The sequence below is a fragment of the Sceloporus occidentalis genome, unplaced genomic scaffold, assembly GCF_023333645.1.
Source record: "Sceloporus occidentalis isolate IW3139 unplaced genomic scaffold, rSceOcc1.0.p SCAF_1, whole genome shotgun sequence".
Lineage (NCBI taxonomy): Eukaryota > Metazoa > Chordata > Lepidosauria > Squamata > Phrynosomatidae > Sceloporus > Sceloporus occidentalis.
The window spans coordinates 204234549-204306637 of record NW_028316981.1 but is presented as its reverse complement, the minus strand read 5'-3'; positions in this window follow the sequence as shown (position 1 = coordinate 204306637).

The following is a 72089-nucleotide window of genomic DNA, read 5'->3' as shown; positions in this document are numbered from 1 at the left end:
GATAGGTAATTTGTTCTCACCTGGCAGGGATGGGTGCTGTAATGCCTCACCCGGGAGAAATGGCTGGGTGCTTCTGGAAGGAGTACTCTCTTCATCAGTCCATGGGCTTCCATAAGGATGCCCTTGTGGTCCCTCAGTGGGATGTCTGGAGCATCATTCTGCCTCAGAGAGATGCTCTGAAGGTGCCACAAATCATGAACTTTTTCTGCCTCCATTTTAGACAACCGGAGCCAATGGAGGACTGCGCTGAGGAGGAGGAGTACCGGGATACGATTGGCCCCTTGCCGGTAAGGAAAGAATCTGGCTGACCTTCAGAGGGGGTCCTCTTCTTATTTAGTTATTCATTTTTAAAAGATACACACTCACACACGCACACAGTGAGGCCTTCTTATCCGCTGGGGTTTGGTTCCAGCATTCCCCGTGGATAACAAAATCCATGGATGCTCATGTCCCATTCACTGTGATGGCAGAGCAAAATGGTGTCCCTTATATAAAATGGCAAGTCAAGGTTTGCTATTTGGAAGTTGTACTTTTTAGGAATATTTTCAAGCCGTGTATCCTTGTAGAAAAAACCCGTGGATAAGGAGGGGGCACTGTGTGTATTTATACATCTTTTGCCCTTCTGGACCCAAGACCGAGAGTCTCTTGAGAAGGGACCGTGATCTGTGGCCAGGCAGGGAAAGGTCCTGACCTCCTCCTTTTCCAGGACATTTCCACCTCCTGACCAGGAGGAATCCCAAAACGTCTTCCGGTTACGAGCATAACGAAGAGGCCCATTGAGCAGGGTGGCCATGACACCTTCCAGGACACGTCCTTACCTTTCAGACGTGCGGAGACTTAGAAGGTGGCACTTACCTAATTTCCCCCCTCTCTTCCCCCCCCCCCCCCAGAGAAAGAAGTCTCTGACTCCTTTTTGTGAGTGGTTCCGCCATCTGGACTCTACAGTGAGCGAGTTAGTCGTAGACGTTGCGGCCAAGCGTCATTTACAATTCATCCTGGCTCACTATTTAGAGTCACCCAAAAGGTAGGTGGACTGCCTCTTAATCTCCCACGCATCCCTGGGACCCTGGGCCTATATTCCCTCTCTTGGGTTGGAAGTCCAGTAAGGATGCGACTTCCCTCTCCTTCCCTGTTTCTCTTGACAGCAGCTGTGAAAAGCTCCTGCTTCAAGTCCTCAATTCTCTGTCCTGCGACCAGGAGCATGCGCTGCTATTCCTCATGGCTGAGGTGATGGAATCCTCCTGGTTGAGGAAGGTAGGGACATCACCCAGAAGGGGTCTTTCCTGCTGACCCTCACATGGCTGCTCCACGTGGAGCAAATTCAAAGGCTGCACCTTGTCTTTGAGAATTGGGGAGGAGGACAGGGTGACCCTCGATCTCTTTCCTTATTGTTTGCAAGTGTTGTCCTCTTGTTGAGACCAGAATCTCCTTCTCATCCCAGTTGAAGGCGATGAAAGCCATTGGGCTAATCGCAGATGTCATCCAGTTTGAGGAGACGCTGGAGCCGTGGGTACCTTTTGTCACAAAAGCCTTGCTTTTTGCCATGACTGAAGACAATTTCCGTGCTAAGAACCGCAAGGAGTTCAAGGAGTGAGTTGTGTTACAAGTAGAGGCTGGGGGAGAAAGGGTCCGTGGGGGTTTCTAGTCCGCTGGATGGGGCCAGATGGAGGAATGCAAATCTCCCTACTGAACAAACAGGGTTTTCTTTTGACTTAGAGAGGTGCTATTCGCTCTCTCTTCTCTGCAGGGAATTAAGCTACAGCATCAATGCCCTGCTGCCCAGGTACATGCCCGACATCGAGGCCTTGCTTGACGTCATCCGTCGAGGTGAGTCTTGGTTTTCTTGTCTGTCTCTCTCTGGGGGGAAAGGCCTTTCTCCCTTCCCCAACCCCTGAGCCGCAGCGATCCCTCTCTCCCAAAAGAAAGGGAGAATGGGATTATTTGCAGCCTTGCTGGGGAAAAAATAGAGAGGGAAAGTCAAAAACATCTCTGCTTTCTCTCTTCTTTTTCAGGAATACGATGCCAGCGCTCACGCAGGGAAAAACAAGGGTTGTATCAGCGTTAACGCCTGGCCCTCCGCCTTTCTGGTGCTGGACAGCTGAGGACTAGGAGGAGGAGGCCTGGAAATGGAAGAGACAAGATTGGGGCAGACGCCCGTCCACCAGCCCCACACACTTGCCTGGGTCTTCTCCTCTTCCCTGCCCATTCCACCCCTTGGCACCAGGGACTGGCATGGGGACGGAAGGAGGAGAGCCAACAGGAGGAGAAGAGGCACAGGAGCCCCTGCTGCCTAGGGAAGGGGATGCCTGTTTTTGGGGCCTCATTGGTCAAACAAGATGGGGCTGGAAGCGAGGCATTCCAAAATCCGTGGATGCTCAAGTCCCACACGGCCGCACCATTATTAGGGAAAATGGGACAAAAGTACCTCACCTCCCGTCCTCCTTCCCTTCCTCCTTCTCTCTGTTCTTCCTTTCTTCCCTCCTTTTGTACCCTCTCCCTATCTCCTTCCCTCCCTCAACACTCCTTTCTTCCTTCCTTCCTTCCTTCCTTCCTTCCTTCTTTCCTTTCTCTCTCCTTCCCTCCCTCCTTACTTCCTTTCTTCCCTCCCTTCTTCCTTTCTTCCCTCCCTCCTTCCTTCCCTCTTCCCTTCTCCTTCCTTCTCTCCCTCCCTCATTCCCTGCTTACCTACTTCCTTGGAGGCTTCTGCCCCAGCTTGGCTGAAGAGGCAGAGTCTGCCAGGGCCAGGAGCAGGCTGGGGGGACGGAAGGGGGGAATTTTCCTCCAGGGCGCATTGGCCTGAGATCCTGGAGGTTTTTCGCCTTCCCCTGGGCACTGAGCAGGAGTCACTTTGGGAGGTTAATTGGCACATTCAAATCCATTTAAAAAATCATGGTGAAGATAATAAAAATACTAAATCCAACAGAAAGAGAAATAAGAGCTAATACAAGGAAAATAAATTTATTGATTTAAAACTATTTCTCGTTTCCTTTGCCTTTTTCACTAATCTGTTAAGCACAGTGCTATTACCTGCTGTTGCATGGAGTCTGGGACAACATGGCTTGCTGTGCCAGCTAGCTAGGTATATAGGCTTATATATTAGAAATCTGGATTGAGTCAGCCTTGTAGTTTAAGCAGTATAATCACTAGGGGAATGTGGGGGAAGAGAGCTGCTCCAGGGGACACCCGAAGTGGGGCTGACACCACTGTAGCTATAAGCTGTGACACTTGCCTGTGTCCCTGTAAAGGTCTGAAGAGATGGGGTGAGTGGAGATAGGCTTTGTGGCCAGGGCTGGGGAAGGAGACCCCAGGGTTGTATTAATTTCATTTAGTTTTTTCTTCTTTTAAAATTTCTTTAAAAACATCTCTTCCTATTAAATTTTGACTTTTACCACATGGAGGTATTTACATGTACAGTTGCCCCTCCGTTTTTGCATACTTCAGATCTGTAACTCTTGCTTACTCCCAAGGAGCTTATGGAGGGGGTTAAAATTGGGGGTATACCCAAGGCACACGTCCACAACCACTTGCAGCCAGAAACCCGCTTTCAAGCCTATGGGGCTTGAATATCTGCGAGTTTCCATTTTTGCACACGAGTCTGGAATGGATCCCCCACGAAAACGGAGGGCTGACTCCAAATACATTTAGGCTGTGTGTTCGATACTGTCATTTTAAGGTTTTATTTTAATTTTGTTAGTTGCTCATACCACAACAATTGCCATTCCATGCAGTGATATATGGGAATTATGATTTATAGCAATGGAAAGAGTAATAGCATTTACATTTCTAAACCACTTCATAGTAAACCCACACTTCAGCCCCATACAACAACTGAGGCATTAGCTTACTCTTGTAGAGCTCAAGGCATGGCAACACAAACCTACCACCAGAATGTGTTGCATATTGAAAAATAGCATTAGCTGTTGTATTAACTGCAGCAGCTTTCAAGAGTGTAGACCAGCATCCAGAGTCCTTAAATGTTATCAATAGCTATTTAGAATGACTAACTTGCTCCAGTTGTTGGTGATTTCAAGCTGCCATTGATATTTCTGCATTCATTTTCCAAACAGCATGATTTTAGTTTTTGAAGAATTAACCCATGAATTCTTTCTCATAATATTCTCCTAGAGTCCTGAAAAGTCCATGCAAGACCACTTGTGCAAAAGAAAGAAGGATGGCATCATTGACATATAATAAAATGGGGATATCTTTATCCTTCAAACAAGGGGAGAAAAACATTGCATCTAATAGAGAAGAGATTATACCGTTCATACAGAAATTAAATAAAAGAACTGCTTTTAGACAGCCCTGGCAAACACCTGTATTGACAGGAATGGTTTCTGAGAAACTGCCATTTGAAACTGTAAGCTGCCTTTGGTGCTTGTCAGAGACTTAGTATATAAAAGAAAAGAAAGAAATATTGCACCTTACATTCCATTTTTAGGCAAGTCAGTCAAGCCTCTACTGTCCTTCTAGGTTCACAGATTCTCCAGTTAAATGGATTATCTGGAATTGTTTGGGATTTGGGATGGAAATTACTTTGATCACTCTGATAGACCACCTACACCAGGAACATGATAGGATTGTTTGTTTGTTTGTTTATTCAACTCATGTCCTGCCTTTCTCCTGAAATGGGATCCAAGGCAGCTCCAAGGTTACATTCCTGTTGCTCCTTTGGACTTCTCAGTGGAGTTTACTGTCATTTACATTTGGGTTCACATGTCAAGATGCAGCAAAGGCACGGTTTAGAGAAGATTTTCATCATTCTTGAATAGCCAGTTCCAAAATATGGAGCTATTCAAACCTTGGCCCTTTGGCCTGTGGCATCCCACTGGGTTCCATTTTTGTCTCCTGTGCTCTTTAATATCACATGAAACATCTGAACATGAAGATCTAAGGTGCACTGGACATCAGTGTTCAGGTGAAACACAACTCTGTTGATCCATCTGATTACAGAAAAAGTGTTGATGCCTTGACCAGTAATAAGATGGATGAGTTTTAACAAACTGGAGGTTAAATATAATTATAAAGATTAACCAAACAAATTGAATATACAGGTCTTCTTGGCTGTTATGTGTAACTTCTCCAGATAAAGCATTTCAATCTGTCCAGGATAGGACAAGTTGGCTCACCACCTTATCCTGATGCACTTCCCACCTTTAAACCCTTTCTCCTTGTTGGCTTACTTCACTATCAGGTTTGCATGACAGAAACCAGCTTAAAACAGGATGAGTCATGAGTTGAGGTGGGAGAGGAGAAAATTGTAGTATGCTCCCCCATGTAGTACTCTGAGTGCAATACACACACACACACACACACACACACACACACACATCTGGTTTGATTGTTAGAGACCAACAAGATTATTACATGGGGCTTTGAAATCATGAGTACAGCCAGGCAAAAAAGTGGCTTTCATGATACTTATCACACAGTGATGCCTCTGACCCATAGCTGTTGTTTTCCTGATACACAGTGAGGGCATCTCTTCTAATTGACAAGGATATCTGTCAATGATCTTCCAATCACACTAGTCTCTGGGTACAAAATGAGATGCCCTCACTGCCAGGCAGTTGTGATACTGGCAGTCATGCGGTTCGATGTCTCCCCCCCCCCCCCCCCGTCTCACTATAAGCATCAGCTTATGCAGAATGGGGAAAGATACAGAGAAGGCTGATAGGAATTCAGGTTATAGGAATGAATAGTCAACCTAAGCATTTTTTTCAAGTAGTGTTTATGAAGTCACACTTTCCGAAAGCCAATAGTAAACCGCCTCTGGACAAATTTTGCCAAGAAAACGACACTATATGTTTGCCAGAAGTTGGAAATGACTTCAAGGCAGACAACAAGAACAGTATACAGTATGTTCCTTTGTGATGTATTTGGGCACTAGCGACTGATATACTTCTTGTCAAAAAAATTGAGTGCTTACATGAATATCAGTGTTCCAAAATACAGATCAGTGGCATCAATGGCTCTTTAGGCTGAACCTACGGCGCGTTACAGACCGTCGGATTGCGGCGGTCTGCTGCCGCCGCAGCTTGCAGCATCTGGGAGCCACAGTGGCCAAACTGCGGGGCTCCCGGACGCTCCAAGGAAGGAGCGCAGAAATCGCGCTCCTTCATGGGCCCCAGAAGTGATGCCACAAAGAGCAAGGCGCACTTTCGCAGCGTCACTTCCATCGCGACACGTCTGGACACTATGCGTCCAAGACATCAAAATGGCGGTGACCGTGTGGAACGGCTGCTGCCATTTGTTACGGACAGAGTCTGTAACAGGAGTAGGGATGTCTAGAAGAGACGCCCTTTTTTTAAACAGGGACGTCCTGAGGATGTCCCAAATGGCAGTATGTAACCCGCCTACCTAAACTATATACTTTTCTCCAGTGACTTCTCCAGAAACTTTCCATGAAATGAATCTTGAAGCTTCCTTTTTTTTAATGAGTTGGAGGTAAAGAATTGAGAAGAAAGACAAAGTATGAGTACTGACTGAGCACGTCTTGTGCTGATTAAGTTGTAAACTGAGGCTATCATAGTTTGGCCACATCATGAGAAGGCATAAATCATTAGAAAAGGCAATGATGATAGAAAAGGTAGAAGGCAGCAGAAAGAGGGGAAGACCACATGCCAGATGGCTAGATTCAATCAGAGAGGCCAGAGGCCTGAGCTGAGCAGTGGAGGACAAGGGGCCTTGGAGGTATTTCATTGATGGGATCCCTATGAGTCGAGGTCAACTCAAAGGCAGTTAACAACAACTCTTCTCTGCTGCATTATCTTAGTCCAAATGGTTAAAGGGTGGATCCTCTTCACCTCCAAACATTTCAAATTCTAAGCGGAGAGCTGGCAGTGAGAGAAGAAGCACTGGCAAATCAAGAACATCTAGAAAAATATATCACACATTTGGCACAAGGGGTCCATTTTGTGTTCTTAGCAGTGTCTGAGAATGCCTGGAAGTGTGCGAATGGCAATGTGAACTTGCTGTCATAACAATATGGGGGAAAGTGTTGAGATGAACCTGTGTTAAGAACAGAGACCACTTAGTGGTATCAATACTACATTTAGGGATGGGGAGTGTTACAAACCACATGGGTACACACAGTGGAACATGCAGTGGTATCAGTGCTAAATTTGGGGACATGGTTCATGTAAAGCATCTATCAATAATAAATGCTGAATTAGCAGGTGTGACCTCCAACTGCACAAAAACCCAAGAGCAACAACTCTGGCTAAAGTCATTTTTATTCATCCCAAACATATTTCATTATATCAGTGTTATCCAAATTTATCAGTAATCATAAACAGCAAGCACATGTTTCTTATGATGAGCTGTGACTCTGTTGCTGGGGATGAGAGAAATCTTCTGTGGATAGTGATGCCTGCTGCTGGAAGGAGGGGCCCTGGACAACTTCTCATGTGGATTTAGTTTTAAAATGCAGCCCAACAGCCTCTCAGTTAAGTGGTCTTTTGCCAGGCTGTGCCTCGTTTTGCTTGCACATTGGTATGCTGTGACCATAAAACAATTTGGGTCTACTACAAAATGTGGAAAATGCAATTATTTTCATTTCTTACAAGCACTTCTATACAGTCAGCCCTTCCCTTATGCCTGGATCCATTCTGGACACACATACCCCGTGTGTAATGGAAATACCGTGAATGCTTGATCCCCATTGAAAACATGGCACACACGCCATTCTTACTTCCGTCTCATGGCTTCAGAGTAAGCTGAAAGCCACATACGGTGTGTCCATGTATGGCACAGGCATGCTGTACTAGTTTCTTTTAGATTCTGGTATGGCCTGTTCCTGGTTGAATCCTAGAATTCAAAGACATAACCCTGTTAGTCTGGAAAATCAGTATGCAAAGGTATCTTCACACCTTTGAGACTAACTAAAAGAGAGAATCTAGTAGCATGAGCTTTTGCAGACTTGAGCTACTTCCTCAGATGCATGGGGACCAAAGTCAGTCCAGTGAATCCCCTCTTGGTTTTAATCTTCAAAAGTAGTGTTCCCTCTGAACACTAAGTTCCTTTAAAGATCACAGTAAGAGCCAGAGCAGCTTTATCCCTGCTGCTGACATGAGAACCAGCATTACCTGTTCCTCCAACCAGTAGACTGAAGAAATCTGAACCTGGGATCATATTCTGCTGGACCAACAGAGCACCCTACGCAAGCAGCCACCAGCCCATTTGTGTATCTGTGTGTGTGGACACTATTGCTTGTTTCCCCCCTTATAGAGCAGTGGATTATTCCCACTGTTGAGGCCTACTTCTGCAATGTGGCAATTGTGTGTTATCCAGTGAAGGCCTTCTGGTTTATTTCCTTTAAAAATACGCAGGGCAGAATCCTGGTGCCTTGTGACTGTGGTCACACTTCCTCCATGGTTGCACAGAGTTGGACAGAGAAGACAGACAAAATTTGGCATCTCTGAGTGGTCTGTTTCTCCAGCCTGTTCCTTCCTTTACAGCCTTTCTCTTTTTGCTGTCATCATTTAAATGCTAGCATAGCTATGCTAGAGTAGTGTACAAACAGGATTACTCCACAGATATATAAGAGGCCTAAAGACTCTAAAGCCACTAGATCTCATCTGATCTTGAAAACTAAACAGGGTAAACCATGTCTGAATATGCCTTTCCAAAGAAAACCCTATGAACTTCATGGGGTCTCCATACGTTGACAGGGGAAATGCACAAAACACACACAACATTGCCTTATGTAGAGTCAGACTGCTGAACTGTTTTGATTAGCATTTCTAAGCGGCCATTCAGACTACCATTTAACCCGGTTCCGGATTTGAAATTTGCACGTGAAGTTCATATCGGGCCCGATTCTGTCACAATCCATGTCGAGGCTTGCACAAGGAAATGCCCCTTACCCCGGGGTATCCAGAATCGGGCTAAAATCCGTCTTTTCCCAAAAGACCCAGGTTCCTCGAAATATGAACTTGCCCTCGATCACAATTGGGGCAAATTCAGGGAGGGATTAGGGTCAGAGGGCGGGCAGAGGTCAGAGCATTCCCTCCCCTCAGATGAGGGGAGGGGGAGGAAGAGGAGGAGGAGGAGGAGGAGGAGGAGGAGGAGGAGGAGAAATTACTATTATTATTATTATTATTATTTGTGTTATATGCGGATGCTACAGTCAGAATGCCTGCGCTGCATTTCCCTTTTATTCCCAATTGATTCCACGGGTCAGTTGGAACTGACAGGTCACTCTCTCTCAGCCTCAGTGGAAGGCAATGGTGAAGTGTAAGCAGGAGGAAAGGGGCCAGTTCAGGTCAGGGCAAAGCCAAGGCACAAACGGAGCTCCCATCAGGCACTTTCCTCCCTTTTTTATTTTTTTAAAATTAATTTTGACAAAATATGCACATGTTTTGTTTTGTTTTTTCTTGTGGCAGATATATATATAGTGGCTGGCAGCTTGTTCCCTTTCCCTTTCATTTGCTGGCTTCCAGCAAAGGGGAAATGTTGCAAGTGGGCTAGCCTTTTTTTCCTTTGGGAATCAATCCAAAAATGCGAATGTTGCATTTGTTGCTCTTGTCAATTAGGCAACTGGCAAAACGATGCATGCTTTTGCTACTGTCTCTTCAGGGGCAGCCCTGAATTGCTTTTAAAAGCAAAAAAGAATGCAAGGCAATCGCATCCTTTTGTGGCATTTCCGAGGTGAGGAATTTATTATTATTATTATTATTATTATTATTATTATTACATGTATAAGAGGCATTCTGGGGTGGCAGGGAGTGGGGGATACAGGATGCATTAACTTGTATTTTGGGGTTGAAAATGGGGCCAAGGGCAGATCATAACCTGCACTGACCCAAATGCCCCCCCCCCCCACACACACACACGAGATTTTAAATTGACAAAATGTGCGCACTTTGGGGCATTTTGTGCATGGCTCTTTAAAATAAAGAAGGGGGGAAAGCACACTTCCAATGCCCCTGCAAATGTCACCTATGACGATTGCTTGATTGATAGCAGGCGCCCTCAAGTTAAACCCGATAAGGCATTCGGGTTAAAATGCCCCTCAATCGTAGTGGGCACTCGCTAACGGAGAGATTCAGGGGAGGGGCATCCGGATCTACCCAGTTCCACCCACGTTAACTGGGCCAGTGGGAATGGGGCCTAAGAGAACTGGCAGCAGGTCTCTTAGATTTCTCTCTTAGATCCCTCCCAGCTCTGAGCAATTGCAGGAAGTGAATCTGGAAACCTCTTCACCATCATCTTCATCATCAATTTTCTTTCTTATCTCCTCATGTAAAGGATTGCCTCTGTCATTGAGTTATATGAAGTTACATCATAAAGTTTATGGAATTAACACAAGAGTATAATGAAACATTAAGCCAGTTGTTGCTCTCCTGTAGTTGCAAATACTTTTTCTTCTCCTCTTTCTCTGCTCAGCTGTTTCCCAGTTCTTGGGGCTATTACTATGGCCCAGGGGCAGAAATCATTTGGCTCTCCAAATGTGAACTGTCTCCAGATAAGACCACTGAGTTGGGAAAAGAGTCTGTCCTTGGGGCTGATCTGTGCACTAAGGCCTGTTACAGACAGGCTCTTCTGGCGCCCCCGTCACATGCTAGGGGTTGGCCAAGGACCTAGCGTCCGCACCAGCCTCACCCCTAGCATGTGATGAGGGCGTAAAGATGGCGGCGCCCTATAAACACGAGCACCACCATCTTTACGTGCTGCATGCATAGTATCCGCACGTCGTGCACCGGATGTGATGCCGCTAGTGCATGAGTAGCGTCTCGCAGTGTCTCATCCGGGGTGGAAGAAGAAGCGCCATTTCAGAGCTTCTTCTTTGCTGCGTCCGGGAACCGCGCGGTTTGGATGCTGCAGTTCCCGGACGCAGCAACCAGCCGCGGCGCAAGACTGCCCCTTCTGGGCGGTCTGTAACGTGCCTTACTCTGTCTTATAAAGTTGTGGGGCTTGGGAAGGAGCCCCCAGGGTTGGCCTTCCAAAAATTATTGTCCGAGATGGCAACCGGTCTCTTTGGATTGCCCTTGGGGTCTGGTGTTTCAACCACGGGTGGCTGGGGAGGTCTCACAGGTTGACAGCTGTGGCCCCAGCTAAACCTGTGCCAAGTTCTTCCTCCCTTCATTTATCAGACCCCAGGTCTCAAACAGTGAATGAGGTTTTAAATCAATAAAGATGGCCCTTGTTTAACCACAAATGTTGTGTCTGGTCTCATTATTCCATGATTGGTCAATAAAGAGCTTTCTTGATGGCTACTCCTAAGCTATGGAGCTCCCTTCCAAGGGCTCTTCCTTTGCCCTCTCTCTGCTCTCTTTCTGCTGCCAGAGCAACCCTTTTTATTTAAACAGGCCTTCAGCTTTTAACTGGTTGGGACAGAGGCATATTCAATGGGTGTGCTATATATTTTTAAATATGTTGAATTTTTAAAAATCATTTAATGGTTTAATTTGATTCATTGTTTAACAGTTTTTAAACTTTTGTACTGTACAGGTTGAGTCTCATTATCCTGAATGCTTTGGACCAGGGGTGTTTTGGATTTCAGATTTTTTTGGATTCTGGAATACCTGTATTCGCATATATGTAAATAATGAGATATCTTGGAGATGTGATCCAAGTCTACACATAAAATTGATTTATGTGAAGTTGAAGACTTTCCTGTCCAGCATCCATAGTTTTTTATGGGTTTTTCGGGCTATGTGGCCATGTTCTACAAGAGTTTCTTCCTGACATTTCGCCAGTATCTGTGGTTGGCATCTTCAGAAAGTCTTCTAGAATACTGTTTATTTTATTTTATAGCCCGCTTTTCCAAAAGAGATCAAAGCGGGTTACAACAAGAGCACAAAACAATGTACAATTTACAACAGTATCCACATCTTAAAAACACACAAAACTACACCAAATTTAAAACACGATTTAAAAACACGATAAAAAAATTGCAAACATTAAAAACCAGAACAAAAACTAGATTAAAAGTGCCAGTGTAATGGGGGGAGAACAGATGTCACAACGCATGGGAGAAAGCCTGTTGGAAGAGGTAGGTCTTCAGCTTCTTCCTAAACAGGTCAAGGGAGGTAGCCGAGCAGAGCTCGCCGGGAAGAGAGTTCCAAAACTGCGGGGCCGAGATGGAAAAGGCCCTCTGTGCAGTCGAGATGTACTTCGTATTAGGAACCCTCAACAATTGCTTCCCGGCCGATCTGGGAGTGCGGGGCAGATTGTATGGGGAGAGGCGGTCCTCCAAGTACCCTGGGCCCAAGCCATTTAGGGCTTTATAGGTAATAACCAACACCTTGTATTGGGCCCGGAAGTTAATGGGCAGCCAATGAAGATCATGCAGAATGGGTGTTATGTGGCTAGTCCTAGGGCATCCAGTGACTAACCTAGCTGCCATATTCTGCACTAATTGAAGCTTCCGGGTTTGGTACAAGGGTTGCCCCATGTAGATCGCATTACAGAAATCCAACCGAGAGGTTACCAGAGCATGTACCACCGTTTCAAGGTCCTCCTGGCCCAGGAAGGGTCGCAGCTGGCGTATCAGCCGAAGCTGATAACAAGTGCTCCTGCTGTAGCATCCACCTGAGATGTAAGGTGGAGCGATGAGTCCAGAACATACCACATAGCCCGAAAAACCCACAAAAAACTATAAATTGATTTATGTTTCATATACATCCAATAGACGTAGCCTAGAGGTCCTCTGATACAGTATTTCAAATAAATTTGTGTATGAAACAAAGTTTGTTTACATTGAACCACTAGAAAGCAAAAAGGCCACTATTTTAGCCATACATGGAAAGGTTTTGGTTTTAGGAATATTTAAGAATTCCAGATACGGTAGACTCAACCTGTATATTGTTTTAGCTCATTTGGTTTAATATATTGCAAACCATTTGAGTCCCATATTAGGAAAAGGTGGGATATTAAATAAAATAAAATAAATAAATAACTTCCACTTCGTCTCCCTATCCCCCACACTTTGCCATTTGCACATTGTGATTGTGATGAAATTGGTGATGTTTCTGCTGAGGCGCATTCATAAAGCTTTCAGTGATGCTTCAAGCTTAATAGAAAGCAAGGGGAAGGAGGAAGGGAGCTTTCATGGGAGACACTTGGCATTTCTTGGGGGCCCTTTTCTGTTAAAGGAGGAGGAGATTCAGCACAAAATAAGAGAAGAGAAGATACTGTGTACATATGTGTTAGATACACACAAAAAAAGGGGAGGGGGAGAGACATGCAACCCAAACCAACCAACCATTTCCCCATCAAAACTCCAAAACTTCATGTAGCCAAGTGAACTTTCCATATATTTCTTTTATCTGTCTCAAATCAAGGATATTGAGATGTAAGAATAGCCTAAACTTGGAATGTGATGTTCTTTAATGTGCCTCCACTACTCAGGAGATGGAGGCAAAATGATGCAATCAATGTGGAATAATCCTTCTCAGATACGCAGAACAAAAGGCAAGGCTGGCAGTTCAGTTCTAGAATGAACAGTTGTAGATTCCCAAGGAGATGGGAGCAAAGGGATCCAGCAGCTGAGGTGAGTTGCCAAACTCTATCTTTTAGATTGCCTGGCTCTCCAAATATCCTCTGTCTAAAAAAACGATGAGATTTCCCATGGTCTTAAAAGATATGATATAAAGCACAGTAAAGGAAAAAATATTCTAGAAGGAAAGAGCATTTCCAGTGAATATCAAGTTTCTGGTGAGTCTCTACAGAGCAGGTCCTGGAAAAAGAGCAGGTTATTGGTGCTTGTTAACCCTTTTCTTAATAGCTTCTTCAACCTAATTATGGGGAAGTCTTTTCCATGGTTAACCTTTTATTTCAGCATTTTCTAAATGTCCTCTCTGCAGATTTAAAAGGAAATTTTCAAATTTAAAAGGAATTTAACAAGAACTGCAATAGATCTGTTTTATAAGGAGGAGCAGTAACACCTTCCAGGTTACTTAAGGTATGTTTCCAAATATCATCTTAATAAAAGAATGAGATGGTGACAGCATAGCAAGGTTTCTTTTCAGATTCACAGCTTCAAGTTTAAGCATTAATCTCAGAACAAAATATCCAGTGCAACGTGAGAAGTATTTTTTCAAGAAGAGTGTTTAAAAGCATCTTAGGTTAATATGAGGTGGAGGTGAGTCCTTAGAAGTCGGTTCTATAGAAAGAAAGAAAGTGGAACATTTTATTTCACCATTTTCTAAATGACTTCTCTGCAGATTTCAAAGGAAATTTTCAGATTTAAAAAGAACTGCAAACACCTCTGTTTTATAAGATGGAGCAGAAACACCTTCCAAATTGAGGTATGTTTTTAATTGTCATTGATATAGAAGAATGAAATGACGATAGCATGACAATGTTTCTTTACAGGAAATGCCATGGCTTTTCACAACTTCAATTTCTTTAAGCGATAATCTCAGAACAAAAAGTCCAGTGCAGTCTAAGATGTATAAGGCTCCCCCCCAAAAGCATTTAAAATATCATAAGTTAATATGAGGTGGAAGTAAGTACTTAGAAATAGTTCTATAGAGAGAAAGAAAGTGGAATTCTGAACTGTTCAATATCTCAAGGCCTGAAAATATCTACAGTGGTTAAACAGTTTAAGATAACCTTTGTGACATTGCAAATTTAACAGGGACCCAAGTTAATAAAATGAGTTTAAGCAATGCAAGTGAGTATCAAAAAGCCCAGAGCAAGGCAAGGAACCGAACAGAAGACTGTTCCAAAAAGAGGAGAATGAGAAACATAACCAGAGATGAACCTCATAAACCTGCGTCTGAAGAGGTAGGCTCAACTCTGCGAATATTCATGGTACCAACTTCTATATTTCAGTTAGTCTCAAAAGTATTGCAATATCCCTTTGCATTCAGAAACCTGGAAGATCTTTATGATGTGTCCATTGCTAAGGAAAACAGACTCAGAGTCACTTCTTCTGGCTGTTGAAATTGTTTTGACTATTTTTGTGAGCTCTTGTATTCTGAAAGGTAATTTTCTGTGTCCATTCTCTAAAGAAGTGATCACCTGGCATAACTGATCTCCATTTAATAAACACCTAAGCAGGAAAGAGATTGCAGCCTTGAGCAGAACATACAAGATCAATGCAGCTTTTGTAAGCCTCTCCAGGCCTCTTTAAAGCACAGATTTGCATCTCCTCCAGGAGAGGAACTGAGTAAGTACTTACCAACTCTAAAAGTCAAACTAGATGAAACTGAAGCTAAATGTCTGCACTGGAATAACTACAGTAATATGTATGTAAGAAGGAGGCAAACGTGAGAACTATTCTTGTTTAAAAAATCAAATACAAAATATAAAGACCTCATCTACACTGGTACGCTCTCCACATTTCATATGTTATTTATCTACTATTAGGAGAACTGAAACAAAAGAAAGGTCAGTGGATCATATATTAACATTGGCGGAAGGGCAGAAGTTAAATGATATGAAGAATAAATTGGATGAGGAAAGAAGTTCTGCTCCTTTAAAATACACAATACTATATCAAGGAAGTCAGGCGAGATTTAAGAGACATAGTTCTAGAACAAAAATTTATATACTCTGGAAAGATTTAAACATAACAATCCAGCAGATGTAGTAGATATTCTAGTATTTGTAGTTCTGTATAGTCTGTTTTGCCTGGCTCTCCAAATAACATTTAACTAGGAGAGAGATGAAAGTTCCTGTCAATGTTAAGAAAAGCACAAATATGCGCCAAAGGATCCGAAAAGAGGTATAAAACAGACCTTCCCTCAAAAAGAGAAATGTGAACAGCATTTCCAAGGAGTGTCTCCAATATTTTGGTAAGTCTATGAGAGGTAGGTCCCTTTATTGGGAAGAGAACAGGTTCTTATTTTCCTTCATTTTACATTTCACTTGGTGCCTGGCTCTGGGAAATATTTATTAAGGTTTAAGGGTTACACCATCTTTTTACAAATGACCTCTTTGTGGATCTGAAAGGAAATTTTCAGGTTAAGAAGAAGTGGAATCCTATGAAGAGAGAGAGAGAAAGATACATCTTTAAGGTAAATTTTCCTCTGCAATAATCTTAGAAGAACACAGAATTTGACCAGATCATTTTTACTTGCAGGGATTAGCTTAGTTTAAAAAGGATAAAGAAATCTACTGCAAAGTATAAACCTGATTAAGAAAGCAATCGGCTCCTAATAAATAATCTGGAACAGTGTAAGATACACAACATATTTCTTCAAAAAAGGATTGCAAAGCACCATAAGTGAATATTCCCATCATGGAGGTGAGTCCGTAGGAAGGAAGGGAAAAGGAAAAAGGTTCCTGATTAATTTTCCTTGATGATCGGCAGGTTCAAAATCCTATGTATCCAAAATACTGGTTAAACCTTTTTAAGAGTGTTCCCAAAGAGGAGAATGAGAAACATAGATAAACTTCAGAAACTTAGAAGAAGGTCTTTATGGCGTATGGATTGCTAAGGAAAACAGGTACATGGCCACTTTTTCTGGCTGCTGGCTGAAATGGTTTTGATAATTTAAGTGACGTCTTTCGCTCTGAGAAGGTAATTGTTTCTGTTTTTAAAAAGTCAATTCCTTATCTAAGAATGCTATCACCAGGCATGGATGCTCTTCATTTAATAAACAGGAAAGGGTTTACAATCTGGTATATAAGACACAAAATAAATGCTATTTTTGTATGTCTCTTCAGCCATGGATATAGCAAATATTCACAGCTCAACCAGGAGAGGAACGGAGTAAGTAACTATTGACCTCCAAAAGCAAACTCTATGGAAGTGAAGCTAAATTTGTGAGCTGCAATAACTACAAGAGGGAATAGGTGAAAAAAAGGCAGGTATGAGAACTTTTAGTGTTTAAAAACTAAAAATAATATTTAAAGATCTCAGCTACACAGAGACAGTCTTTATAATTTTCATTGTTATTTATCTAATCTTGGAAGAATTGCAACAGGAAAGTTCAATGGATCATACATTAACATAGGTTGAAGAACAGAAGCTAAATGATTTAAAGAGTATCAGTTGAAAAAAGCTGTTTTTCATTTAAAATGCACAATATGATAGCAAAGCTGTGAGGTGAGATTTAAAAGACGTAGCTCTTGAACCAACGGTTGTATGCTCTGGAGAGACTTAAACACAACAATCCAGCAGAAGTGGTGCACATTGCAGTATTTCTAGTTCTATATGCTCTGTTTTGCCTGGCTCTCTAAATAACATTTGAGTAGGAAAAGGATGGAAGTTCAAGACATGCACCAAAATATGTGTCACAAGGTAAAGAGCTCATCTTCCTTCAAGAATGGAAAAGTGAAAAGTGTTACCAAGAAACATCTCCATTTTGGTAAGTCGCTAAAAGGTAGGTTCCTTTATTAGGAAGAGAACATATTCCTGTTTTCCTTCACTTGACAGTCGCTTAGAGCTAAGAACGGGGAAAGACTTCTTACAGTTAAAGGGTGACACCATCTTTTTTATAAATGAGCTCTTTGTAGATTTGAAAGAAAGTTTTCAGGTTAAGAAGAACTGGAATCCTTCTGTTCTCTGAAGAAAGAACAATACATCTCTAAGGTAAATTTTCAGTTGCACTAAACAGAAGAATACACATATTGACAAGGCCATTTTTATTTGCAGGGATTACTTTAGTTTAAAAGGGATAAATCAATCTACTATGAAGTATAAACATGATTCAGAAAGTAATCAGCTTTTAATAAAAGGTATGGAGTAAATGTAAGATGCACAACATATTACTTGAAAAAAGAAGCGCTAAGCATTATAAATGGATTTGTTCATCATAAAGGTGAGTCCGTAGGAAGAGAGGAAAAAGGAGAAAGATTTCAGGTTCATTTTGTGGTTTAAGGGTTATGTCCTCATTTTGTAAATAACGTCTTTGTTGATCTGAAAGTATTTTTCAGGCAAAGAAGTGGAATCCCTCTGTTTTCTGAAGAGAAAGAGAGATCTTTAAGGTACATTTTCATCTGCAATAAACAGAAGTATATAGTATTTGACAAGACCATTTTTACTTGCAGGGATTAGCTTAGTTAATGAAGGATAAAGAAATCTACTGTAAAGGATGAATAGGGTTGAAAAAGCAGTCAGCTCCAAAAACAAGTTTCGAGTCATACAAGATGCACAACACATTTCTTTAAAATGGAGTGTAAAGCATCATAAATGAATATTCCCATCATGGAGGTGAGTCCTTAGGAAGAAAAGACAGGAAAAGATTTCTTGATGTTGATGCCGATTCAAAATCCTATGTACCCAAAATACTGCTGAACTTTTTTAAAGAACGTATATGTGATTTCTCTGCTAATTTAATAGGAAGGTGAACTTTCCAGAGTCAATGTTCAGAGCTGTTCACCAAAGCATCAGTTCAAAGAAGGATATACATCCTCACTTCCATGTGTCTTCTCACAATGTTTTTCTTCACAGGAGCCAGCAAGGACCACAGCACAAGAAGTGGCGGGTTAAGAGGGAGAATGGGTGGTGCGCTTGCGCATGGCTCTCGCTCATGGCATGCCCAGACTAGTGCTGACTGCCACTTTTGGCGTCGGGAAGGAATTTTCCTCCAGGGCGCATTGGCCTGAGATCCTGGAGGTTTTTCGCCTTCCCCTGGGCACTGAGCAGGAGTCACTTTGGGCGCTTAGATGGCATACTGAGTTCAGTAAATAATATCATTTAAAGAAGGCAATACAAATAATACATAAATTGGAAGAAGGAGTATCGGAGGGCACTTGTGTTTGGCTCTTGCTCATGGCATGCCCAGACTAGTGCTGACTGCCACTTTTGGAGTCGGGAAGGAATTTTCCTCCAGGGCGAACTGGCCTGAGATCCTGGAGGTTTTTCGCCTTCCCCTGGGCACTGAGCAGGAGTCACTTTGGGCGGTTAGATGGCATACTGAGTTCAGTAAATAATATCATTTAAAGAAGGCAATACAAATAATATATAAATTGGAAGAAGGAGTATCGGAGGGCACTTGTGTTTGGCTCTTGCTCATGGCATGCCCAGGCTAGTGCTGACTGCCACTTTTGGAGTCGGGAAGGAATTTTCCTCCAGGGCAGATTGGCCTGAGATCCTGGAGGTTTTTCGCCTTCCCCTGGGCACTGAGCAGGAGTCACTTTGGGCGGTTAGATGGCATACTGAGTTCAGTAAATCATATCATTTAAAGAAGGCAATACAAATAATATATAAATTGGAAGAAGGAGTATCAGAGGGCACTTGTGTTTGGCTCTTGCTCATGGCATGCCCAGGCTAGTGCCGACTGCCACTTTTGGAGTTGGGAAGGAATTTTCCTCCAGGGCAGATTGGCCTGAGATCCTGGAGGTTTTTCGCCTTCCCCTGGGCACTGAGCAGGAGTCACTTTGGGCAGTTAGTTGGCATACTGAGTTCAGTAAATCATATCATTTAAAGAAGCAATGCAAATAATATATAAATTGGAAGAAGGAGTATCGGAGGGCACTTGTGTTTGGCTCTTGCTCGTGGCATGCCCAGGCTAGTGCTGACTGCCACTTTTGGAGTCGGGAAGGAATTTTCCTCCAGGGCAGATTGGCCTGAGATCCTGGAGGTTTTTCGCCTTCCCCTGGGCACTGAGCAGGAGTCACTTTGGGAGGTTAATTGGCACATTCAAATCCATTTAAAAAATCATGGTGAAGATAATAAAAATACTAAATCCAACAGAAAGAGAAATAAGAGCTAATACAAGGAAAATAAATTTATTGATTTAAAACTATTTCTCGTTTCCTTTGCCTTTTTCACTAATCTGTTAAGCACAGTGCTATTATTTGCTGTTGCATGGATTCTGGGACAACATGGCTTTCTGTGCTAGCTATCTAGGTATATGGGCTTATATATTAGAAATCTGGATTGAGTCAGCCTTGTAGTTGAAGCAGTATAATCACTAGGGGAATGTGGGGGAAGAGAGCTGCTCCAGGGGACACCCGAAGTGGGGCTGACACCACTGTAGCTATAAGCTGTGACACTTGCCTGTGTCCCTGTAAAGGTCTGAAGAGATGGGGTGAGTGGAGATAGGCTTTGTGGCCAGGGCTGGGGGTGGGGAAGGAGAGACCACAGGGTTTTATTAATTTCATTTAGTTTTTTCTTCTTTTAAAATTTCTTTAAAAACATCTCTTCCTATTAAATTTTGACTTTTACCACATGGAGGTATTTACACGTACAGTTGCCCCTCGGTTTTTGCATACTTCAGATCTGTAACTCTTGCTTACTCCCAAGGAGCTTATGGAGGGGGTTAAAATTGGGGGTATACCCAAGGCACACGTCCACAACCACTTGCAGCCAGAAACCCGCTTTCAAGCCTATGGGGCTTGAATATCTGCGAGTTTCCATTTTTGCACACGAGTCTGGAATGGATCCCCCACGAAAACGGAGGGCTGACTCCAAATACATTTAGGCTGTGTGTTCGATACTGTCATTTTAAGGTTTTATTTTAATTTTGTTAGTTGCTCATACCACAACAATTGCCATTCCATGCAGTGATATATGGGAATTATGATTTATAGCAATGGAAAGAGTAATAGCATTTACATTTCTAAACCACTTCATAGTAAACCCACACTTCAGCCCCATACAACAACTGAGGCATTAGCTTACTCTTGTAGAGCTCAAGGCATGGCAACACAAACCTACCACCAGAATGTGTTGCCTATTGAAAAATAGCATTAGCTTTTGTATTAACTGCAGCAGCTTTCAAGAGTGTAGACCAGCATCCAGAGTCCTTAAATGTTACCAATAGCTATTTAGAATGACTAACTTGCTCCAGTTGTTGGTGATTTCAAGCTGCCATTGATATTTCTGCATTCATTTTCCAAACAGCATGATTTTAGTTTTTGAAGAATTAACCCATGAATTCTTTCTCATAATATTCTCCTAGAGTCCTGAAAAGTCCATGCAAGACCACTTGTGCAAAAGAAAGAAGGATGGCATCATTGACATATAATAAAATGGGGATATCTTTATCCTTCAAACAAGGCGAGAAAAACATTGCATCTAATAGAGAAGAGATTATACCGTTCATACAGAAATCAAATAAAAGAACTGCTTTTAGACAGCCCTGGCAAACACCTGTATTGACAGGGATGGTTTCTGAGAAACTGCCATTTGAAACTGTAAGCTGCCTTTGGTGCTTCTCAGAGACTTAGTATATAAAAGAAAAGAAAGAAATATTGCACCTTACATTCCATTTTTAGGCAAGTCAGTCAAGCCTCTACTGTCATTCTAGGTTCACAGATTCTCCAGTTAAATGGATTATCTGGAATTGTTTGGGATTTGGGATGGAAATTACTTTGATCACTCTGATAGACCACCTACACCAGGAACATGATAGGATTGTTTGTTTGTTTGTTTGTTTATTCAACTCATGTCCTGCCTTTCTCCTGAAATGTACCCTCTCCCTATCTCCTTCCCTCCCTCAACACTCCTTCCTTCCTTCCTTCCTTTCTCTCTCCTTCCTTCCTTTCTTCCCTCCCTTCTTCCCTCCCTCATTCCCTGCTTACCTACTTCCTTGGGGGCTTCTGCCTCAGCTTGGCTGAAGAGGCAGAATCTGCCAGGGCCAGGATCAGGCTGGGAGGAAGGAAGGGGGGAAGGAGGGAGGGAGGAAGGGAGAACAGAAGGAAGTAGGAAAAGAAGGAGGGGGAGGGATTTTGACCCTGAAGGCGGTGCGGGTGCACGTATGCCATCATTGGGACAATATGGCCTTCCCATCCACGGATACTAATATCTGCAGCCAGGCCGAGGCTGCGTGACCCATTCATCTTAATGGCGGTCGCCCCTAGAATGCCCCAGTCCCCCCCCCCCAAATGATGGTGGGTCTCTCTCTCTCAGAGATGTCTCCCAAACAACGCTGGGCAGCTTTATGGATATGCTTTTCCAGCTGGAGATTTCACACCATTGGGAACTGCCTTGGGACTATGGAAAGTTTATCTAATGGACTGAAAGACTGTAATGGATAGCACCATTAATCTAGGGATGGTCTTGAGGACCCTGGATAATGCCATTAATGGACTGGGGATGGCATGCAGGACCATAAATATCTCAACTCCATTTGCAGGAGTAAAATTAAGCTCCTCTTGGCATCCAGAGCCCTCCATGATTTTGCCCCTGTTCGGAGACGGTGCCAAAAGGGTCCGCGGTGCATCCCTCTCCAAAGAACGCCCCAGATCTTTCTAGTCCATTCCAGGGATTTCCATTGCTGCAGAGCCTCCTTTTGCCTTCCTGTTCAGTGCCAGGCTTCCCAAGGAACTGGGTCCTTTCTTTGCAAACCTGAGAAGGGAAGGAGGGTCCATTTAAGGCTTGGATTCAACAGCCTTTTCTGCAGCCACTCCAAACATTTGGAATGCCCTGCCAGAGGAGATCTGCCTTATTACATCTGGCCTTTAAAAAGGCCATAAAATGGATTTCTTTTGGTGGGTCTTCCCAGAATGACCTCCTAATAGAACGGGACCATTTGTCTGTCCAAACCAACCCTCCCTAATGCCACTCCTGTTTGAATTGTTTTAAGTAATGTTATTTATTATCGTATGGATTTATTGTCATGGTTTATATGTGAAGGTGGGAGGGGAGGAGGTTTTGGGAAATTAAGGGAATGTTTTTATTATTACCATTTATTTATTTATTACCAGAGAATTTGTATTTGAGCTTTGCTGTTATCCGTCTGGATGGGAAACAAATAAATATATTGTTGTTATTATTGTTATTGTTGTTGTTATATTGGACCCACCTTAACTCCTCCTCTGGAATTCGAATTTTTGCAGCTGAGAAGGAAGGAAGGAAGGGAGGGAGGGAGGGAGGGAGGGAGGAGTGGAAAGTTTTTGCAAGCGCACACAGGCGCAGAGAATGTTGCAAAAAAGCATTGCAATTTTGCAAATTTTATGCATGGATTTTGGGGGGTCTGTAGGGGGAAATGGGGGTCCTAAGGAGGAATAAGTGGGGAGCATTAAGTGGGGGGTCGTGCCTCTTTTCCTAATTTGCTTAGACTCCTAGAGTTGTAAGAGACCCAAGGGCCATCCAGTCCAACCCCATTCTGCCATGCAGGAACTCTCCATCGAAGCATCCCAGAAAGAAGACCATCCCCGACAGGATTCCTAGGAGGAACTTCCTGACAGTAAGGGCTGTTTGACATAGGAACAAACTCCCTTGGAGTGTGGCGGAGTCTCCTTCCTTAGAGGTCTTTAAACAGAGGCTGGGTGGCCATCTGTCAATAGGGATGCTTTGACTGAGAGTTCCTGCATGGCAGAATAGGGTTGGACTGGATGGCCCTTTTTGGGGTCTCTTCCAACTCTATGATTCTATGAAATTCCAAAAAGCAATTTTTTTATTTATTAAATAAATTGATTAACTGAAGACGAAAGAATGTATTAATTTATTTTGAGCACCTCAATCCAGACTAGCTCTGCAGGAAGACTGACTCCCATCATCCCCAGGAGATGGCACACAAAATGGCAGAGGCTCCAGAACCCGGAGGAGGACACTTCTCATCATCCCCAGATGATGCAGAAGGTAGCGGGCGACCCCCTCAATGGCTTTGGAATGAAATTCCCATCATCCTCTGGCCCTCAGGAGCAGGACAGCCATGTTTTCCCAGGGGGTGATGGGAACTGTAGTCCAAAAGCCATGCCTAGGGATCTTGCAGTCCTTGTCAAGCACGCAGACACAGACATGAGCTCCTCGGGGTTCAGGGGGAGCAGCAAGGTTTCCCATGACATTCTTGCAAACAAGCTTGTAAAATGTGGGCTAGACAAAGGAACTGTTAAATGGATCTGTAATTGGTTGACCGGCCGAACCCAAAGGGTGCTCAACAATGGCTCTTTTTCAGCCTGGAGAGAAGTGACCAGTGGGGTCCCACAGGGCTCTGTCCTGGGCCAAGTGCTATTCAACATCTTTATCAATGACCTGGATGACAGAATTGGGAGCATACTTATCAAATTTGCAGATGATACCAAATTAGGAGGAATTGATAATACTCCAGAGGACAGGATCAACATTCAAAATGATCTGAATAGACTAGAAAGCTGGGCCAAAGCTAACAAAATGAAATTCAACACAGAGGAATGTAAGGTACTGCACTTAGGGCAGAAAAATGAAATGCACAGATATAGGATGGGAGACACGTGGCTGAATGAAAGTACATGTGAAAGGGATCTAGGAGTCCAAGTAGACCATAAGTTGAACATGAGTCAACAGTGCGATGTGGCAGCTAAAAAGGCCAATGCAATATTAGGCTGCATCAATAAAAGTATAGTGTCCAGATCAAGAGAAGTAATCGTGCCATTGTATTCTGCTCTGGTCAGGCCCCACCTGGAATATTGTGTCCAGTTCTGGGCTCCACAATTCAAAAAGGACATTGAGAAACTGGAGCCATGTATCCAAAGGAGGGCGACGAAAATGGTGAAAGGTCTGGAAACCTTGCCCTATGAGGAACGACTCAGGAGCTGGGGATGTTTAGCCTGGAGAAGAGAAGGTTAAAAGGTGATATGATAGCCCTGTTTAAATATGTGAAAGGATGTCATATTGAGGAGGGAGCAAGCTTGTTTTCTGCTGCTCCAGAGAACAGGACCTGGAACAATGGATGCAAGCTCCAGGAAAAGAGATTCCACCTCGACATTAGGAAGAACTTCCTGACAGTAAGGGCTGTTCGACAGTGGAACACACTCCTTCCTCGGAGTGTAGTGGAGTCTCCTTCCTTGGAGGTCTTTAAGCAGAGGCTGGATGGCCATGTATTGGGGATGCTTTGATTGGATTTCCTGCATGCCAGGGGGTTGGACTGGATGGCCCTTGCGGTCTCTTCCAACTCTATGATTCTATGATTCCAAATCAGTTCAGTTTTTTAATTAGAGGAATTCAACACTGATGCAAGACATGCACACACAACAACAAGTAAGATACAAAAGGTGGTAGTGGATAGTGACTTGTGGGTGGCAGAGGAGAATACTATACCAGTTCCAGAAGTCAAGTTCTGATTGGGAGAAGGCTGTGAACATTGGCTACAAAAGTGAGGTCTGACAACAATACTTAGGAGACAAGCAAAACTCTGGAAGAGTGCCTGCCTGATCCTAAACTAGACTGAATCAAAAATGTCCAAACAGGCATATTGATAGGGTAAAATGTGTCCTGTAGCAGTTTCTCAGGAGTTTGAGTAGATATTCCAGAAGGAAGAATGGCCAGAGATGGGTGGTAATGACAGCCATACAAAGAGGTGCCATCTCCAGAAGGAAATGCCCTTTGATTTCCAGCCTCCTGGCGATTGCTCAATGCATCACCGACTATCACACTCCAATGTGAAGGGATTATGCAGATTTCTGTCTCAATAGTCCAATTTTGCCTACATGCACCAGGGCTTCCAAACTGAGCCTTCTTGATCTCCTGATTCGGGCAGGCTGCTTCTTTGCAATGGGCGCCTTTTCTGGCTACATGATAAAACATTCCTAATAATAGTAATCTAATACAAAAGGGCAACTACGGGTGAAGGAGGGCTGGTCCTTGGGGTAACATAATATTTTGTTTTCTTTGTTTTCTTGTCCATTGCTCCAGATAGTATTAGCAACAAAAAGGGACTTGACACCTATGTGGAAGAAGAGGCTCACCACCTGATCCTGATGCACTTCCCATCTTTAAACCTTTTCTCCTTGCTCACTTACTTCACTATCAGGCTTGCATGACAGAAACCAGCTTAAAACAAGATGAGTCATGAGTTGAGGTGGGAGAGGAGAAAATTGTAGTATGCTCCCCCATGTAGTACTCTGAGTGCAATACACACACACACACACACACACACACACATCTGGTTTGATTGTTAGAGACCAACAAGATTATTACATGGGGCTTTGAAATCATGAGTACAGCCAGGCAAAAAAGTGGCTTTCATGATACTTATCACACAATGATGCCTCTGACCCATAGCTGTTGTTTTCCTGATACACAGTGAGGGCATCTCTTTTAATTGACAAGGATATCTGTCAATGAGCTTCCAATCACACTAGTCTCTGGGTACAAAATGAGATGCCCTCACTGCCAGGGCAGTTGTGATACTGGCAGTCATGCGGGTTCGATGTCTCCTCCACTCCCTCTGCCCCCCCCGTCTCACTATAAGCATCAGCTTATGCAGAATGGGGGAAAATACAGAGAAGGCTGAAAGGAATTCAGGTTATAGGAATGAATAGTCAACCTAAGCATTTTTTTCAAGTAGTGTTTATGAAGTCACACTTTCCGGAAGCCAATGGTAAACCTCCTCTGAACAAATGTTGCCAAGAAAACCACACTATATGGCTGCCAGAAGTTGGAAATGACTTCAAGGCAGACAACATGAACAGTATATGCTCCTTTGTGATGTATTTGGGCACTAGCGACTGATATACTTCTTGTGAAAAAAATGGAGTGCTTACATGAATATCAGTGTTCCAAAATACAGATCAGTGGCATCAATGGCTCTTTAGGCTGAACCTACGGTGTGTTACAGACCGTCGGATTGCGGCGGTCTGCTGCCGCCGCAGCTTGCATCATCTGGGAGCCACAGTGGCCAAACCGCAGGGCTCCCGGACGCTCCAAGGAAGGAGCGCGGAAATCGCACTCCTTCGTGGGCCCCAGAAGTGATGCCGCAAAGCGCAAGGCGCACTTTCGCGGCGTCACTTCCGCCGCGACACGTCTGGACGCTATGCGTCCAAGACGTCAAAATGGTGGCGGCCGTGTGGGAGCTGGGGATGTTTAGTCTGGAAAAGAGACAGTTAAGAGGTGATAAGATATTTTCTGCTGCTCCAGAGACAAGGACCCAGAGCAATGGGTGCAAGCTCCAGGGAAAGAGATTCCAGCTCAACATTAGGAGGAACCTCCTAACAGTAAGGGCTTTCCAGGTTTAGATTTTGGTCCCGTCTTCAAGATAAATAGACCAAAATACTTCTGCTCTCAGGAATTTTGGAGAATAAGCACAAATTAGTTTTGGGTTTAGAGATGTGTCCCACTTCCAAAAATATTTCATTACGTATCCGCAAATATTCCAAAATGGAAAACGCTTTTGGTCCCAGGAATTTGGAGAAAAAAGGAGACTCGTTATACGAAACATCAATGAATTTTCTGTTTAGATTTTCCCATCTTCAATACAATCTCATTCTGTATATATTCCCAAATTCCAAAATCTGAAACCCACCTCCTGCCCTGCAGGAATACATAGGATCCTAGACTTGGAAGGGACTATTAAGGGCCATATTGAGATGTAAGGCAGTCCAATGACAAGAGTTAGGAAGAGGCAAGACAGTGCCAAGCCTTTGCTGCCTTGTTTATTTCCTCCAATGGACCAGCACCTCCGCCTGCCCTTCAAGGCAGGGTAGCACGGCCCAGAGAAGCCCATAGCAACCATGGCCACTTGGCCAGATGCATTTGTTTGCCTTTGAAAGCATTCCGTATCCGCTTTGGAATCTGGACTCCACTCTAGAATGCAGCTGAGGCCAGTGCAGCCATTGGCTATTGGTCAGTGCGTTGGATACTGGTCACTGGGTTGGACACTGTTCAGTCCGTTGGATACTGGTCAGTGCGTTGGATACTGGCCAGTGCTCTTCTGGACCTTGGTCGGACCAGACCTGTTCTTGGAGGGCACTTGGCTTGGGTCTACCCAAGTTCTCAGCGCCACGATGCCAAGGGTGTGGACGTTCCTCAAAGAGCATGGAGGGGTAAGCAGAGAGGGAGGCCTGAGGTGACCATTGAGGCCATGGCTCTGGCCAGCCATCCTTTCTCTGACTCTCATTCATCTCTTCCCTCTGCAGAGGGCCAAGAAAACTGTGATCAAATGGTTTTCTTGCTCCATACGACCAATGGATGAGGAGGAGGATGCCTGGTCTCTTCCTCTTCCAAGGTAAGTCCCCATGTCCTTCCGTCCTTCCTTCCTTCCTCCCTCCCTCCCTCTGTCTCTACTTCTTACTACCTCCAACCCTTCTTTCTGTCTCCTTCCTTCCTTCCTTCCTTCCTTCCTTCCTTCCTTCCTTTCTTCCTTCCTTCCTTCCTTCCTTCCTTCCTTCCCTCCTTCCTTCCTTCCTTCTGTCTCTACTTCCTGCTGTCTCCCTCCCTCCTTCCCTTTGTTTTTCCTTTTGGTTTGGGCAATGAGGGCTTGTATCGCTGATGTTCTCTGGGGAACTTTCTGTACAGGGCTCTGGGAAATGAGGACTTTTGGGCATCTCTTGGAGTTGTTGTTTGCTAGGGAGAGGTAGATAGATCTGCTGGTGTTTTCATGGCCTCATTCCCACTACCTTTTGAACCCGATGGCAAGAAAAGAGTTCAAATGACCCTGGTTCCCACTTAATCCGAATCGTTGGAGCCATTCTGAGAGGGGGGCATGCTCCAGATACATTTAACCCACGTCTTTTTGACGCAAGTGTCGTGAACCACAAGCGGATCAGAATCGATTCAAATTACCCCTTCGGCCGGCTGGAACTGAATCATGTTGAATCAATTCATTTGTGAATGGGAACCCCAAGCGGTTTATTTTGTTGCCAGAAAATGCGATTGGGGCAAATGTAGAGTAAACCACAATCCGATGTCGAATGGATCCAACGATTCGGGTCACACACCGATTTCTCTGTATGTGGGAATGAGGCCCATATCTAACTTTGGGAAGTGGGAAAAGGCTGAGTGGGGCTTTTAGGTTTAGGTTTCATTTTTCCTGACCTCTCTCCTGCGCTCTAAGGTCTTTTTCGGTATTTATGCTACGGCTTTACGGAAGCGATCAGAGATCCACCTGAGGATGCCACTCTTGGGGCCCCACCAGTGGGCTTTCTAGAGCGCCATTCTGGCCGCATCGCTGGACAGGAAAGAGGGTCAGTGGTGCTAGGGATGCTCTGAGGTTGTCACATTGAATGGCCTTTTTTTGTCCCCATTCCAGACGTACGGAGCCGCAAGGAACCTGCGTCAAGAAGGATGACGTTGCCTGTCCTGCTCTTGCCGTGGAGGTCCAGCCCTCTTTCTCGGTAAGGAAACAGTCTTTCAGACCCACAGAGGGGCCTCATCTTTTGCCCACGATTGTCCTGAGTCAGGACCATGGCCTGTGGTCAGGCATTGAAGGGCCCTGAGCCCTCCCCTCGAGGGTGGCCAGGTGTCCTCCTTTTCCAGGACATGTCCTATGTTTCAACCTCCTGACCAGGAGGAATAACAAAATGTCCTCCATTACCAGCATGGCTAAGAATCATGTATTTACATTGTGTGTGATGACTTCAGTTTTGTAACGTCCTACATTTTTCCATGAATGTACTGCGTTTCTTCTTTGCCTTTGAAAGGATTCCTTGGAAATGGAGGAGGTGCCCACGGAGGCCAAAAATGAGGAGGACGAGAGGGATCAGAGGTACTCCTTTTCTTGCCGTTTCCAAAGGGCATGTGGGCCCAAGAGGGGCCATGGAGGGGCCATGGATTGGCTTCTGTTCGGACCTTTGTACAGTGGAGCCTTGCCTTATGCGGAGATCCGTTCTGAACCCCGCCACATAAGGCAAATTCTGCCTACGCTTGAGCCCCCTTCAATGGATTGCCGGGTGGCTTCCGTGTCAACAGGAAGCTGCATATGGTGCGCCTGCTTATGGAGTTGGCGCACTGCATTGTCTCTACTCCTAGCTTCCAGAAAGAACCCCCTTGGTTTCAGATAGGTAATTTGTTCTCACCTGGGAGGGATGGGTGCTGTAATGCCTCACCCGGGAGAAATGGCTGGGTGCTTCTGGAAGGAGCACTCTCTTCATCAGTCCATGGGCTTCCATAAGGATGCCCTTGTGGTCCCTCAGTGGGATGTCTGGAGCATCATTCTGCCTCAGAGAGATGCTCTGAAGGTGCCACAAATCATGAACTTTTTCTGCCTCCATTTTAGACAACCGGAGCCAATGGAGGACTGCGCTGAGGAGGAGGAGTACTGGGATACGATTGGCCCCTTGCCGGTAAGGAAAGAATCTGGCTGACCTTCAGAGGGGGTCCTCTTCTTATTTAGTTATTCATTTTTAAAAGAAACACACTGACACACGCACACAGTGGGGCTTTCTTATCTGCTGGGGTTTGGTTCCAGCATTCCCCATGGATAACAAAATCCATGGATGCTCATGTCCCATTCACTGTGATGGCAGAGCAAAATGGTGTCCCTTATATAAAATGGCAAGTCAAGGTTTGCTATTTGGAAGTTGTACCTTTTAGGAATGTTTTCAAGCCGTGTATCCTTGTAGAAAATACCCGTGTATAAGGAGGGCGCACTGTGTGTATTTATACATCTTTTGCCCTTCTGGACCCAAGACCAAGAGTGTCTTGAGAAGGGACCGTGATCTGTGGCCAGGCAGGGAAGGGTCCTGACCTCCTCCTTTTCCAGGACGTTTCCACCTCCTGACCAGGAGGAATCCCAAAACGTCTTCCGGTTACGAGCATAACGAAGAGGCCCATTGAGCAGGGTGGCCATGACACCTTCCAGGACACGTCCTACGTTTCAGAAGGTGGCACTTACCTAATTTCCCCCCTCTCTTTCTCCCCCCAGAGAAAGAAGTCTCTGACTCCTTTTTGTGAGTGGTTCCGCCATCTGGACCCTACAGTGAGCGAGTTAGTCGTAGACGTTGCGGCCAAGGAAAATTTAGAATTCATCCTGGCTCACTATTTAGAGTCACCCAAAAGGTAGGTGGACTGCCTCTTAAGTCTCCCACGCATCCCTGGGACCCTGGGCCTATATTCCCTCTCTGGGGCCGGAAGTCCAGTAAGGATGCGACTTCCCTCTCCTTCCCTGTTTCTCTTGACAGCAGCTGTGAAAAGCTCCTGCTTCAAGTCCTCAATTCTCCGTCCTGCGACCAGGAGCATGCGCTGCTGTTCCTCATGGCCGAGGTGATGGAATCCTCCTGGTTGAGGAAGGTAGGGATATCACCCAGAAGGGGTCTTTCCTGCTGACCCTCACATGGCTGCTCCACGCGGAGCAAATTCAAAGGCTGCACCTTGTCTTTGAGAATTGGGGAGGAGGACAGGGTGACCCTCGATCTCTTTCCTTATTGTTTGCAAGTGTTGTCCTCTTGTTGAGACCAGAATCTCCTTCTCATCCCAGTTAAAGGCGATGAAAGCCATTGGGCTAATCGCAGATGTCATCCAGTTTGAGGAGACGCTGGAGCCGTGGGTACCTTTTGTCACAAAGGCCTTGCTTTTTGCCATGACTGAAGACAATTTCCGTGCTAAGAACCGCAAGGAGTTCAAGGAGTGAGTTGTGTTACAAGTAGAGGCTGGGGGAGAAAGGGTCCGTGGGGGTTTCTAGTCCGCTGGATGGGGCCAGATGGAGGAATGCAAATCTCTCTACTGAACAAACAGGGTTTTCTGTTGACCTAGTGAGGTGATATTCGCTCTCTCTTCTCTGCAGGGAATTAAGCCACAGCATCAATGCCCTGCTGCCCAGGTACATGCCCGACATCGAGGCCTTGCTTGACGTCATCCGTCGAGGTGAGTCTTGGTTTTCTTGTCTGTCTCTCTCTGGGGGGAAAGGCCTTTCTCCCCCAACCCCTGAGCCGCAGCGATCCCTCTCTCCCAAAAGAAAGTGAGAATGGGATTATTTGCAGCCTTGCTGGGGAAAAAATAGAGAGGGAAAGTCAAAAACATCTCTGCTTTCTCTGTTCTTTTTCAGGAATACGATGCCAGCGCTCACGCAGGGAAAAACAAGGGTTGTATCAGCGTTAACGCCTGGCCCTCCGCCTTTCTGGTGCTGGACAGCTGAGGAGGAGGCCTGGAAATGGCAGAGACAAGATTGGGGTAGACACCCGTCCACCAGCCCCACACGCTTGCCTGGGTCTTCTCCTCTTCCCTGCCCATTCCACCCCTTGGCACCAGGGACTGGCATGGGGACGGAAGGAGGAGAGCCAAAAGGAGGAGAAGAGGCACAGGAGCCCCTGCTGCCTAGGGAAGGGGATGCCTGCTTTTGGGGCCTCATTGGTCAAACAAGATGGGGCTGGAAGGGAGGCATTCCAAAATCCGTGGATGCTCAAGTCCCACACGGCCGCACCGTTATTAGGGACAATGGGACAAAAGTACCCCATCTCCCGTCCTCCTTCCCTTCCTCCTTCTCTCTGTTCTTCCTTTCTTCCCTCCTTTTGTACCCTCTCCCTATCTCCTTCCCTCTCTCAACACTCCTTCCTTCCTTCCTTTCTTCCTTCCTTCCTTCTTTCCTTTATCTCTCCTTTCCTCCCTCCTTCCTTACTTCCTTCCCTCCCTTCTTCCTTTCTTCCCTCCCTCCCTCCTTCCTTCCCTCTTCCCTTCTCCTTCCTTCTCTCCCTCCCTCATTCCCTGCTTACCTACTTCCTTGGGGGCTTCTGCCCCATCTTGGCTGAAGAGGCAGAGTCTGCCAGGGCCAGGAGCAGGCTGGGGGGAAGGAAGGGGGGAATTTTCCTCCAGGGCGCATTGGCCTGAGATCCTGGAGGTTTTTCGCCTTCCCCTGGGCACTGAGCAGGAGTCACTTTGGGCGGTTAGATGGCATACTGAGTTCAGTAAATAATATCATTTAAAGAAGGCAATACAAATAATATATAAATTGGAAGAAGGAGTATCGGAGGGCACTTGTGTTTGGCTCTTGCTCATGGCATGCCCAGGCTAGTGCTGACTGCCACTTTTGGAGTCGGGAAGGAATTTTCCTCCAGGGCAGATTGGCCTGAGATCCTGGAGGTTTTTCGCCTTCCCCTGGGCACTGAGCAGGAGTCACTTTGGGAGGTTAATTGGCACATTCAAATCCATTTAAAAAATCATGGTGAAGATAATAAAAATACTAAATCCAACAGAAAGAGAAATAAGAGCTAATACAAGGAAAATAAATTTATTGATTTAAAACTATTTCTCGTTTCCTTTGCCTTTTTCACTAATCTGTTAAGCACAGTGCTATTACCCGCTGTTGCATGGATTCTGGGACAACATGGCTTGCTGTGCCAGCTAGCTAGGTATATGGGCTTATATATTAGAAATCTGGATTGAGTCAGCCATGTAGTTGAAGCAGTATAATCACTAGGGGAATGTGGGGGAAGAGAGCTGCTCCAGGGGACACCCGAAGTGGGGCTGACACCACTGTAGCTATAAGCTGTGACACTTGCCTGTGTCCCTCTAAAGGTCTGAAGAGATGGGGTGAGTGGAGATAGGCTTTGTGGCCAGGGCTGGGGGTGGGGAAGGAGAGACCCCAGGGTTGTATTAATTTCATTTAGTTTTGTCTTCTTTTAAAATTTCTTTAAAAACATCTCTTCCTATTAAATTTTGACTTTTACCACATGGAGGTATTTACATGTACAGTTGCCCCTCCATTTTTGCATACTTCAGATCTGTAACTCTTGCTTACTCCCAAGGAGCTTATGGAGGGGGTTAAAATTGGGTTGGACTGGATGGCCCTTTTTGGGGTCTCTTCAAACTCTAGGATTCTATGAAATTCCAAAAAGCAATTTTTTTATTTATTAAATAAATTGATTAACTGAAGGCGAAAGAATGTATTAATTTATTTTGAGTGCCTCAATCCAGACTAGCTCTGCAGGAAGACTGACTCCCATCATCCCCAGGAGATGGCACACAAAATGGCAGAGGCTCCAGAGCCCGGAGGAGGACACTTCTCATCATCCCCAGATGACGCAGAAGGTGGCAGGCGACCCCCTCAATGGCTTTGGAATGAAATTCCCATCATCCTCTAGCCCTCAGGAGCAGGACAGCCATGTTTTCCCAGGGGGTGATGGGAACTGTAGTCCAAAAGCCATGCCTAGGGATCTTGCAGTCCTTGTCAAGCACGCAGACACAGACATGAGCTCCTCGGGGTTCAGGGGGAGCAGCAAGGTTTCCCATGACATTCTTGCAAACAAGCTTGTAAAATGTGGGCTAGACAAAGGAACTGTTAAATGGATCTGTAATAGGTTGACCGGCCGAACCCAAAGGGTGCTCAACAATGGCTCTTTTTCAGCCTGGACAGAAGTGACCAGTGGGGTCCCACAGGGCTCTGTCCTGGGCCCAGTGCTATTCAACATCTTTATCAATGACCTGGATGACAGAATTGGGAGCATACTTATCAAATTTGCAGATGACATCAAATTAGGAGGAATAGCTAATACTCCAGAGGACAGGATCAACATTCAAAATGATCTGAATAGACTAGAAAGCTGGGCCAAAGCTAACAAAATGAAATTCAACACGGAGAAATGTAAGGTACTGCACTTAGGGCAGAAAAATGAAATGCACAGATATAGGATGGGAGACACGTGGCTGAATGAAAGTACATGTGAAAGGGATCTAGGAGTCCAAGTAGACCAAAAGTTGAACATGAGTCAACAGTGCGATGCGGCAGCTAAAAAGGCCAATGCAATTTTAGGCTGCATCAATAAAAGTATAGTGTCCAGATCAAGAGAAGTAATCGTGCCATTGTATTCTGCTCTGGTCAGGCCCCACCTGGAGTATTGTGTCCAGTTCTGGGCTCCACAATTCAAAAAGGACATTGAGAAACTGGAGCCATGTGTCCAAAGGAGGGCGACGAAAATGGTGAAAGGTCTGGAAACCTTGCCCTATGAGGAACGACTCAGGAGCTGGGGATGTTTAGCCTGGAGAAGAGAAGGTTAAGAGGTGATATGATAGCCCTGTTTAAATATGTGAAAGGATGTCATATTGAGGAGGGAGCAAGCTTGTTTTCTGCTGCTCCAGAGAACAGGACCTGGAACAATGGATGCAAGCTCCAGGAAAAGAGATTCCACCTTGATATTAGGAAGAACTTCCTGACAGTAAGGGCTGTTCGACAGTGGAACACACTCCTTCCTCGGAGTGTAGTGGAGTCTCCTTCCTTGGAGGTCTTTAAGCAGAGGCTGGATGGCCATGTATTGGGGATGCTTTGATTGGATTTCCTGCATGCCAGGGGGTTGGACTGGATGGCCCTTGCGGTCTCTTCCAACTCTATGATTCTATGATTCCAAATCAGTTCAGTTTTTTAATTTAGAGGAATTCAACACTGATGCAAGACATGCACACACAACAACAAGTAAGATACAAAAGGTGGTAGTGGATAGTGACTTGTGGGTGGCAGAGGAGAATACTATACCAGTTCCAGAAGTCAAGTTCTGATTGGGAGAAGGCTGTGAACATTGGCTACAAAAGTGAGTTCTGACAACAATACTTAGGAGTCAAGCAAAACTCTGGAAGAGTGCCTGCCTGATCCTAAACTAGACTGAATCAAAAATGTCCAAACAGGCATATTGATAGGGTAAAATGTGTCCTGTAGCAGTTTCTCAGGAGTTTGAGTGGATATTCCAGAAGGAAGAATGGCCAGAGATGGGTGGTAATGACAGCCATACAAAGAGGTGCCATCTCCAGAAGGAAATGCCCTTTGATTTCCAGCCTCCTGGCGATTGCTCAATGCATCACCGACTATCACATTCCAATGTGAAGGGATTGTGCAGATTTCTGTCTCAATAGTCCAATTTTGCCTACATGCACCAGGGCTTCCAAACTGAGCCTTCTTGATCTCCTGATTCGGGCAGGCTGCTTCTTTGCAATGGGCGCCTTTTGTGGCTACATGATAAAACATTCCTAATAATAGTAATCTAATACAAAAGGGCAACTACGGGTGAAGGAGGGCTGGTCCTTGGGGTAACATAATATTTTGTTTTCTTTGTTTTCTTGTCCATTGCTCCAGATAGTATTAGCAACAAAAAGGGACTTGACACCTATGTGGAAGAAGAGGCTCACCACCTGATCCTGATGCACTTCCCATCTTTAAACCCTTTCTCCTTGCTCACTTACTTCACTATCAGGCTTGCATGACAGAAACCAGCTTAAAACAGGATGAGTCATGAGTTGAGGTGGGAGAGGAGAAAATTGGAGTATGCTCCCCCATGTAGTACTCTGAGTGCAATACACACACACACACACACATCTGGTTTGATTGTTAGAGACCAACAAGATTATTACATGGGGCTTTGAAATCATGAGTACAGCCAGGCAAAAAATGGCTTTCATGATACTTATCACACAATGATGCCTCTGACCCATAGCTGCTGTTTTCCTGATACACAGTGAGGGCTTCTCTTTTAATTGACAAGGATATCTGTCAATGAGCTTCCAATCACACTAGTCTCTGGGTACAAAATGAGATGCCCTCACTGCCAGGGCAGTTGTGATACTGGCAGTCATGCGGGTTCGATGTCTCCTCCACTCCCTCTGCCCCCCCGTCTCACTATAAGCATCAGCTTATGCAGAATGGGGAAAGATACAGAGAAGGCTGAAAGGAATTCAGGTTATAGGAATGAATAGTCAACCTAAGCATTTTTTTCAAGTAGTGTTTATGAAGTCACACTTTCCGGAAGCCAATGGTAAATCTCCTCTGAACAAATTTTGCCAAGAAAACCACACTATATGGCTGCCAAAAGTTGGAAATGACTTGAAGGCAGACAATATGAACAGTATATGCTCCTTTGTGATGTATTTGGGCACTAGCGACTGATATACTTCTTGTGAAAAAAATTGAGTACTTACATGAATATCAGTGTTCCAAAATACAGATCAGTGGCATCAATGGCTCTTTAGGCTGAACCTACGGTGCTTTACAGACCGTCGGATTGCGGCGGTCTGCTGCCGCCGCAGCTTGCAGCATCTGGGAGCCACAGTGGCCAAACCGCGGGGCTCCCAGACGCTCCAAGGAAGGAGCGTGGAAATCGCGCTCCTTCGTGGGCCCCAGAAGTGATGCCGCAAAGCGCAAGGCGCACTTTCGCGGCGTCACTTCCGCCGCGACACGTCTGGACGCTATGCGTCCAAGACATCAAAATGGCGGCGGCCGTGTGGGCGCTGGGGATGTTTAGTCTGGAAAAGAGACAGTTAAGAGGTGATAAGATATTTTCTGGTGCTCCAGAGACAAGGACCCAGAGCAATGGGTGCAAGCTCCAGGGAAAGAGATTCCAGCTCAACATTAGGAGGAACCTCCTAACAGTAAGGGCTTTCCAGGTTTAGATTTTGGTCCCGTCTTCAAGATAAATAGACCAAAATACTTCTGCTCTCAGGAATTTTGGAGAATAAGCATAAATTAGTTTTGGGTTTAGAGATGTGTCCCACTTCCAAAAATATTTCATTACGTATCCGCAAATATTCCAAAATGGAAAACGCTTTTGGTCCCAGGAATTTGGAGAAAAAAGGAGACTCGTTATACGAAACATCAATGAATTTTCTGTTTAGATTTTCCCATCTTCAATACAATCTCATTCTGTATATATTCCCAAATTCCAAAATCTGAAACCCACCTCCTGCCCTGCAGGAATACATAGGATCCTAGACTTGGAAGGGACTATTAAGGGCCATATTGAGATGTAAGGCGGTCCAATGACAAGAGTTAGGAAGAGGCAAGGCAGTGCCAAGGCTTTCAAAACACTCTGCTGCCTTGTTTATTTCCTCCAATGGACCAGCACCTCCGCCTGCCCTTCAAGGCAGGGTAGCACGGCCCAGAGAAGCACATGGCAACCATGGCCACTTGGCCTGATGCATTTGTTTGCCTTTGAAAGCATTCCGTATCCGCTCTGGAATCTGGACTCCACTCTAGAATGCAGCTGAGGCCAGTGCAGCCATTGGCTATTGGTCAGTGCGTTGGATACTGGTCACTGGGTTGGACACTGTTCAGTCCGTTGGATACTGATCAGTGCGTTGGATACTGGCCAGTGCTCTTCTGGACCTTGGTCGGACCAGACCTGTTCTTGGAGGGCACTTGGCTTGGGTCTACCCAAGTTCTCAGCGCCACGATGCCAAGCGTGTGGACGTTCCTCAAAGAGCATGGAGGGGTAAGCAGAGAGGGAGGCCTGAGGTGACCATTGAGGCCATGGCTCTGGCCAGCCATCCTTTCTCTGACTCTCATTCATCTCTTCCCTCTGCAGAGGGCCAAGAAAACTGTGATCAAATGGTTTTCTTGCTCCATACGACCAATGGATGAGGAGGAGGATGCCTGGTCTCTTCCTCTTCCAAGGTAAGTCCCCATGTCCTTCCGTCCTTCCTTCCTTCCTCCCTCCCTCCCTCTGTCTCTACTTCTTACTACCTCCAACCCTTCTTTCTGTCTCCTTCCTTCCTTCCTTCCTTCCTTCCTTCCTTCCTTCCTTCCCTCCTACCTTCCTTCTGTCTCTACTTCCTGCTGCCTCCCTCCCTCCTTCCCTTCGTTTTTTCTTTTGGTTTGGGCAATGAGGGCTTGTATCGCTGATGTTCTCTGGGGAACTTTCTGTACAGGGCTCTGGGAAATGAGGACTTTTGGGCATCTCTTGGAGTTGTTGTTTGCTAGGGAGAGGTAGATAGATCTGCTGGTGTTTTCATGGCCTCATTCCCACTACCTTTTGAACCCGATGGCAAGAAAAGAGTTCAAATGACCCTGGTTCCCACTTAATCCGAATCGTTGGAGCCATTCTGAGAGGGGGGCATGCTCCAGATACATTTAACCCACGTCTTTTTGACGCAAGTGTCGTGAACCACAAGCGGATCAGAATCGATTCAAATTACCCCTTCGGCCGGCTGGAACTGAATCATGTTGAATCAATTCATTTGTGAATGGGAACCCCAAGCGGTTTATTTTGTTGCCAGAAAATGCGATTGGGGCAAACGTAGTGTAAACCACAATCCGATGTCGAATGGATCCAACGATTCGGGTCACACACCGATTTCTCTGTATGTGGGAATGAGGCCCATATCTCACTTTGGGAAGTGGGAAAAGGCTGAGTGGGGCTTTTAGGTTTAGGTTTCATTTTTCCTGACCTCTCTCCTGCGCTCTAAGGTCTTTTTCGGTATTTATGCTACGGCTTTACGGAAGCGATCAGAGATCCACCTGAGGATGCCACTCTTGGGGCCCCACCAGTGGGCTTTCTAGAGCGCCATTCTGGCCGCATCGCTGGACAGGAAAGAGGGTCAGTGGTGCTAGGGATGCTCTGAGGTTGTCACATTGAATGGCCTTTTTTTGTCCCCATTCCAGACGTACGGAGCTGCAAGGAACCTGCGTCAAGAAGGATGACGTTGCCTGTCCTGCTCTTGCCGTGGAGGTCCAGCCCTCTTTCTCGGTAAGGAAACAGTCTTTCAGACCCACAGAGGGGCCTCATCTTTTGCCCACGAGTGTCCTGAGTCAGGACCATGGCCTGTGGTCAGGCATTGAAGGGCCCTGAGCCCTCCCCTCGAGGGTGGCCAGGTGTCCTCCTTTTCCAGGACATGTCCTATGTTTCAACCTCCTGACCAGGAGGAATAACAAAATGTCCTCCATTACCAGCATGGCTAAGAATCATGTATTTACATTGTGTGTGATGACTTCAGTTTTGTAACGTCCTACATTTTTCCATGAATGTACTGCGTTTCTTCTTTGCCTTTGAAAGGATTCCTTGGAAATGGAGGAGGTGCCCACGGAGGCCAAAAATGAGGAGGACCAGAGTGATCAGAGGTACTCCTTTTCTTGCCGTTTCCAAAGGGCATGTGGGCCCAAGAGGGGCCATGGAGGGGCCATGGATGGGCTTCTGTTCGGACCTTGCCTTATGCGGAGATCCGTTCTGAACCCCGCCACGTAAGGCAAATTCTGCCTACGCTTGAGCCCCCTTCAATGGATTGCCGGGTGGCTTCCGTGTCAACAGGAAGCTGCATATGGTGCGCCTGCTTATGGAGTTGGCGCACTGCATTGTCTCTACTCCTAGCTTCCAGAAAGAACCCCCTTGGTTTCAGATAGGTAATTTGTTCTCACCTGGGAGGGATGGGTGCTGTAATGCCTCACCCGGGAGAAATGGCAGGGTGCTTCTGGAAGGAGCACTCTCTTCATCAGTCCATGGGCTTCCATAAGGATGCCCTTGTGGTCCCTCAGTGGGATGTCTGGAGCATCATTCTGCCTCAGAGAGATGCTCTGAAGGTGCCACAAATCATGAACTTTTTCTGCCTCCATTTTAGACAACCGGAGCAAATGGAGGACTGCGCTGAGGAGGAGGAGTACTGGGATACGATTGGCCCCTTGCCGGTAAGGAAAGAATCTGGCTGACCTTCAGAGGGGGTCCTCTTCTTATTTAGTTATTCATTTTTAAAAGAAACACACTCACACACGCACACAGTGGGGCTTTCTTATCCGCTGGGGTTTGGTTCCAGCATTCCCCGTGGATAACAAAATCCATGGATGCTCATGTCCCATTCACTGTGATGGCAGAGCAAAATGGTGTCCCTTATATAAAATGGCAAGTCAAGGTTTGCTATTTGGAAGTTGTACTTTTTAGGAATGTTTTCAAGCCGTGTATCCTTGTAGAAAAAACCCGTGGATAAGGAGGGCGCACTGTGTGTATTTATACATCTTTTGCCCTTCTGGACCCAAAACCAAGAGTGTCTTGAGAAGGGACCGTGATCTGTGGCCAGGCAGGGAAGGGTCCTGACCTCCTCCTTTTCCAGGACGTTTCCACCTCCTGACCAGGAGGAATCCCAAAACGTCTTCCGGTTACGAGCATAACGAAGAGGCCCATTGAGCAGGGTGGCCATGACACCTTCCAGGACACGTCCTACGTTTCAGAAGGTGGCACTTACCTAATTTCCCCCCTCTCTTTCTCCCCCCAGAGAAAGAAGTCTCTGACTCCTTTTTGTGAGTGGTTCCGCCATCTGGACCCTACAGTGAGCGAGTTAGTCGTAGACGTTGCGGCCAAGGAAAATTTAGAATTCATCCTGGCTCACTATTTAGAGTCACCCAAAAGGTAGGTGGACTGCCTCTTAAGTCTCCCACGCATCCCTGGGACCCTGGGCCTATATTCCCTCTCTGGGGCCGGAAGTCCAGTAAGGATGCGACTTCCCTCTCCTTCCCTGTTTCTCTTGACAGCAGCTGTGAAAAGCTCCTGCTTCAAGTCCTCAATTCTCCGTCCTGCGACCAGGAGCATGCGCTGCTGTTCCTCATGGCCAAGGTGATGGAATCCTCCTGGTTGAGGAAGGTAGGGACATCACCCAGAAGGGGTCTTTCCTGCTGACCCTCACATGGCTGCTCCACGTGGAGCAAATTCAAAGGCTGCACCTTGTCTTTGAGAATTGGGGAGGAGGACAGGGTGACCCTCGATCTCTTTCCTTATTGTTTGCAAGTGTTGTCCTCTTGTTGAGACCAGAATCTCCTTCTCATCCCAGTTGAAGGCGATGAAAGCCATTGGGCTAATCGCAGATCTCATCCAGTTTGAGGAGACGCTGGAGCCGTGGGTACCTTTTGTCACAAAGGCCTTGCTTTTTGCCATGACTGAAGACAATTTCCGTGCTAAGAACCGCAAGGAGTTCAAGGAGTGAGTTGTGTTACAAGTAGAGGCTGGGGGAGAAAGGGTCCGTGGGGGTTTCTAGTCCGCTGGATGGGGCCAGATGGAGGAATGCAAATCTCTCTACTGAACAAACAGGGTTTTCTGTTGACCTAGTGAGGTGATATTCGCTCTCTCTTCTCTGCAGGGAATTAAGCCACAGCATCAATGCCCTGCTGCCCAGGTACATGCCCGACATCGAGGCCTTGCTTGACGTCATCCGTCGAGGTGAGTCTTGGTTTTCTTGTCTGTCTCTCTCTGGGGGGAAAGGCCTTTCTCCCTTCCCCAACCCCTGAGCTGCAGCGATCCCTCTCTCCCAAAAGAAAGGGAGAATGGGATTATTTGCAGCCTTGCTGGGGAAAAAATAGAGAGGGAAAGTCAAAAACATCTCTGCTTTCTCTGTTCTTTTTCAGGAATACGATGCCAGCGCTCACGCAGGGAAAAACAAGGGTTGTATCAGCGTTAACGCCTGGCCCTCCGCCTTTCTGGTGCTGGACAGCTGAGGAGGAGGCCTGGAAATGGCAGAGACAAGATTGGGGCAGACACCCGTCCACCAGCCCCACACGCTTGCCTGGGTCTTCTCCTCTTCCCTGCCCATTCCACCCCTTGGCACCAGGGACTGGCATGGGGACGGAAGGAGGAGAGCCAAAAGGAGGATAAGAGGCACAGGAGCCCCTGCTGCCTAGGGAAGGGGATGCCTGCTTTTGGGGCCTCATTGGTCAAACAAGATGGGGCTGGAAGCGAGGCATTCCAAAATCCGTGGATGCTCAAGTCCCACACAGCCGCACCGTTATTAGGGACAATGGGACAAAAGTAGCCCATCTGCCGTCCTCCTTCCCTTCCTCCTTCTCTCTGTTCTTCCTTTCTTCCCTCCTTTTGTACCCTCTCCCTATCTCCTTCCCTCTCTCAACACTCCTTCCTTCCTTCCTTTCTTCCTTCCTTCTTTCCTTTATCTCTCCTTTCCTCCCTCCTTCCTTACTTCCTTCCCTCCCTTCTTCCTTTCTTCCCTCCCTCCCTCCTTCCTTCCCTCTTCCCTTCTCCTTCCTTCTCTCCCTCCCTCATTCCCTGCTTACCTACTTCCTCGGGGGCTTCTGCCCCATCTTGGCTGAAGAGGCAGAGTCTGCCAGGGCCAGGAGCAGGCTGGGGGGAAGGAAGGGGGGAATTTTCCTCCAGGGCGCATTGGCCTGAGATCCTGGAGGTTTTTCGCCTTCTCCTGGGCACTGAGCAGGAGTCACTTTGGGCGGTTAGATGGCATACTGAGTTCAGTAAATCATATCATTTAAAGAAGGCAATACAAATAATATATAAATTGGAAGAAGGAGTATCGGAGGGCACTTGTGTTTGGCTCTTGCTCATGGCATGCCCAGGCTAGTGCTGACTGCCACTTTTGGGGTCGGGAAGGAATTTTCCTCCAGGGCAGATTGGCCTGAGATCCTGGAGGTTTTTCGCCTTCCCCTGGGCACTGAGCAGGAGTCACTTTGGGCGGTTAGATGGCATACTGAGTTCAGTAAATAATATCATTTAAAGAAGGCAATACAAATAATATATAAATTGGAAGAAGGAGTATCGGAGGGCACTTGTGTTTGGCTCTTGCTCATGGCATGCCCAGGCTAGTGCTGACTGCCACTTTTGGAGTCGGGAAGGAATTTTCCTCCAGGGCAGATTGGCCTGAGATCCTGGAGGTTTTTCGCCTTCCCCTGGGCACTGAGCAGGAGTCACTTTGGGAGGTTAATTGGCACATTCAAATCCATTTAAAAAATCATGGTGAAGATAATAAAAATACTAAATCCAACAGAAAGAGAAATAAGAGCTAATACAAGGAAAATAAATTTATTGATTTAAAACTATTTCTCGTTTCCTTTGCCTTTTTCACTAATCTGTTAAGCACAGTGCTATTACCCGCTGTTGCATGGATTCTGGGACAACATGGCTTGCTGTGCCAGCTAGCTAGGTATATGGGCTTATATATTAGAAATCTGGATTGAGTCAGCCATGTAGTTGAAGCAGTATAATCACTAGGGGAATGTGGGGGAAGAGAGCTGCTCCAGGGGACACCCGAAGTGGGGCTGACACCACTGTAGCTATAAGCTGTGACACTTGCCTGTGTCCCTCTAAAGGTCTGAAGAGATGGGGTGAGTGGAGATAGGCTTTGTGGCCAGGGCTGGGGGTGGGGAAGGAGAGACCCCAGGGTTGTATTAATTTCATTTAGTTTTGTCTTCTTTTAAAATTTCTTTAAAAACATCTCTTCCTATTAAATTTTGACTTTTACCACATGGAGGTATTTACATGTACAGTTGCCCCTCCATTTTTGCATACTTCAGATCTGTAACTCTTGCTTACTCCCAAGGAGCTTATGGAGGGGGTTAAAATTGGGTTGGACTGGATGGCCCTTTTTGGGGTCTCTTCAAACTCTAGGATTCTATGAAATTCCAAAAAGCAATTTTTTTATTTATTAAATAAATTGATTAACTGAAGGCAAAAGAATGTATTAATTTATTTTGAGTGCCTCAATCCAGACTAGCTCTGCAGGAAGACTGACTCCCATCATCCCCAGGAGATGGCACACAAAATGGCAGAGGCTCCAGAGCCCGGAGGAGGACACTTCTCATCATCCCCAGATGACGCAGAAGGTGGCAGGCGACCCCCTCAATGGCTTTGGAATGAAATTCCCATCATCCTCTAGCCCTCAGGAGCAGGACAGCCATGTTTTCCCAGGGGGTGATGGGAACTGTAGTCCAAAAGCCATGCCTAGGGATCTTGCAGTCCTTGTCAAGCACGCAGACACAGACATGAGCTCCTCGGGGTTCAGGGGGAGCAGCAAGGTTTCCCATGACATTCTTGCAAACAAGCTTGTAAAATGTGGGCTAGACAAAGGAACTGTTAAATGGATCTGTAATTGGTTGACCGGCCGAACCCAAAGGGTGCTCAACAATGGCTCTTTTTCAGCCTGGACAGAAGTGACCAGTGGGGTCCCACAGGGCTCTGTCCTGGGCCAAGTGCTATTCAACATCTTTATCAATGACCTGGATGACAGAATTGGGAGCATACTTATCAAATTTGCAGATGACACCAAATTAGGAGGAATAGCTAATACTCCAGAGGACAGGATCAACATTCAAAATGATCTGAATAGACTAGAAAGCTGGGCCAAAGCTAACAAAATGAAATTCAACACGGAGAAATGTAAGTTACTGCACTTAGGGCAGAAAAATGAAATGCACAGATATAGGATGGGAGACACGTGGCTGAATGAAAGTACATGTGAAAGGGATCTAGGAGTCCAAGTAGACCATAAGTTGAACATGAGTCAACAGTGCGATGCGGCAGCTAAAAAGGCCAATGCAATTTTAGGCTGCATCAATAAAAGTATAGTGTCCAGATCAAGAGAAGTAATCGTGCCATTGTATTCTGCTCTGGTCAGGCCCCACCTGGAGTATTGTGTCCAGTTCTGGGCTCCACAATTCAAAAAGGACATTGAGAAACTGGAGCCATGTGTCCAAAGGAGGGCGACGAAAATGGTGAAAGGTCTGGAAACCTTGCCCTATGAGGAACGACTCAGGAGCTGGGGATGTTTAGCCTGGAGAAGAGAAGGTTAAGAGGTGATATGATAGCCCTGTTTAAATATGTGAAAGGATGTCATATTGAGGAGGGAGCAAGCTTGTTTTCTGGTGCTCCAGAGAACAGGACCTGGAACAATGGATGCAAGCTCCAGGAAAAGAGATTCCACCTCGACATTAGGAAGAACTTCCTGACAGTAAGGGCTGTTCGACAGTGGAACACACTCCTTCCTCGGAGTGTAGTGGAGTCTCCTTCCTTGGAGGTCTTTAAGCAGAGGCTGGATGGCCATGTATTGGGGATGCTTTGATTGGATTTCCTGCATGCCAGGGGGTTGGACTGGATGGCCCTTGCGGTCTCTTCCAACTCTATGATTCTATGATTCCAAATCAGTTCAGTTTTTTAATTTAGAGGAATTCAACACTGATGCAAGACATGCACACACAACAACAAGTAAGATACAAAAGGTGGTAGTGGATAGTGACTTGTGGGTGGCAGAGGAGAATACTATACCAGTTCCAGAAGTCAAGTTCTGATTGGGAGAAGGCTGTGAACATTGGCTACAAAAGTGAGTTCTGACAACAATACTTAGGAGTCAAGCGAAACTCTGGAAGAGTGCCTGCCTGATCCTAAACTAGACTGAATCAAAAATGTCCAAACAGGCATATTTCTAGGGTAAAATGTGTCCTGTAGCAGTTTCTCAGGAGTTTGAGTAGATATTCCAGAAGGAAGAATGGCCAGAGATGGGTGGTAATGACAGCCATACAAAGAGGTGCCATCTCCAGAAGGAAATGCCCTTTGATTTCCAGCCTCCTGGCGATTGCTCAATGCATCACCGATTATCACACTCCAATGTGAAGGGATTATGCAGATTTCTGTCTCAATAGTCCAATTTTGCCTACATGCACCAGGGCTTCCAAACTGAGCCTTCTTGATCTCCTGATTCGGGCAGGCTGCTTCTTTGCAATGGGCGCCTTTTCTGGCTACATGATAAAACATTCCTAATAATAGTAATCTAATACAAAAGGGCAACTACGGGTGAAGGAGGGCTGGTCCTTGGGGTAACATAATATTTTGTTTTCTTGGTTTTCTTGTCCATTGCTCCAGATAGTATTAGCAACAAAAAGGGACTTGACACCTATGTGGAAGAAGAGGCTCACCACCTGATCCTGATGCACTTCCCATCTTTAAACCCTTTCTCCTTGCTCACTTACTTCACTATCAGGCTTGCATGACCGAAACCAGCTTAAAACAGGATGAGTCATGAGTTGAGGTGGGAGAGGAGAAAATTGGAGTATGATCCCCCATGTAGTACTCTGAGTGCAATACACACACACACACACACATCTGGTTTGATTGTTAGAGACCAACAAGATTATTACACGGGGCTTTGAAATCATGAGTACAGCCAGGCAAAAAAGTGGCTTTCATGATACTTATCCCACAATGATGCCTCTGACCCATAGCTGTTGTTTTCCTGATACACAGTGAGGGCATCTCTTTTAATTGACAAGGATATCTGTCAGTGATCTTCCAATCACACTAGTCTCTGGGTACAAATGAGATGCCCTCACTGCCAGGGCAGTTGTGATACTGGCAGTCATGCGGGTTCGATGTCTCCTCCACTCCCTCTGGAAATGACTTGAAGGCAGACAACATGAACAGTATATGCTCCTTTGTGATGTATTTGGGCACTAGCGACTGATATACTTCTTGTGAAAAAAATTGAGTGCTTACATGAATATCAGTGTTCCAAAATACAGATCAGTGGCATCAATGGCTCTTTAGGCTGAACCTACGGTGTGTTACAGACCGTTGGATTGCGGCGGTCTGCTGCCGCTGCAGCTTGCAGCATCTGGGAGCCACAGTGGCCAAACCACGGGGCTCCCGGACGCTCCAAGGAAGGAGCGTGGAAATAGCGCTCCTTCGTGGGCCCCAGAAGTGATGCCGCAAAGCGCAAGGCGCACTTTCGCGGCGTCACTTCCGCCGCGACACGTCTGGACGCTATGCGTCCAAGACGTCAAAATGGCGGCGGCCATGTGGGAGCTGGGGATGTTTAGTCTGGAAAAGAGACAGTTAAGAGGTGATAAGATATTTTCTGCTGCTCCAGAGACTAGGACCCAGAGCAATGGGTGCAAGCTCCAGGGAAAGAGATTCCAGCTCAACATTAGGAGGAACGTCCTAACAGTAAGGGCTTTCCAGGTTTAGATTTTGGTCCCGTCTTCAAGATAAATAGACCAAAATACTTCAGCTCTCAGGAATTTTGGAGAATAAGCACAAATTAGTTTTGGGTTTAGAGATGTGTCCCACTTCCAAAAATATTTCATTACGTATCCGCAAATATTCCAAAATGGAAAACACTTTTGGTCCCAGGAATTTGGAGAAAAAAGGAGACTCTATATACGAAACATCAATGAATTTTCCGTTTAGATTTTCCCATCTTCAATACAATCTCATTCTGTATATATTCCCAAATTCCAAAATCTGAAACCCACCTCCTGCCCTGCAGGAATACATAGGATCCTAGACTTGGAAGGGACTATTAAGGGCCATATTGAGATGTAAGGCAGTCCAATGACAAGAGTTAGGAAGAGGCAAGGCAGTGCCAAGGCTTTCCAAACACTCTGCTGCCTTGTTTATTTCCTCCAATGGACCAGCACCTCTGCCTGCCCTTCAAGGCAGGGTAGCACGGCCCAGAGAAGCCCATGGCAACCATGGCCTCTTGGCCAGATGCATTTGTTTGCCTTTGAAAGCATTCCGTATCCGCTCTGGAATCTGGACTCCACTCTAGACTGCAGCTGAGGCCAGTGCAGCCATTGGCTATTGGTCAGTGCGTTGGATACTGGTCACTGGGTTGGACACTGTTCAGTCCGTTGGATACTGGTCAGTGCGTTGGATACTGGCCAGTGCTCTTCTGGACCTTGGTCGGACCAGACCTGTTCTTGGAGGGCACTTGGCTTGGGTCTACCCAAGTTCTCAGCGCCACGATGCCAAGCGTGTGGACGTTCCTCAAAGAGCATGGAGGGGTAAGCAGAGAGGGAGGCCTGAGGTGACCATTGAGGCCATGGCTCTGGCCAGCCATCCTTTCTCTGACTCTCATTCATCTCTTCCCTCTGCAGAGGGCCAAGAAAACTGTGATCAAATGGTTTTCTTGCTCCATACGACCAATGGATGAGGAGGAGGATGCCTGGTCTCTTCCTCTTCCAAGGTAAGTCCCCATGTCCTTCCGTCCTTCCTTCCTCCCTCCCTCCCTCCCTCTGTCTCTACTTCTTACTACCTCCAACCCTTCTTTCTGTCTCCTTCCTTCCTTCCTTCCTTCCTTCCTTCCTTCCTTCCTTCCCTCCTTCCTTCCTTCCTTCTGTCTCTACTTCCTGCTGCCTCCCTCCCTCCTTCCCTTTGTTTTTCCTTTTGGTTTGGGCAATGAGGGCTTGTATCGCTGATGTTCTCTGGGGAACTTTCTGTACAGGGCTCTGGGAAATGAGGACTTTTGGGCATCTCTTGGAGTTGTTGTTTGCTAGGGAGAGGTAGATAGATCTGCTGGTGTTTTCATGGCGTCATTCCCACTACCTTTTGAACCCGATGGCAAGAAAAGAGTTCAAATGACCCTGGTTCCCACTTAATCCGAATCGTTGGAGCCATTCTGAGAGGGGGGCATGCTCCAGATACATTTAACCCACGTCTTTTTGACGCAAGTGTTGTGAACCACAAGCGGATCAGAATCGATTCAAATTACCCCTTCGGCCGGCTGGAACTGAATCATGTTGAATCAATTCATTTGTGAATGGGAACCCCAAGCGGTTTATTTTGTTGCCAGAAAATGCGATTGGGGCAAATGTAGTGTAAACCACAATCCGATGTCGAATGGATCCAACGATTCGGGTCACACACCGATTTCTCTGTATGTGGGAATGAGGCCCATATCTCACTTTGGGAAGTGGGAAAAGGCTGAGTGGGGCTTTTAGGTTTAGGTTTCATTTTTCCTGACCTCTCTCCTGCGCTCTAAGGTCTTTTTCGGTATTTATGCTACGGCTTTACGGAAGCGATCAGAGATCCACCTGAGGATGCCACTCTTGGGGCCCCACCAGTGGGCTTTCTAGAGCGCCATTCTGGCCGCATCGCTGGACAGGAAAGAGGGTCAGTGGTGCTAGGGATGCTCTGAGGTTGTCACGTTGAATGGCCTTTTTTTGTCCCCATTCCAGATGTACGGAGCCGCAAGGAACCTGCATCAAGAAGGATGACGTTGCCTGTCCTGCTCTTGCCGTGGAGGTCCAGCCCTCTTTCTCGGTAAGGAAACAGTCTTTCAGACCCACAGAGGGGCCTCATCTTTTGCCCACTAGTGTCCTGAGTCAGGACCATGGCCTGTGGTCAGGCATTGAAGGGCCTTGAGCCCTCCCCTCGAGGGTGGCCAGGTGTCCTCCTTTTCCAGGACATGTCCTATGTTTCAACCTCCTGACCAGGAGGAATAACAAAATGTCCTCCATTACCAGCATGGCTAAGAATCATGTATTTACATTGTGTGTGATGACTTCAGTTTTGTAACGTCCTACATTTTTCCATGAATGTACTGCGTTTCTTCTTTGCCTTTGAAAGGATTCCTTGGAAATGGAGGAGGTGCCCACGGAGGCCAAAAATGAGGAGGACGAGAGGGATCAGAGGTACTCTTTTTCTTGCAATTTCCAAAGGGCATGTGGGCGGAAGAGCGGCCATGGAGGGGCCATGGATGGGCTTCTGTTCGGACCATTGTACAGTGGAGCCTTGCCTTATGCGGAGATCCGTTCTGAACCCCGCCACGTAAGGCAAATTCTGCCTACGCTTGAGCCCCCTTCAGTGGATTGCCGGGTGGCTTCCGTGTAAACAGGAAGCTGCATATGGTCCGCCCGCGTATGGAGTTGGCGCACTGTATTGTCTCTCCTCCTAGCTTCCAGAAAGAACCCCTTTGGCTTCAGATAGGTAATTTGTTCTCACCTGGGAGGGATGGGTGCTGTAATGCCTCACCCGGGAGAAATGGCTGGGTGCTTCTGGAAGGAGCACTCTCTTCATCAGTCCATGGGCTTCCATAACGATGCCCTTGTGGTCCCTCAGTGGGATGTCTGGAGCATCATTCTGCCTCAGAGAGATGCTCTGAAGGTGCCACAAATCATGAACTTTTTCTGCCTCCATTTTAGACAACCGGAGCCAATGGAGGACTGCGCAGAGGAGGAGGAGTACTGGGATACGATTGGCCCCTTGCCGGTAAGGAAAGAATCTGGCTGACCTTCAGAGGGGGTCCTCTTCTTATTTAGTTATTCATTTTTAAAAGAAACACACCCTCCTTTCTCTCGGCGGCGCGGCGGCGCGGAGGAGAAGGAGGAGGACGCCGGAGGCCCAACCATCGCCTCCCAACCCCTCCCAACCAGAGGCCAGTAGCGGCGAGGGCGGGAGAGGACCGGCTGGAGGCTTCAAAAGCGCCTCCCTGCCCTCCGTTCTCTCGGCGGCGCGGCGGCGCGGAGGAGAAGGAGGAGGACGCCGGAGGCCCAACCATCGCCTCCCAACCCCTCCCAACCAGAGGCCAGTAGCGGCGAGGGCGGGAGAGGAGCGGCTGGAGGCTCCATAAGCGCCTCAAACCTCATCCTACTTCCCCGCCTGCCTGGCACAGCCCGCGAAGGGTTCTAGACGTTTGGAATAGGGGGCCGTCTGGCTTCTTATTCCTCTATTGTGGCAAACCGATTTAATCAACGGAGTCCCCACTCCAGAAAAGGGGGGTGACTGGTGGGCCCGAGGGGGACCTATTGTTTCTCTCCCTTTCTGAGCCTCCCAAGGGAGGCAAGGTCTGTGAGGGAAAAAAAAAGGTTGCAGGGCAGCTGTTGCCATAATAGACTGCTATTAGCGTTAGTCTAATTACCCTTTCTTTTTCTTCTTTTAACATCAACAGCTAAATTACTTAATTTTAATTACCAACCAGCGGTAAGACTCAATAATTACCGGACACTGAGTATGCTCTTTAGTGCTTGAAACAGGCCACATAATGTAATGTACATGGTTGACATAGAAACTTAAATTTGTGAACATATTTTGGGTATTTTGTTTTGAATTGACAAAAGAAGTAGACAGAGGTTCTATAAAAAATAGTAAAGGTTTCAGATAGAATCAACTTGGTATAATGGCGGCAGGTGTCAGATCCAGAACGCAGACACAGCCACAGACTGCAACACAAACCAGAATCTTCTCCAACTCCAGGAGGGGTTCATTGGAGACATCGGATAAGCCAGATATAGCTATGACAATATTGAAAGAATTAAGAGATTTTAAAGTGCAGATCAGACAGGAACTTAAAGATACAAGAGAGGAGATAAGATTGGACGTGCACAAGGAAATTGGGGAACTGTCAAAAAAGATAGATGGGATGTCTAAGGATGTTGTGGAACTAAGAACAGAAGTAGAAGAAGTTGTAGTTAGAACCAAAGAATTGGATAGGAAAACGGAACGGTTAGCTAAAGACAGGGAAACAGATAAACAAAACATTTTGATCCAGGAAATTAGGTATAGGGACAGAAGTGTGAAAATTAGAGGACTCCCTGAAAAGGAAAACGAAAATCTTATTACACGATTACTTCCGGAGCTAGCTAGCTATTTGGATATACCGGACGAGACCTTAGATTTACAGTTTGAAAAAGCATTTAGGGTTAATTCGACTTTTGCCAAAGAGAGGAACCTGCCTAGAGATATTGTCCTATGCTTCACGAATTCTAGAATACGAGAAAAACTATGCCAGTTAAACTATGAAGAAAGACTAGTTATAGATGGCAAAGAGCTTGAAGTATTTAGAGATTTACCAGCTAACATTTTGAAGAAAAGACAGGAATACAGATTTTTAACCCAATTACTGCAGAAATTAAATATTAGGTATAGGTGGGAGAGAATAGAAGGCATCTCATTAACTTACGGTCAAAAAAGATACAGAATTAATTCAATAGAAAAAGCAAAAGATATATATAAGAAACTGATAGCGAGGAAAAAGAAAGAGGAAGAGAGGGAAGATAAAGAAAAAGAAAAGAAGGAAGATGATAAAAGGAGTGCCGAATTAGTTTTTAAGGAAACAAGTTATACCCAGGGAATTAAGGGGGACAAAGATTTAGATGTGCAGGAGGTCTCGCTAATAGACTTAGACCCTGAGGTGCAGGATATTAGCAGAGATTCAAACTCTGACGAATTGTATTGATTATCTGAGATTGTTGGTTTATAGAAAACCTTATAATCATGACATTAAAAATTTGTTCTTTTAATGTGAGAGGATTAAATAAAAACCACAGAAGGAAAGAGATCTTTCATTGTCTAGAAAAAAACAACTACGACATAATATGCTTACAAGAAACAAAGATTAGAAACAATGAGATAAAATTTTTGAGAAACCCCAAATTAGGATGTTTGTATTTTTCATCTGATGAAAAAAAGCGAAGAAGAGGGGTCGCCATTTATATAAATAGAAAATTTGACTCAAACTTAATTATTAAGGATAAAGAAGGAAGATTTGTAGTAGTGGAAGTTGCGGTGGGTAACGAAAAAATTAAAATTGCAAATATCTATGGACCACTTGAAAGAAAGGACATATTTTTTCTCAATTTAAATAAGGAATTGTGTGCATGTGGTACTGACAATCTAATCTTAGCAGGAGACTTTAATGGGGTTTTGAAACCCAAAAGGGACAGAGAATCTAATAAGAAAATTCAAAATAACCAAGGAAAACTCCCTAACACCTTCTTTGAACTGTTAGAGGAGCATGAATTAACGGACGCATGGACACATCTTAATAAGGGGAAAAAAGGATACACGTTTTATTCCGGGACACATAATTCATTCTCCCGTTTGGATATGTTTCTCACAACTAAAAAATTGACAACAAAACTCAAAAGGATGGAAATAGCGCCTAGATTACTATCAGACCATAATCTAATAGAACTAACAATAGATCTGGGTGTTAAAAAAATGATAGGAACATGGAAATTAAATGAGAACTTGATTAAAGACTCCAAATTTGTGGAAACTATGAAAGAGGAAATGAAACAATTCTTTAAGGAAAATAATACAAATGGAATGAGAAGTAAGGTGGTATGGGACACTTTTAAATCAGTGATAAGAGGGATGTTAATTAAAAGGGGTTCAGAAATTAAAAGACAGAAAGATGTAAAACTTAAAAAAGATTTGCAGGAACTAAAGATAATAGAGGAGAAAATGAGAACACATAAGAACAGTAATAATTTGAAAAATCAACATGTAATTCTAAAAAACAGAATACGACTGGCAAACATGGAAGAGATCGCAGCTAAGTTAAGGAGAATTAAACAACAACACTTTGAAGGAGCTAACAAATCGGGACGATGGCTAGCGTATAAATTAAAAAAAGAAACTGAAAAACGGATGATTAGTGAAATTAAGACAGGCCAAAAAACACTAACCCAACAGGAAGAGATAATAAGAGCATTTGAAGAACACTTCACGAACGTATTTAAAGAAGACAAGGATATTAAGGAGGAGGATTACGATAAAAAACTAAGTAACTATCTCAATAGAAAGACTATAATACAATTGACAACACAACAAATTGAGGAATTAGAAAAACCCATACAGGAGGAGGAAATAGTGAAAGGAATAAAAGCCTTGAAAGAGGGGAAAGCACCCGGGCCAGATGGCTACACGGCCTTGTTTTATAAAACATTTGAAAAAGAGATTGCCAGAGAACTAGAGAAAGTATTTAACAATATAACAGATGAGGGCGTGCCCGAAACATGGAACCTGGCAAATGTAACTTTAATTCCTAAGGAGGGTAAAGATAGCATGGAACTCGCTAGCTATAGACCTATTGCACTCTTAAATATAGACTCGAAAATTTATACAGGAATCTTGGCAAATAGATTGAAAAGTGTTTTGAAAGATATCATACATACAGATCAAAATGGATTCTTGCCAGGAAGGCATGTAAGATCTAATATCCGTATCATCCTGAATATAATAGAGCACTACACAATACATAATGACAAAAAAATGGCATTAATGCTGGTAGACGCTGAGAAGGCGTTCGATAATTTAAGATGGAAATTCACGTTAGAGGTTATGAAAAGAATGGGGTTTGGATGTAGATGGTTATCAAATATTGCCCAACTATATACTGATCAAAAGATTCAAGTTCTAGTAAATGGACAAAAGACAAATTGCATTAAGGTAGAGAAGGGTACAAAACAAGGCTGCCCCCTTTCACCATTGCTCTTTATTATGGCACTAGAAGTTTTGAATAACTCTGTAAGAGCAAACAATACAATCACTGGTGCAAAGGTAAAAGGTGTCGAATACAAGCTTCGAGCATACGCCGATGATATGTTACTAATACTAGAAGACCCAATCAAATGTATTGACCGTGTTTTAGGTGAAATGAAAGAATTTGGGTTTTTTTCAGGATTCAAGATAAACAAAAAAAAGACTATATTGATTACTAAGAACATGAGAATGGAAGATGAAGAAAAATTGACAATAAAATCAGGAATTGAAATTAAAAAAAAGGCAAAGTACTTGGGTATATGGCTGTCGAACAAAAATATAGAGTTATTTGAAAACAATTATAAAGTGGTATGGAGACAGATTTCAAGGGATATGCAGAGATGGAATAAACTGGACCTGTCGCTGTTAGGAAGAATAAATACCATCAAAATGAATGTGCTCCCCAGGATAATGTACCTTTTCTTAAATCTGCCCATAATTAACAATGATAAGATAATCTTGACATGGGAAAAGGAGATTAGCAAATTCTTGTGGAAAGGCGGAAGGGCAAGGATAAAAACTCAGATATTACGGAAAAAGAAGGAAGAGGGGGGCTCTGCTCTCCCAAACATGAAATTGTACTTTTGGGCAGCAGGGCTACTTTGGTTGCAAGACTGGGTGAGGTTAGAAAACAATAATTTGTTAACTATCGAGTCATCAAATCTCAGATATGGTTGGCACGGGTACCTATGGTACCGCAAAGACTTAATTAATAAGGATTTTGTTAATCACGCTATCAGGAAGCCCCTCCTAAGAATTTGGAAAATAATAAGATCTATGTTCTATTTCAAGATACCATACTGGGTCTCAACACAGGAGGCGTTATTTGGTAGGTGGGAAAAAGCACAAAGCTGGATAAGATATAAGGACTTAATTAAGAGAACAATAAGAGGGGAAACAGAAATTAAATCCAGGCAAGAATTAGAATGTAGAGGAATCAAGGTCCAATGGTTCACGTACTATCAAATTAAATCTAAATTTAAGGAGGACCTAATAAAGGAAGGTTTAGAACTCCAACCAACTGAGCTGGATAAAATCTTTTGGGACACGGATAAGGGGAAGATTTCGAAATTTTATAAACTTTTAACAACAAGGGAGCTTGAATCTGAGACAATAACATCCAATATGATAAGGTGGGCACAGGATGTGGGGCATCCGATTACGCTAGAAAGCTGGAAAAACTCCTGGAAAAAAACAGCTAAGTTTACAGTTGCCCAGGACCTTAAAGAAAATATCCTAAAAGTTGCAAATAGATGGTACCTGACACCATCAAAGCTATCCAAGATGTATAACAGCAGCAAAAATGATGAATGCTGGAAGTGTAGGAAAGCTAAAGGAAGTTATTATCATGTATGGTGGTCGTGCTCCAAAGTTAGGTGCTTTTGGGAGAAAATTCATGATAACATACAGAAAATAATAGGGGTAAACTATGTCAGGGCTCCTGAACTATATCTGCTCAACATGACTAGTTATTTAGGGAACGAGCCGGAGAAAAAATTTTGGAAAATTGTGTTGTACTTTATAACGGCGGCCAGAATACTGCTGGCCAAATATTGGAAATCAAAAGATGTACCCAATATAGAAGAATGGATTCAGAGAGTCATAGAAATTAAAGCTATGGACAAGTTAACTGCCATACTAAAAAATGAGGAATACAAAAATGACTCATGGAAACCTTTTGAAGACTTTGTCTATAAAAGATGGAATAAAAAAATGTAATAAGATTGCTGTACGAAGATAACAAGAAGACAGGGATCATAGGCAATAATTTGTTAAAATAAGGCACTTTGATTTTGAATTTGAATCTGAAACTATGTTAACGTAAAGGCTGCGAATGTATGAACATACAGTACTTACGCTTGAAATCAAAGAGACATACCATAGCAAATTGTAACAGAGAACAATATGATAATTACATACCGTAAGACTGAGCAAGGTTGTATTGTACTTACTGATCATATGTCTGTACCTCTGATTGGTTTTGTATAATGAAGATGAACTAGTTACTTAGATTTATATACTTGGAATATTTTGGAATTGGAATTACTTTGAAATATTAAATAAAGTCAAATAAAGTGGAAAAAAAAAAAAAAGAAACACACCCACACACGCACACAGTGGGGCTTTCTTATCCGCTGGGGTTTGGTTCCAGCATTCCCCGTGGATAACAAAATCCATGGATGCTCATGTCCCGTTCACTGTGATGGCAGAGCAAAATGGTGTCCCTTATATAAAATGGCAAGTCAAGGTTTGCTATTTGGAAGTTGTACTTTTTAGGAATATTTTCAAGCCATGTATCCTTGTAGAAAAAACCCGTGGATAAGGAGGGCGCACTGTGTGTATTTATACATCTTTTGCCCTTCTGGACCCAAGACCAAGAGTGTCTCGAGAAGGGACCGTGATCTGTGGCCAGGCAGGGAAGGGTCCTGTCCTCCTCCTTTTCCAGGACGTTTCCACCTCCTGACCAGGAGGAATCCCAAAACGTCTTCCGGTTATGAGTATAATGAAGAGGCCCATTGAGCAGGGTGGCCATGACACCTTCCAGGACACGTCCTACGTTTCAGACGTGCGGAGACTTAGAAGGTGGCACTTACCTAATTTCCCCCCTCTCTTTCCCCACCCCCCCGAGAAAGAAGTTTCTGACTCCTTTTTGTGAGTGGTTCCGGCATCTGGACCCTACAGTGAGGGAGTTAGTCGTAGACGTTGCGGCCAAGGAAAATTTAGAATTCATCCTGGCTCACTATTTAGATTCACCCAAAAGGTAGGTGGACTGCCTCTTAATCTCCCACGCATCCCTGGGACCCTGGGCCTATATTCCCTCTCTGGGGCTGGAAGTCCAGTAACGATGCGACTTCCCTCTCCTTCCCTGTTTCTCTTGACAGCAGCTGTGAAAAGCTCCTGCTTCAAGTCCTCAATTCTCCGTCCTGCGACCAGGAGCATGCGCTGCTGTTCCTCATGGCCGAGGTGATGGAATACTCCTGGTTGAGGAAGGTAGGGACATCACCCAGAAGGGGTCTTTCCTGCTGACCCTCACATGGCTGCTCCACGCGGAGCAAATTCAAAGGCTGCACCTTGTTTTTGAGAATTGGGAAGGAGGACTGGGTGACCCTCGATCTCTTTCCTTATTGTTTGCAAGTGTTGTCCTCTTGTTGAGACCAGAATCTCCTTCTCATCCCAGTTGAAGGCGATGAAAGCCATTGGGCTAATCGCAGATGTCATCGAGTTTGAGGAGACGCTGGAGCCGTGGGTACCTTTTGTCACAAAGGCCTTGCTTTTTGCCACGACTGAATCCAATTTCCGTGCTAAGAACCGCAAGGAGTTCAAGGAGTGAGTTGTGTTACAAGTAGAGGCTGGGGGAGAAAGGGTCCGTGGGGGTTTCTAGTCCGCTGGATGGGGCCAGATGGAGGAATACAAATCTCTCTACTGAACAAACAGGGTTTTCTGTTGACTTAGTTAGGTGATCTTCGCTCTCTCTTCTCTGCAGGGAATTAAGCCACAGCATCAATGCCCTGCTGCCCAGGTACATGCCCGACATCGAGGCCTTGCTTGACGTCATCCGTCGAGGTGAGTCTTGGTTTTCTTGTCTGTCTCTCTCTGGGGGGAAAGGCCTTTCTCCCGTCCCCAACCCCTGAGCCGCAGCGATCCCTCTCTCCCAAAAGAAAGGGAGAATGGGATTATTTGCAGCCTTGCTGGGGAAAAAATAGAGAGGGAAAGTCAAAAACATCTCTGCTTTCTCTCTTCTTTTTCAGGAATACGATGCCAGCGCTCACGCAGGGAAAAACAAGGGCTGTATCAGCGTTAATGCCTGACCCTCCGCCTGCTGGACAGCTGAGGAGGAGGAGGAGGAGGCCTGGAAATCGCAGAGGCAACATTGGGGCAGACACCTATCCACCAGTCCCACACGCTTGCCTGGGTCTTCTCCTCTTCCCTGCCCATTCGACCTCTTGGCACCAGGGACTGGCATGGGGACGGAAGGAGGAGAGCCAACAGGAGGAGAAGAGGCACAGGAGCCCCTGCTGCCTAGGGAAGGGGATGCCTGCTTTTGGCGCCTCATTGGTCAAACAAGATGGGGCTGGAAGGGAGGCATTCCAAAATCCGTGGATGCTCAAGTCCCACACGGCCGCACCATTATTAGGGAGAATGGGACAAAAGTACCTCACCTCCCGTCCTCCTTCCCTTTCTCCTTCTCTCTGTTCTTCCTTTCTTCCCTCCTTTTGTACCCTCTCCCTATCTCCTTCCCTCCCTCAACACTCCTTCCTTCCTTCCTTCCTTCCTTCCTTCCTTCCTTCCTTCTTTCCTTTCTCTCTCCTTCGCTCCCTCCTTCCTTCCTTTCTTCCCTCCCTTCTTCCTTTCTTCCCTCCCTCCTTCCTTCCCTCTTCCCTTCTCCTTCCTTCTCTCCCTCCCTTATTCCCTGCTTACCTACTTCCTTGGGGGCTTCTGCCCCAGCTTGGCTGAAGAGGCAGAGTCTGCCAGGGCCAGGAGCAGGCTGGGGGGAAGGAAGGGGGGAATTTTCCTCCAGGGCGCATTGGCCTGAGATCCTGGAGGTTTTTCGCCTTCCCCTGGGCACTGAGCAGGAGTCACTTTGGGAGGTTAATTGGCACATTCAAATCTATTTAAAAAATCATGGTGAAGATAATAAAAATACTAAATCCAACAGAAAGAGAAATAAGAGCTAATACAAGGAAAATAAATTTATTGATTTAAAACTATTTCTCGTTTCCTTTGCCTTTTTCACTAATCTGTTAAGCACAGTGCTATTACCCGCTGTTGCATGGATTCTGGGACAACATGGCTTGCTATTGACCTCCAAAAGCAAACTCTATGGAAGTGAAGCTAAATTTGTGAGCTGCAATAACTACAACAGGGAATAGGTGAAAAAAAGGCAGGTATGAGAACTTTTAGTGTTTAAAAACTAAAAATAATATTTAAAGATCTCAGCTACACAGAGACAGTCTTTATAATTTTCATTGTTATTTATCTAATCTTGGAAGAATTGCAACAGGAAAGTTCAATGGATCATACATTAACATAGGTTGAAGAACAGAAGCTAAATGATTTAAAAAGTATCAGTTGAAAAAAGCTGTTTTTCATTTAAAATGCACAATATGATAGCAAAGCTGTGAGGTGAGATTTAAAAGACGTAGCTCTTGAACCAACGGTTGTATGCTTTGGAGAGACTTAAACACAACAATCCAGCAGAAGTGGTGCACATTGCAGTATTTCTAGTTCTATATGCTCTGTTTTGCCTGGCTCTCTAAATAACATTTGAGTAGGAAAAGGATGGAAGTTCAAGACATGAACCAAAATATGTGTCACAAGGTAAAGAGCTCATCTTCCTTCAAGAATGGAAAAGTGAAAAGTGTTACCAAGAAACATCTCCATTTTGGTAAGTCGCTAAAAGGTAGGTTCCTTTATTAGGAAGAGAACATATTCCTGTTTTCCTTCACTTGACAGTCGCTTAGAGCTAAGAACGGGGAAAGACTTCTTACAGTTAAAGGGTGACACCATCTTTTTTATAAATGAGCTCTTTGTAGATTTGAAAGAAAGTTTTCAGGTTAAGAAGAATTGGAATCCTTCTGTTCTCTGAAGAAAGAACAATACATCTCTAAGGTAAATTTTCAGTTGCAATAAACAGAAGAATACACATATTGACAAGGCCATTTTCATTTGCAGGGATTACTTTAGTTTAAAAGGGATAAATCAATCTACTGTGAAGCATAAACATGATTCAGAAAGTAATCAGCTTTTAATAAAAGGTATGGAGTAAATATAAGATGCACAACATATTACTTGAAAAAAGAAGCGCTAAGCATTATAAATGGATTTGTTCATCATAAAGGTGAGTCCGTAGGAAGAGAGGAAAAAGGAGAAAGATTTCAGGTTCATTTTGTGGTTTAAGGGTTATGTCCTCATTTTGTAAATAACGTCTTTGTTGATCTGAAAGTATTTTTCAGGCAAAGAAGTGGAATCCCTCTGTTTTCTGAAGAGAAAGAGAGATCTTTAAGGTACATTTTCATCTGCAATAAACAGAAGTATATAGTATTTGACAAGACCATTTTTACTTGCAGGGATTAGCTTAGTTAATGAAGGATAAAGAAATCTACTGTAAAGGATGAATAGGGTTGAAAAAGCAGTCAGCTCCAAAAACAAGTTTCGAGTCATACAAGATGCACAACACATTTCTTTAAAATGGAGTGTAAAGCATCATAAATGAATATTCCCATCATGGAGGTGAGTCCTTAGGAAGAAAAGACAGGAAAAGATTTCTTAATGTTGATGCCGATTCAAAATCCTATGTACCCAAAATACTGCTGAACTTTTTTAAAGAACGTATATGTGATTTCTCTGCTAATTTAATAGGAAGGTGAACTTTCCAGAGTCAATGTTCAGAGCTGTTCACCAAAGCATCAGTTCAAAGAAGGATATACATCCTCACTTCCATGTGTCTTCTCACAATGTTTTTCTTCACAGGAGCCAGCAAGGACCACAGCACAAGAAGTGGCGGGTTAAGAGGGAGAATGGGTGGTGCGCTTGCGCATGGCTCTCGCTCATGGCATGCCCAGACTAGTGCTGACTGCCACTTTTGGCGTCGGGAAGGAATTTTCCTCCAGGGCGCATTGGCCTGAGATCCTGGAGGTTTTTCGCCTTCTCCTGGGCACTGAGCAGGAGTCACTTTGGGCGCTTAGATGGCATACTGAGTTCAGTAAATAATATCATTTAAAGAAGGCAATACAAATAATACATAAATTGGAAGAAGGAGTATCGGAGGGCACTTGTGTTTGGCTCTTGCTCATGGCATGCCCAGACTAGTGCTGACTGCCACTTTTGGAGTCGGGAAGGAATTTTCCTCCAGGGCAGATTGGCCTGAGATCCTGGAGGTTTTTCGCCTTCCCCTGGGCACTGAGCAGGAGTCACTTTGGGAGGTTAATTGGCACATTCAAATCCATTTAAAAAATCATGGTGAAGATAATAAAAATACTAAATCCAACAGAAAGAGAAATAAGAGCTAATACAAGGAAAATAAATTTATTGATTTAAAACTATTTCTCGTTTCCTTTGCCTTTTTCACTAATCTGTTAAGCACAGTGCTATTACCCGCTGTTGCATGGATTCTGGGACAACATGGCTTTCTGTGCCAGCTAGCTAGGTATATGGGCTTATATATTAGAAATCTGGATTGAGTCAGCCTTGTAGTTAAAGCAGTATAATCACTAGGGGAATGTGGGGGAAGAGAGCTGCTCCAGGGGACACCCGAAGTGGGGCTGACACCACTGTAGCTATAAGCTGTGACACTTGCCTGTGTCCCTGTAAAGGTCTGAAAAGATGGGGTGAGTGGAGATAGGCTTTGTGGCCAGGGCTGGGGGTGGGGAAGGAGAGACCCCAGGGTTGTATTAATTTCACTTAGTTTTTTCTTATTTTAAAATTTTTTTAAAAACATCTCTTCCTATTAAATTTTGACTTTTACCACATGGAGGTATTTACATGTACAGTTGCCCCTCCATTTTTGCATACTTCAGATCTGTAACTCTTGCTTACTCCCAAGGAGCTTATGGAGGGGGTTAAAATTGGGGGTATACCCAAGGCACACGTCCACAACCACTTGCAGCCAGAAACCCGCTTTCAAGCCTATGGGGCTTGAATATCTGCGAGTTTCCATTTTTGCACACGAGTCTGGAATGGATCCCCCACGAAAACGGAGGGCTGACTCCAAATACATTTAGGCTGTGTGTTCGATACTGTCATTTTAAGGTTTTATTTTAATTTTGTTAGTTGCTCATACCACAACAATTGCCATTCCATGCAGTGATATATGGGAATTATGATTTATAGCAATGGAAAGAGTAATAGCATTTACATTTCTAAACCACTTCATAGTAAACCCACACTTCAGCCCCATACAACAACTGAGGCAATAGCTTACTCTTGTAGAGCTCAAGGCATGGCAACACAAACCTACCACCAGAATGTGTTGCCTATTGAAAAATAGCATTAGCTTTTGTATTAGCTACAGCAGCTTTCAAGAGTGTAGACCAGCATCCAGAGTTCTTAAATGTTACCAATAGCTATTTAGAATGACTAACTTGCTCCAGTTGTTGGTGATTTCAAGCTGCCATTGATATTTCTGCCTTCATTTTCCAAACAGCATGATTTTAGTTTTTTAAGAATTAACCCCTAGAAATTCTTTCTCATAATATTCTCCTAGAGTCCTGAAAAGTCCATTCAAGACCACTTGTGCAAAAGAAAGAAGGATGGCATCATTGACATATAATAAAATGGGGATATCTTTATCCTTCAAACAAGGCGAGAAAAACATTGCATCTAATAGAGAAGAGATTATACCGTTCATACAGAAATTAAATAAAAGAACTGCTTTTAGACAGCCCTGGCAAACACCTGTATTGACAGGGATGGTTTCTGAGAAACTGCCATTTGAAACTGTAAGCTGCCTTTGGTGCTTCTCAGAGAGTTAGTACATAAAAGAAAAGAAAGAAATATTGCACCTTACATTCCATTTTTAGGCAAGTCAGTCAAGCCTCTACTGTCCTTCTAGGTTCACAGATTCTCCAGTTAAATGGATTATCTGGAATTGTTTGGGATTTGGGATGGAAATTACTTTGATCACTCTGATAGACCACCTACACCAGAAACATGATAGGATTGTTTGTTTGTTTGTTTATTCAACTCATGTCCTGCCTTTCTCCTGAAATGGGATCCAAGGCAGCTCCAAGGTAACATTCCTGTTGCTCCTTTGGACTTCTCAGTGGAGTTTACTGTTTGTGAGTGGTTCCGCCCTCACCTCACCTCACCTCCCGTCCTCCCTCCCTTCCTCCTTCTCTCTGTTCTTCCTTTCTTCCCTCCTTTTGTTCCCTCTCCCTATCTCCTTCCCTCCCTCAACACTCACTCCTTCCTTCCTTCCTTCCTTTCTCTCTCCTTCCTTCCTTTCTTCCCTCCCTTCTTCCCTCCCTCCCTCCTTCCTTCCCTCTTCCCTTCTCCTTCCTTCTCTCCCTCCCTCATTCCCTGCTTACCTACTTCCTTGGGGGCTTCTGCCTCAGCTTGGCTGAAGAGGCAGAATCTGCCAGGGCCAGGATCAGGCTGGGAGGAAGGAAGGGGGGAAGGAGGGAGGGAGGAAGGGAGAACAGAAGGAAGTAGGAAAAGAAGGAGGGGGAGGATTTTGACCCTGAAGGCGGTGCGGGTGCACGTATGCCATCATTGGGACAATATGGGCTTCCCATCCACGGATACTAATATCTGCAGCCAGGCCGAGGCTGCGTGACCCATTCATCTTAATGGCGATCGCCCCTAGAATGCCCCAGTCCCCCCCCCCCCACCCAGAATGATGGTGGGTCTCTCTCTCTCAGAGATGTCTCCCAAACAACGCTGGGCAGCTTTATGGATATGCTTTTCCAGCTGGAGATTTCACACCATTGGGAACTCCCTTGGGACTATGGAAAGTTTCTCTAATGGACTGAAAGACAGTAATGGATAGCACCATTAATCTAGGGATGGTCTTGAGGACCCTGAATAATGCCATTAATGGACTGGGGATGGCATGCAGGACCATAAACATCTCAACTCCATTTGCAGGAGTAAAATTAAACTCCTCTTGGCATCCAGAGCCCTCCATGATTTTGCCCCTGTTCGGAGACGGTGCCAAAAGGGTCCGCGGTGCATCCCTCTCCAAAGAACCCCCCAGATCTTTCTAGTCCATTCCAGGGATTTCCATTGCTGCAGAGCCTCCTTTTGCCTTGCTGTTCAGTGCCAGCCTTCCCAAGGGACTGGGTCCTTTCTTTGCAAACCTGAGAAGGGAAGGAGGGTCCATTTAAGGCTTGGATTCAACAGCCTTTTCTGCAGCCACTCCGAACATTTGGAATGCCCTGCCAGAGGAGATCTGCCTTATTACATCTCTCCTCGCCTTTAAAAAGGCCATAAAGATGGATCTCTTTTAGTGGGTCTTCCCAGAATGACCTCCTAATAGAACGGGACCATTTGTCCGTCCAAACCAACCCTCCCTAATGCCACTCCTGTTTGAATTGTTTTAAGTAATGTTATTTATTATCGTATGGATTTATTGTCATGGTTTATATGTGAAGGGGGGAGGGGGGAGGTTTGGGGAAATTAAGGGAATGTTTTTATTATTACTATTTATTTATTTATTTATTTATTACCAGAGAATTTGTATTTGAACTTTGCTGTTATCCGTCTCGAGCCTGAAAAAAGCAGAGACGGGAAACAAATAAATATATTGTTGTTATTATTGTTATTGTTGTTTTTGTTGTTGTTATATTGGACCCACCTTAACTCCTCCTCTGGAATTTGCATTTTTGCAGCTGAGAAGGAAGGAAGGAAGGAAGGAAGGAAGGAAGGAAGAGAGGAAGGAGTGGAAAGTTTTTTCAAGCGCACACAGGCGCAGAGAATGTTGCAAAAAAGCATTGCAATTTTGCAATTTTTACGCATGGATTTTGGGGGGTCTGTAGGGGGAAATGGGGGGTCCTAAGGAGGAATAAGTGGGGAGCATTAAGTGGGGGGTCGTGCCTCTTTTCCTAATTTGCTTACAATCCTAGAGTTGTAAGGGACCCAAGGACCATCCAGTCCAGCCCCATTCTGCCATGCAGGAACTCTCCATTGAAGCATCCCTGACAGAAGACCATCCCCGACAGGATTCCTAGGAGGAGCGTCCTGACAGTAAGGGCTTTTTGACATAGGAACAAACTCCCTTGGAGTGCAGTGGAGCCTCCTTCCTTAGAGGTCTTTAAACAGAGGCTGGATGGCCATCTGTCAATAGGGATGCTTTGACTGAGAGTTCCTGCATGGCAGAATAGGGTTGGACTGGATGGCCCTTTTTGGGGTCTCTTCCAACTCTAGGATTCTACGATTCTATGAAATTCCAAAAAGCAAACTTTTAATTTATTAAATAAATTTATTAACTGAAGGCGAAAGAATGTATTCATTTATTTTGAGCACCTAAATCCAGACTAGCTCTGCGGGAAAACTCACTCCCATCCCATCATCCCCAGGAGATGGCATACAAAATGGCGGAGGCTCCGGAGCCTGGAGGAGGACACTTCTCATCATCCCCAGATGACGCAGAAGGTGGCGGGCGACTCCCTCAATGGCTTCGGAATGAAATTCCCTTCATCCTCTGGCCGTCAGGGGCAGGACAGCCATGTTTTCCCAGGGGGTGATGGGAATTGTAGTCCAAAAGCCATGCCTAGGAATCTTGCAGTCCTTGTCAAGCACACAGACACAGACATGAGCTCCTCAGGGTTCAGGGGGAGCAGCAGGCCTCTTGAACTGCAGGACCTATCATCCCCCTTCCCAAGGTTGTTGGCTTGAATGTCTATGTTATGGGTCTTGGAAGACACTTCCCATCATCCTCATCAAGCCCTCCATTCTCTGCCCTAGAGCCCTTCAAGACTAGGGTTGGAGGACACTTCCCATCATCCCCAGCAGGCCATGCAGAGGTCTTGGCCCCCTCCCTCGAGCTCCTTTCTGGAAATTCCCAGCATCCTTGAGCCCTCCAGGGATGATGGGAATTGTAGTCCACAGCTAAGAAATTCCTGCACTCGCAAAGGGCGCCAGCAGCATCAAACCCATCATCCTTCTTCCCTCTTGTCCTGCAGAAGAAGCAGACGGAAGCGTGTGTGTGTGTGTTTGTGTGTGTGTATAAGTATTTGTATTTTTAAGAGGTTTTGCTGCAGAATGGGCCTTTCAGGGGAGCCTGGGAGGGATCCATCTCTCTGGATCGATCCAGAGAGCTTATACAGGTGTCCTTCTGTTAACAAAATAGATGCTTTCCGGGGCATTACTTTTAACAGAAGATTTGGTATCGGAGGTAGAAATAACATTGAACGAATAAAGGTAGTTTCCTACTCCACAGAAATGAAGCATGGTGCAACATAGTTTTTTGTGGGTTTGGGGGGCTATGTGGCCAAACATCTTCCCGACGTTTCGGTCGCATCTGTGGCTGGCATCTCCAGAGAATTCTGTGCTTCTGCGTCTCTAAAATTGCTTCTCAAAAACCCACAACTCTTCATTGTTTGTGTTTTATAGGTTAGTCCTTAGCCCCCATGATTGAGAACATAAAATCAGATTGCAGAAAATCAGAGAATCATGTCAAGAATGTTTTGCTGGTGAAGAGAGAGAGGACCACAGTCTCATGTCTTGAAATCTGCTCTCTGGATTTTTTATACTTCAGGGTAAAACCTGGAATAAATTGTGTATTTGGGACACTGTCTTCATCCATGTGGAAAGCAATACATTAAAAGAGTCCCATTGACAAATGGCAACCGCCACTTGTTCCATTCTGTGCCTTTTTGTAAACCACCTTGTGGAATATTTGAAATGCAGGTGGAGCAGGTGCCAAAGAATGCCAAAGAACCCTTTTCAGCCAAATGCAGGCAGAGTTTCCTTTTAGTTGCATTCTTGTGGGTTGCAAAAGGGGCAGAGCGAAACAACCACCAGCCTATTTTAATGTCTCTCTCTTACAATCGGCATCAAGCTTTGGATGAAGCATGTTGTTATTTTAGGATGAGGAAGATGCATACAAAGCACAGGAAGTCAAGAAATGAAATAGACATAGTCCTCTAGAAAACCTTCGAGGAAGAGGCAGGAGGCTGGGGAATGTTTCCTGTGGTTTTTTGGTTTTGACAAAAGAGTAGGCAGAGAATGGACAGCCTTGGATGCTGATGGACCCTCTCTCAGTTTTTAAAGCATAGACAACCAACCACCTATTGGGTATGAGCAATGCACCAACTTTTGAGGCATCTCTGGACCCTAGGATCATATTGCCATTCAAGCCATTACAGTAAACCAAAGCTGTAAAATAATAATAAGGAGGAGGAGGCTGCTCTGGACTATAGCAAACAGGGATATAAGGGACTTCCTGATGTTACGAACACAAGAGTCAATCTGTATCAGTCTCGGGTAGTATTATGTTCACTCAGTGAGCAAGCGATTGCCTTTGGGAAGCCCCCAAGGAGAACGCACTCAGTCTCATTCCCCATGGCCTGCTACACAAAGGCCGGTAACATTTTCTGCCAGTGTCCACTGGGATGTCAACAGATGAAACCATCATTCCGCATTGAGGAAAGAGGTGTGCATGTGCACGTGTGCTTCTCCTTCCTCAATGGGTGCATGGCCAACCTCTATGTGCATCTTTTTCCATGGACCTAGGTGCACCTCTGTCCCCTGGTTAGCTGTGGAAATCTCACTTGGGCATCCAGCTGTCCTTGCAGCACCAGGAAAGGGCAAGCAAGACGCAGACCGATGATACCATCTGCTGACACCCCAATGGATATAGGCAGGAAAATGTGTGCGCACTCGCCAAGCTTTATGCCCTGACAGTGTTAATTATTGGATATTGGGCCATATGTGTGTAGCATGATTTGTCCCAGTTGTGAGTTTGTATTCCCTTTGCACCCAGTGAACCTCGGAGCATCAACTGAGCTGGGCAGTGACTGAAACGCCTCTCACCCATTCCAGCCTTGTGGCAAAGGCCAGTGCGGGCAAGGAGCTGGAGAAAAGAGAGAAGCTTCTCCCTTCTGTGGAAGGACTGCCAATCCTTCTTCATTGGGGTGCAGAGACCCAGCTGGTGTGTTTACAGAAGCCACGTGTTCTTGAACAGGAAATTGGCATGGACAGAAAGAAAGAGCAGTTCCAGCTTGCCAGCCAAGTCCTAAGAAAACTTGCAGCAGCATCTCTGCTCTAGTCAGTCTGTCCTAAAATGATGCCACTCGAAGCCACAGAAATGATGCCCAGTGCCCAAGCCATGCAATAGTTTCCTGGCACTATCAGTGGAAAAACAGCTAAGAGAGTCAGCTTGCATGGGCAGGTGAAGGCACCGCTACACAAAGGGAGGCTTCCTGTCCAAGCTATTTGTCACCCACAGAAATGCCAAGCTGATCTCCGCTACTATAAGCCAAATGGCAGAAATCCGTGAAGCCCAAGACATATTAATACCCCATCATTTAACGGAAGACGTCAAAGATGGTGACAGGTCAAGCTCAATGCTCATTACTCCTCCGAATGGATGACAGCTACCGGAAAGAAAAATCTGAGGACCTCAAAGAAGATACTGCAATGAACCAAAATGCCCCAGTTTAGAAAAAAAGATTAGAAGTCTGGGTCAAAACTAACAGAATGATCTTCACCAGGGAGAAATGCAAGACACTACATTAGGTAGAAAAAAGGAAATGCGTCGATATAGGATGGGGGAGACCTGGCTTAAGGAGACTCCATGCAAAAGGGATCTGGGAGTCCTAGTAGACCACAAATTGAATATGAGTCAACAGTGCAATGCGGCAGCTAAAAAGGCCAATGAGATTTTAGGTTGTATCAATAGACGTATAGTGTCTAAATCAAAGGAAGTAACAGTGACACTCTATTTTGCTTTGGTCAGGCTCCACCTGGAATACTGTGTCCAGTTTTGGGCACCAAAGTTCCAAAAGGATGTTGAGAAGCTAGAGGGTGTCCAAAGGAGAGCCAGCAAAATGGTCAAGGGCCTGGAAACCATGAATCCCTACGATGAACTCCTTTGGGAGCTGGGGATGTTTAGTCTGGAAAAGAGACAGTTAAGAGGTGATAAGATATTTTCTGCTGCTCCAGAGACTAGGACCCAGAGCAATGGGTGCAAGGTCCAGGGAAAGAATTCCAGCTCAACATTAGGAGGAACCTCCTAACAGTAAGGGCTTTCCAGGTTTAGATTTTGGTCCCGTCTTCAAGATAAATAGACCAAAATACTTCTGCTCTCAGGAATTTTGGAGAATAAGCACAAATTAGTTTTGGGTTTAGAGATGTGTCCCACTTCCAAAAATATTTCATTACGTATCCGCAAATATTCCAAAATGGAAAACACTTTTGGTCCCAGGAATTTGGAGAAAAAAGGAGACTCGTTATACGAAACATCAATGAATTTTCTGTTTAGATTTTCCCATCTTCAATACAATCTCATTCTGTATATATTCCCAAATTCCAAAATCTGAAACCCACCTCCTGCCCTGCAGGAATACATAGGATCCTAGACTTGGAAGGGACTATTAAGGGTCATATTGAGATGTAAGGCGGTCCAATGACAAGAGTTAGGAAGAGGCAAGGCAGTGCCAAGCCTTTGCTGCCTTGTTTATTTCCTCCAATGGACCAGCACCTCCGCCTGCCCTTCAAGGCAGGGTAGCACGGCCCAGAGAAGCACATGGCAACCATGGCCACTTGGCCAGATGCATTTGTTTGCCTTTGAAAGCATTCCGTATCCGCTCTGGAATCTGGACTCCACTCTAGAATGCAGCTGAGGCCAGTGCAGCCATTGGCTATTGGTCAGTGCGTTGGATACTGGTCAGTGCGTTGGACACTGCACAGTCCGTTGGATACTGGTCAGTGCGTTGGATACTGGCCAGTGCTCTTCTGGACCTTGGTCGGACCAGACCTGTTCTTGGAGGGCACTTGGCTTGGGTCTACCCAAGTTCTCAGCGCCACGATGCCAAGCGTGTGGACGTTCCTCAAAGAGCGTGGAGGGGTAAGCAGAGAGGGAGGCCTGAGGTGACCATTGAGGCCATGGCTCTGGCCAGCCATCCTTTCTCTGACTCTCATTCATCTCTTCCCTCTGCAGAGGGCCAAGAAAACTGTGATCAAATGGTTTTCTTGCTCCATACGACCAATGGATGAGGAGGACGATGCCTGGTCTCTTCCTCTTCCAAGGTAAGTCCCCATGTCCTTCCGTCCTTCCTTCCTCCCTCCCTTCCTCCATCCCTGTCTCTACTTCTTACTGCCTCCAATCCTTCTTTCTGTCTCCTTCCTTCCTTTCTTCCCTCCTTCCTTCCTTCTGTCTCTACTTCCTGCTGCCTCCCTCCCTCCCTTCATTTTTCCTTTTGGTTTGGGCAATGAGGGCTTGTATCGCTGATGTTCTCTGGGGAACTTTCTGTACAGGGCTCTGGGAAATGAGGACTTTTGGGCATCTCTTGGAGTTGTTGTTTGCTAGGGAGAGGTAGATAGATCTGCTGGTGTTTTCATGGCCTCATTCCCACTACCTTTTGAACCCGATGGCAAGAAAAGAGTTCAAATGACCCTGGTTCCCACTTAATCCGGATCGTTGGAGCCATTCTGAGGGGGGGGGGCATGCTCCAGATGCATTTAACCCACGTCTTTTTGACGCAAGTGTCGTGAACCACAAGCGGATCAGAATCAATTCAAATTACCCCTTTGGCCGGCTGGAACTGAATCATTTTGAATCAATTCATTTGTGAATGGGAACCACAAGCGGTTTATTTTGTTGCCAGAAAATGCGATTGGGGCAAATGTAGTGTAAACTCCGATGTCAAATGGATCCAACGATTCGGGTCACACACCGATTTCTATGTATGTGGGAATGAGGCCCATATCTCACTTTGGGAAGTGGGAAAAGGCTGAGTGGGGCTTTTAGGTTTAGGTTTCATTTTTCCTCACCTCTCTCCTGCGCTCTAAGGTCTTTTTCGGTATTTATGCTACGGCTTTACGAAAGCGATCAGAGATCCACCTGAGGATGCCACTCTTGGGGCCCCACCAGTGGGGTTTCTAGAGCGCCATTCTGGCCGCATCGCTGGACAGGAAAGAGGGTCAGTGGTGCTAGGGATGCTCTGAGGTTGTCACATTGAATGGCCTTTATTTGTCCCCATTCCAGACGTACGGAGCCGCAAGGAACCTGCGTCAAGAAGGATGACGTTGCCTGTCCTGCTCTTGCCGTGGAGGTCCAGGCCTCTTTCTCGGTAAGGAAAGAGTCTTTCAGACCCACAGAGGGGCCTCATCTTTTGCCCACTAGTGTCCTGAGTCAGGACCATGGCCTGTGGTCAGGCATTGAAGGGCCCTGAGCCCTCCCCTCGAGGGTGGCCAGGTGTCCTCCTTTTCCAGGACATGTCCTATGTTTCAACCTCCTAACCAGGAGGAATAACAAAATGTCCTCCATTACCAGCATAGCTAAGAATCATGTATTTACATTGTGTGTGATGACTTCAGTTTTGTAACGTCCTACATTTTTCCATGAATGTACTGCGTTTCTTCTTTGCCTTTGAAAGGATTCCTTGGAAATGGAGGAGGTGCCCACGGAGGCCAAAAATGAGGAGGACGAGAGGGATCAGAGGTACTCCTTTTCTTGCCGTTTCCAAAGGGCATGTGGGCTCAAGAGGGGCCATGGAGGGGCCATGGATGGGCTTCTGTTCGGACCTTTGTACAGTGGAGCCTTGCCTTATGCGGAGATCCGTTCTGAACCCCGCCACGTAAGGCAAATTCTGCCTACGCTTGAGCCCCCTTCAATGGATTGCCGGGTGGCTTCCGTGTCAACAGGAAGCTGCATATGGTGCGCCCGCGTATGGAGTTGGCGCACTGTATTGTCTCTCCTCCTAGCTTCCAGAAAGAACCCCCTTGGCTTCAGATAGGTAATTTGTTCTCACCTGGGAGGGATGGGTGCTGTAATGCCTCACCCGGGAGAAATGGCTGGGTGCTTCTGGAAGGAGTACTCTCTTCATCAGTCCATGGGCTTCCATAAGGATGCCCTTGTGGTCCCTCAGTGGGATGTCTGGAGCATCATTCTGCCTCTGAGAGATGCTCTGAAGGTGCCACAAATCATGAACTTTTTCTGCCTCCATTTTAGACAACCGGAGCCTATGGAGGACTGCGCTGAGGAGGAGGAGTACCGGGATACGATTGGCCCCTTGCCGGTAAGGAACGAATCTGGCTGACCTTCAGAGGGGGTCCTCTTCTTATTTAGTTATTAATTTTTAAAAGATACACACTCACACACGCACACAGTGGGGCCTTCTTATCCGCTGGGGTTTGGTTCCAGCATGTCCCATTCACTGTGATGGCAGAGCAAAATGGTGTCCCTTATATAAAATGGCAAGTCAAGGTTTGCTATTTGGAAGTTGTACTTTTTAGGAATATTTTCAAGCCGTGTATCCTTGTAGAAAAAACCCGTGGATAATGAGGGCGCACTGTGTGTATTTATACATCTTTTGCCCTTATGGACCCAAGACCAAGAGTGTCTTGAGAAGGGACCGTGATCTGTGGCCAGGCAGGGAAGCATCCTGACCTCCTCCTTTTCCAGGACGTTTCCATCGCCTGACCAGGAGGAATCCCAA